General features: G+C 42.1%; 1 protein-coding gene across 1 annotated transcript; it reads right to left on the minus strand.

Moving 5' to 3' along the window:
• Positions 1-18,601: 18,601 nt before the first annotated feature.
• On the minus strand, positions 18,602-45,252 carry Slc30a4 (solute carrier family 30 member 4). The gene is made up of 7 exons (XM_041678878.1): positions 44,550-45,252; positions 37,031-37,177; positions 26,802-26,955; positions 25,312-25,516; positions 24,262-24,367; positions 23,267-23,401; positions 18,602-22,622 (listed from the first exon to the last, which is right to left on the minus strand). Exons 1-7 carry the CDS (start codon positions 44,938-44,940, stop codon positions 22,468-22,470), a joined length of 1,293 nt encoding a protein of 430 aa, XP_041534812.1. The 5' UTR covers positions 44,941-45,252; the 3' UTR covers positions 18,602-22,467.
• Between the last annotated feature and the right edge of the window lie 26,837 nt (positions 45,253-72,089).

The following is a 72,089-nucleotide window of genomic DNA, read 5'->3' on the forward strand; positions in this document are numbered from 1 at the left end:
CATGCGCGTGCCTGATTGGCAATGAAAGTCAGAAGAGGGTGTCAGATCTCTGGGAACTGGAGTACAGAAGTTGTGAGCTACTGCGTAGGTGCTGGAAATCAGACTCAGGTTCTCTGGAAGAGCAGCTGGTTCCCAACTTCTGCTCCACATCTCCAGCCCCAGACCCTCCTTCTGGGTTGGTCCCTCTCCATAATCTCACAACACTTTTGGTCAGGGTTCAGAGCCCAGCAGGCGTTTACTATAAAGGCTAACGAGTAACTATTCTGAGCTTTATGGCCCCCACTCTGCTGTGAAAGCACACAAGTCACGACCATATGGCTGTGTGACAAAGACAGGGAGGGCTAGGCTGGATTTGACTGCTGATTTTTCTCCAGCAGATTAAATGAAAGTGGCGTTGTAGGGATCATTGCTGAAGAGGGAGTGGAAAGATCGTAAGAACCAGAGGATCAGGGAGTTTGCTGTGAGATTGTGTCTCCTAGTAACATCAGATGCTCCACCCGTAAACATGACTGCCCACACGTGAGCAACAAGGACAACCCCAGCAAGCATGCCAACTGAACGGGGAGAAGCCTCTGGGGTCCCGAACCTACACAGAGAACTACAGGCAACTGAGGGAAACTGGGAGCAGGAGGGGTGGCCCTCCCCAGGGGAGCACACAATTGGTTGTCCAGTGCTAAACAGTCAGCCCTGAAATCATACACAGAATTAACATTATATGGACTCAACAGGGGGAATATTTCACAATTACAAATATGCATGTAATAACCACAAAAAGAGGGGTTATGAATTTGAAGGTGATCAGGAGGTCTGTGTGGGAAGGCTTGGAGAGAGAAAAAGGAAGGGAGAAACATAATTAAACCACAACCTCAAAAATAAAAAATAATAAGAAAGTTATGGGTTTTTTTGTTTTTTGTTTTTGTTTTTTCAGAATGAAAGTTTGGTTCCCCAGTGTGGTCTGGTAGGACTGTATACGTGTTTCCACTGTTGTCCTGAAACATTGACACAATTTATTGACTCTTTATGTCGTCTTGATCCCCTGGGCACCTACACATTCTTTGCCCCTAGCTCAGGATAAGGACCCGTCAACTGTTGAGCAAGTATCCAGTGGGTGAAATCTCATTGAACGTTGATTTTCAAAAGAGTAAGAGACTGTCAGTGCCAGAGTCATGGGCATTTGTTAGAAAGGGCACAGGAAAGAGGTTTTTGGCCTGAGGAGGAGTGGTCAGAGGCCTGGGGGCAGGATGGAGGTAGGAGGGGGCAGTCAGCTTAGTGTGAAGTCGGAAGAAGCCTTAGCTGTGAGTGGGAAGACTGGTATGGAGAGGGAGCTGGAGGGGACGGGAAACTTTAAGGAGGGGCCAAGAAGGGAGTGTCCTGGGAGGGCTTCCTGTGAGGGCCAGAGCCCTCAAAACATCCTGCCACTCCCACGGTTACTCAACTAACCCTGTTAACGGGTACTAGGGTGCCAGCAGCAGGAGTCATGGGGAGTCTCAGCCCTGGATTATTCAGGTCTGGTCCATTTGTGGTCACAAGAACACAAATTTGTTTGGCTTTCTGTGGCTGCCTGTTCTGAGTAACCACAAGGCTAGCTGCCCACAGGCCAGTTTCATTAATTTAAACTGACCTCCTTATGGCCTTCATGCCCCTAGATTCCTCTTTCCTTCATTTCCCAAAAGTTTGTCCCTCTACCCAGGCAAATAGAGTCTGGCTGGGCCCTGGGCTAGGGGTGGTGTGTCCCTGGGCATAGCACCCCCTCTCCTCCCTCTTCCTCCTGTCTTTTCTCTGTCTGCTGAAGGTAGCAGTGGTTGGATGACCCAGGGCACTAGCATCCCAGTATCATGGGCCCTAGAAACCACTGGCCAGGCTCAGTGACTTTCTGGCAAATACGATATACAGGCACTGGGGAAAAAAACCGTGATTTGTAGGTTGTGCTGATCCCTGCATTGCGTTTCCCCTCTGCCTGTGGCGAAATGAGAGAAACCACCGTGATGTCATAGAAAGCAGAACAGGGAAGAGATGCCCAAGCTGCTCTAGATTCTGTCACACTGGGTGTGAGTCCCGGGGAAGGGTCTGTCACGGGCCATGTGGTACAGTCACTGGAAAGTGAGGATGTTGAGTATTTCTTTTAAAAAAAATATAGCCAATTTTCTTGTACATATTTATAGCATATGGTGTAGAGCTGTAATGGTTTAACAGCTGCGCTGAGAAACTGCAGAATTAACCATTAGACCTTGTGAGCTGTGAAGGCCTGGACTGGGAGAAAAGTGAGAGACGGCAAGCCCCAAACTCTAGAGGGCGCCACCTTTGTGGCTGCTGCTTCTCTCCTCATCCAGATGCTGGACAGCCTCAGCTGCTCCTGCAGGTGACTGTCAACAGGCCTAAGAGTCCCCATAGAGCCAGACATGCAAGAACAGAACTCAGCCCTGGCTCCTCAGCCTGAGCAGACACACCACTTCCTGGCATGGCTCTTCCCTAGCCCAGTTTCTAAATGCCTACCCTGGTGGCCCAGAGCCAAGAAGCCCTCGTGCTGCAAAGCTCTTCCCCTTGGAGGTATGAAATTCTGAGGGCTAGAATTACCACATCACTAAGACTCATACTTGCTCAACACACCCCACGAAGTAAGGAAGGGAGGCCACATCCCGTCTGTGCCTTGCACCTGCATCTCGTGGCTGCAAGGGTGCCTCGCTTACTCTGCATGGACATGACTCTTGTCTGGACATTTCTAATAAGGAGGATGAAAAGCTGAGCAGAACTCATTCGCCATATTTTAAGGGTGCCCACACATAGTCTATCTCCCTTGAGGACACCTGAGCTGATGACCTACAGTGACGAAAAGACCCAGGCAATGAGTTGAACCTCTGCCTGTTCCATGTCTGTCCATGGACCATGTACTCATTTCCAAAGGTGAGGGTCCTGTCCAGGGCTTGAGAAACCTGGAGAAAGGGTTCCGGCCCTACACATTCTCCAGGTCCCCAACTGCAGATATCTCCTTTTTAGAAGAGCTTCTCCAGCCTTCTCTGCTGGCAGGGCCCCTCTACCGGGTCTCCTTTGAGCATGGGCATGTGTTTCTATGCTCGAGAAGGCCGGGACTTTGTTATTTGGTTTCTTGACCCACATAGGGTCAAATGGCAGTGCCAGGGAGAAGATGATAGAATGCAAGGCTTGTCCAAACCTGAGGGCAGCCGGGAGAGCCCCTGGGCTGAGTGCTGGGGAGAGCCAAGAAGCTGCACCAAGGCAAATCCTCGGGATAGCAATCTTGCACAGGACAGGGTCTGCCTTCTTACTAGGTTTCCAAAGTCTGTCAAGGCAGTTCTCAGCAATTACAAAGAGGAATAAATGAAAGAGGCAGAAAATGGTGCCTAACTTTCTGACCAAGCACCCCCCACCCACCCCGACCCCTTCCCTCCCCACCCCACCCCCACAGGTCGCCACCAGGCAGGGCTCTCTTCTTAGATTGCCTGCCTTCTGCCTTCTGTAAACAGCGAAACAGCGACCCCATGCGGCGCTTTACTACCATCCTCTACGTGTATCTGCGGTAGGTGACTCCTCTGAGGCTGTTTCTACCGCCGCCTCTTCAGGACACCTTTATCTGGGTTCCTTGCATTTTGGTGAAGACTTCTTTGTCCTGTATTTTGAGGCATCATTTTCCTCTCACAGATGGATATATTCCTATCCTCTGAAGATCTAGTTTTAGTCATTTCTCGTCTATTTATCATGGTTGAAAATATATTCTCTCTTTCGTTCTCCTTCCTTGACAAATACTTAGAAAGATTAGTTGAAAAGTCATTGAGTAAATGGATCAGATACAAGTCCAGGGCGTCATCTACTGGTCAATGATGAGTATGACCAAATCGAACTGGAATAGAGCTGCTTATACAGGTGAAAATTAGTTGTGTAAAAGTTAAAGGGATCTCTTCTTTCTCTGTAAAGTTTCTGTCTGGTTGACCTGTCCATTGGCGAGTGGAGTGTTGAAGTCTTTTACTATTAGTGTTTGGGGCTTGATGTGCGATTTAACTTTTAGTAATGTTTCTTTTACATGTGCGGGTACTCTTGTATTAGGGGCATAGATGTTCAGGATTTAGACTACATCTTGATGGATTGTTCCTGTTATGAGTATAAAATGTCCTTCTCCATCTCTTCTGATTGATTTTAGTTTGAAATATATTTTGTTAGATATCACGATAGCTACATCCACTTGTTTCTTATGTTCATTTGATTGAAAAACTTTTTCCCAACCCTTTATAAACTCTGAGGTAGTGCTGTCTTTGAGGTTGAGGTGTGTTTCTTGTATACAGCAGAATGCTGGATCCTGTTTTTTAAATTTTTTTTATTTATTATGTATACAATATTCTGTCTGTGTGTATGTCTGCAGGTCAGAAGAGGGCACCAGACCTCATTACAGATAGTTGTGAGCCACCACATGGTTGCTGGGAATTGAACTCAGAACCTTTGGACGAGCAGGCAATGCTCTTAACCACTGAGCCATCTCTCCAGCCCCTGGATCCTGTTTTTGTATCCATTCTCTTAGCCTGTGTCTTTTTATAGGTGAATTGAGTCCATTGATATTAAATGGACTTAACACATCTATAGAACGTTCCACCCCCACACAAAAGAATATATCTCCTTCTCAGCACCTCATGGAACCTTCTCTAAAAATGATCACAGATTTGGTAACAAAGCAAACCTCCACAGATACAAAAAACTTGGAGTAGCCCTCTGTGTTATATCAGATCACCATGGATTAAAGTTAGAATTTAACAACAATACTACTCTCAGAAAGCCTACAAACTCATGGAAATTGAGCAGTGAACTACTAAACCACCCTTGGGTCGAGGAAGAAATAAAGAAAGAAATTGAAGACTTCCTAGAACTTAACAAAAATGAAGGCACAACGTATCCAAACCTATGGGACATTATGAAAGCAGTGCTAAGAGGAAAGTTCATAGCACTAAGTGTTCACATAAAGAAAACAGAGAAAGCTCACATTAGTGACTTAACAGCATACCTGAAAGCTCTAGAACAAAAAAAAAAAGCAGACTCACACAGGAGGAGTAGAAGACAGGAAATAATCAAATTGAGGACTGAAATCAACAAAAGAGAAACAAAGAAAACAATACAAAGAATCAATGAAACAATGAGCTGGTTCTTTGAGAAAATCAACAAGATAGACAAACCCCTATCCAAACTAATCAAAAGGCGGAGAGAAAACATCCGAATTAACAAAATCAGAAATGAAATGGTGGACCTAACAACAGACACAGAGGAAATCCAGAGAATCATTAGGTCTTACTACAAAAACCTGTACTCCATAAAATTTGAAAACTTAAAAGAAATGGACAAGTTTCCAGATAGATACCATATACCAAAATTAAATTAAGACCAGGTGAGCAATTTAAGTAAACCTATAAACATCAAGGAAATATAATGTCATCAAAAACCTCCCAACCAAAAAAAAAGCCCAGGACTGGATGATTTTAGTACAGAATTCTACCAGAACTTTCAAGAAGAGCTAATACCTAAACTCCTCAAAGTGTTACACATAATAGAAACAGAAGGAACATTGCCAAACTCTTTTTATGGGGCTACAGTTACCCTGATATCAAAACCACACAAAGACCCAACCAAGAAAAAGAACTACAGACCAATCTCACTCATGAACATGGATGCAAAAATACTTAATAAAATACTGGCAAACCGAATCCAAGAACACATCAAAAAAATCATCCATCATGACCTAGTCAGATTCATCCCAGAGATGCAGGGCTGGTCCAACATACAAAAAATCTATCAATGTAACCCATCATTTAAATAAACTGAAAGAAAAAAAAATATGATCATTTCATTAGATGCCAGAAAAGCATTTGACAAAATCCAACACCCCTTTATGATAAAGACCTTGGAGAGATCAGGGATACAAGGAACATATCTAAATATAATAAAAGCAATATAGAGCAAGCCGACAGCCAACATCAAATTAACTGGAGAAAAACTCAAAGTTATTCCACTAAAATCAGGAACAAGACAAGGCTGTCCACTCTCTCCGTATCTCTTCAACATAGTTCTTGAAGTTTTGACTATAGCAATAAGACAATAAAAGAAGATGAAGGGGATTCAAATTGGAAAGGAAGAAGTCAAACTTTTGTTATTTGCAGATGATATAATAGTATATATAAGTGACCCCCAAAACTCTACCAGAGAACTCCTACAGCTGATAAATACCTTCAGTAACATGGCAGGATACAAGATCAATTAAAAAAAAATCAGTAACCCTCCTATATACAAATGATAAAGAAGCCAAGAAGGAAATCAGAAAACATTACCTTTCACAATAGCCACAAATAACATAAAATTTCTTGAGGTAACACTAACCAAAGAAGTGAAAGGCCTATTTGACAAAAACTTTAAGTCTTTGAAGAAAGAAATTGAAGAAGATACCAGAAAATGGAAAGATCTCCTATGCTCTTATATAGGTAGGATCAACATAGTAAAAATGGCAATCCTACCAAAAGCAATCTACAGACTCAATGCAATCCCCATCCAAATCCCAACAAAATTTATTTATTTATTTATTTATTTATTTATTTATTTATTTAATGGATTTTCGAGACAGGGTTTCTCCGTAGCTTTTGGTTCCTGTCCTGGAACTAGCTCTTTTAGACCAGGCTGGCCTTGAACTCACAGAGATCCGCCTGCCTCTGCCTGGGATTAAAGGCGTGCGCCACCACCGCCCGACTCCAACACAATTCTTCACAGACCTTGAAAGAGCAATAATCAACTTCACGTGGAAAAACAAAAAACCCAGGATAGCCAAAACAATCCTGTACAACAAAAGAACTTCCAGAGGCATCACCACCCCTGACATCAAGCTCTACTACAGAGCTACAGTAATGAAAATAGCTTGGTATTGGCATAAAAACAGAGACGCTGACCAATGGAATCGAATTGAAGACCCAGATACTAACCCACACACGTAAGAACACCTGATTTTTGATAAAGAAACTAAAAGTATACAATGGAAAAATGGAAGTATCTTCAACAAATGGTGCGTATATAACTGGATGTCAACAGGTAGAAGAATGAATATATATATAAATATAAATATAAATATAAATATATATATATATCCCCATGCAAAAAACTCAAGTTCAGATGGATTAAAGACCTTAAAATAAACCTGACCACACTGAACCTGATAGAAGAGAAAATGGGGAAGTAGTCTTCAATGCATGGGCACAGGAAACCGCTTCCTAAATATAACCCCAGGCACACAGACAATGAGTGCAACAATAAATAAATGGGACCTCCTAAAAATGAGAAGCTTCTGTAAAGCAAAGAATGCAGTCAGTAAGACAAAAGGGCAGCCTACTGATTGGGAAAAGATCTTTACCAATCCCACATCAGACAAAGGACTGGTCTCCAAAATACATAAAGACCTCAAGAAATTAGACATCAAAATTCCAAATAACCCAATTAAAAAATGGGATACAAAACTAAACAGAGAATTCTCAACAGAAGAATCTCAAATGGCAGAAAGACTCTCAAGGAAATGTTCAACATCCTAAGCCATCAGGGAAATCCAAATCAAAACAACTCTGAGAAACCATCTTACACCTGTCAGAATGGCTAAGATCAAAAACACTAATGATAGCTTATGCTGGAGAGAATGTGGAGTAAGGGGAACACTCCTCCATTGCTGGTGGGAATGCAAACTTGTACAACCACTTTGGAAATCAGTATGGCAGTTTCTCAGAAAACTGGGAATCAACCTACCTCAGGATCCAGCAATACCACTCTTGGGCATATACCCAAAAGATGCTCAAACATACTACAAAGGCATTTGTTCAATTATGTTCATAGCAGCATTATTTGTAATAGCTAGAACCTGGAAACAATCTAGATGCCCCTCAACCGAAGAATGGATAAAGAAAATGTGGCACATTTACACATTAGAGTACTACTCAGCAGTAAAAAAAACATTGGCATCTTGAATTTTGCATGCAAATGGATGGAATTCCTATCCTGAGTGAGTTAACCCAGACCCAAAAAGATGAATATTGAGCCTATAGTTCATGATCCTAGAGAAGCTAAGAAATAAGGCAAATCCTAAGAAAAACATAAATAGATCCACTTAGAAAGTGGAAACAGACAAGATCACCTGACAAAATTGGGAGAGTGGGGGTGGGGAGAGAAGGGAGGGTGAAGGTAAAGAAAAGGGGAGAAGGGGAGAGGTGAGGAGAACTTGTCGAATGGGATAGTAGAGAAGGAGGAAGGACAAAGATGAGAGCAAGGAAAGAGATATCTTTATAGTTTTGTTTCTTTCTAGCAGGAAAACAGACCCCGAGGTACCAATTCATCGTGGACACAACTAATGGTAGGGAAAATACAAACACATGGACCAATGGAATCATATTGAAGACCTGATATTAATCCACACACCTATGGACACCTGATATTAATCCACACACCTATGGACACCTGATTTTTGACAAAAGATCCAGAGTTATATAATGGAAAAAAGAAAGCACCTTTAACAAATGGTGCTGACATAACTGGATATCAACATGTAGAAGAATTCAAATAGACCCATACCTATCCCCATGCACAAATGGATCAAAGACCTCAACATAAAGCCAGTTACATTGAACCTGATAGAGGAGGAAGTGGGAAGTAGTCTTGAACGCATTGGCACAGGAGACAACTTCCTAAATAAAACCCCAGCAGCATAGACACTGAGAACAACAACTAATAAATGGGACCTCCTGAAACTGAGAAGCTTTTGTAAGGCAAAGGACACAGTCAATAAGACAAAACAGCAGTCTACAGATGGAAAAAGATCTTCACCAACCCCTCATCGGACAGAGGACTGATCTCCAAAATAAATTTTGAGGTTTTTGTACTAATAATTTTATTATTTTAAATAATAAAATAAAATTTAAAATTTTATGATTTTTTTTTCTTAGTCACTCAGTTGTATTCCATCACATTAAAATACTACAGGTTTTCCATTCATCTGAGAATTAATGTGTTTTCAACCCTAAATTTTAGACGTGGGGGGAGACACTGCTATTAGTCTCATTATATTGGTGTTTTTTAGGCATATGAGTTCACTTTCCTTGTACATACCTAAGAATGGAATGTTTGGATCCTAGGGTAAAATTTAATCTTAGTTAACTTTAGTTTAACAGCATAAGGTAGTTAGTAGCCATCATATCGGGTCACAGAGTTCTAGAGGGCACTCATTCCCCGAGTGGGTTGGTGCCAGGGAGAAGCTTCCATACTTGTCTAAAATCTGAATTTGTTGACTTCTCCCTCTTTGAGCAAAGATGGAGTCACTGTGCTGACATGTGGACCTTGTTCTTAAGGTGCTTGTTGCCAAATGGACTCTGTTGGCTGTGGATGTATTTGTAGTTTGACTTCTTTGGGAACTGCCAGCTCCCCAATGACACGGAGACTTCTTATTAATTATGAAAGCTTGGCCTTTAGCTTAGGCTGGTCCCCAGCTATCTCTTATAACCTAATTAAGCCATATTTTTTTAATCAATGTTCTGAAACATTGCTTCATTACCTCTCCTCTCTTCTGTACGTCCGATGTGGTCCACATTGCCAGCAGCTCCCATGATCCTATACTCATGCCAGGTCCACTCTATCTCCGGAAGTCCAACCTGTTCTCTCCTGCCAAGCTATTGACTATTTAGCTCTTTATTAAACCAAGCAGAAGGCACTTGGCAAAGACACATCTTCACAGTATACAAACAGATCATCCCACAACATGTATTTGTTGTTGAAATCTGCCAACAAGTAGGAGGAAGGATTCGGCGAGACTATGAAATGGAGGAGTTAGGCAGGAGGGTGGGCTGGGGCCAGCGATTGAGGTGACCCAGCACAAATGAGGTGCGTAGATGGCAGTTGGAGGATGGGCTGCAGCTGTTGGTGAGGGAGAGTCAGGACATGGCTGTGTTAGTAGGGGTTGTTCCTGATGAGGCATGGGGACAGCCCAGAGCAGCAGACACGGCTAACAGAACTCCCTGTGCTCAGAGTTCACACAGTGACGTCATAGAGAACACTCTAGTCAGCACTAGAAACTATTTTCCGGCTACGACTTAGATGGGTGTGGGTGTGCTGAATTGAGAGACTTCTTAAAAATTTTAGATCTTTCTGCGCATGACTGATTACCTCTTGCCTCAGGACACGTTCCTCAGAGGCAACCCCAGTGACAGGCTTTTGGTGGGAGAACAAGGGTAGGGGGGCTGTGATAGGGTGTGATTTCTGAGCTGATGGAATGTTCTGGGCTAGGGTGATTCAGAGTGAGTCACTTGGGAAGCCCATCCTGCACCCTACACGCAAGTGAGAGACTTTGAGTCTGTTTGTGGAGTGTCCATAAAGATGGAGGCCAGTGATACTGTGGATAGCAAAATGCAGCGACAGTTTGTGAAATACTCAGCTTCTGCCAGGGGCCTGGAACGCAGGAGAGACCTACAAGTCAGGCAATGATTCCCACTTTACCAGTGAAAGCACGGGTCCAGGTCACACCCACCGAATGGCTTTTAAACTTAGAGCTATCTCTTCCTTGATCTGAAGCTGATACAGGTGAACTGGTATAATAAATACCCTGTGCAGACTTTTTTTTTTATGCCACCTTGGCACAGACTAGAGTCATCTGAGAGAAGGGAACCTCAACTGAGAAAATGCCTCCATAAGATCAAGATGTAGGCAAGCCTGTAGCTCGTTTTCTTAATTAGTGATTGACGGAATAGGACCCAGCCCATTGTGGTTGGTGTTACCCCTGGCCTGGTTGTCTTGGACTCTATAAGAAAGCAGGTTGAGCAAGCCATGAGGAGCAAGCCAGTATGCAGCCCTCCTTCATGACCTGCCTCTAGGTTGTCTCATAGTTTGAGTTCCTGCCTTGGTTTCCCTCAGGGTATGTAGGTCAAATAAATGCTTTCCTCCCCAAGTTACTTTTGGTCACGGTGTTTCATCACAGCAATAGTAACCCTAACTAAGACACTTATATACTTTCCATTCTCAAATTAATCCCTGAGGAGACAATCTACTTGAATTAAACTCGATTTCCTAGAAGTGTCTGTAAGAATATGTACAATGTCTCTGTCATGGAGTGAGGGTAGAGACTGAAAATAATTTGGTACTAAGTACCTCACTAGATTTTATGAGTGATACTTGTATTCATCCCCAAGGCTCCACACGAGACATGATTTTATTCTCTTGGATAGCCGAAAATGGGCATAGGTTTAGATTTATGCCAACTTGCATGTATGAAACAAGCAGGTTTGAAACTGAACTGGCTGTAGGCTGGATCCAGACCCACCTCATACTAGGGATTTCTGTGGAGTATGTTACCAAGTGTTTGAGAAAAGCACAGCCCCTTCCAGGCTTTTGTTTACAAAAAGCACCAGCTAGGCTTCAGCAATTCTGCATTCAGTCAGGCAAATACTGGTAAAGCCAGCCTGATGCTGCTGGGCACCTCGCCTTTCTCCTCTGCCCCCACCCACACAGCTGCCCAAGCCCACAGGTTCTTACCGTTGCCTGGGCCACCAAAGACCCTTGCAGAGCACAAGTCAGGGCTGCATTCGATAACTGATAAGGTCAGTCTCAGCTCTAATCAGGTTGTAAAGGCTGAGAGTGGAGCCGCAGGAGTCAGACTGTCTGGAACGGATTCTCTGCTCTGTGCTTATCGGCTAAGCCGAGTGGGTTTTCTCTACATTTCTCTGCCTCAGTTGCCTCGGGTGTACAACTGGGGTAATAAGTCATCAGGATGTTTGGTAGAATTACATTGAGGTAATATCAAAAAAGCTTTTAGGAACGTTTCCAAGTATACACAGTGCTACATATTGTATTGTATCTTTTTTTTTTGTATATTTCGATTTATTTTTGATTTTTTTATTGAGAAAAAAAATTTCCGCCTCCTCCCAGCCTCCCACTCCTCCCTCCCTCCCCCACTCTTCTCCCCATCCTCCCCTCCTCTCTCCCTCCCCCCACTCCTCTCCCCCTCCCTGTCAAGTCTGAAGAGCAGTCAGGGTTCAAGAGGGGTGCACCCACCCACGGAGACAGTGGGGCTGATCTATTGGGAGCTCACCAAGGCCAGCTGGACTGTGACTGAAAAAGCAGGGGATAAAACCGGACTCTCTGAACATGGTGGACAATGAGGGCTGATGAGAAGCCAAGGACAATGGCACTGGGTTTTGATCCTACTACATGTTCTGGCTTTGTGGGAGCCTAGCCAGTTTGGATGTTCACCTTCCTAGACCAGGATGGAGGGGGGAGGACTTTGGACTTTCCACAGGGCAGGGAACCCTGACTGTATTGTATCTTATATTTCTAAACAGCCAGGTCAGACTGAAGCCCTGAAAAAAATAAAAGAGTAACATACTCAACGAGGTATGCCTACTAAAGCTGGCGGTAAATCTAGTTCTTCAACCTATTCATGCAGTGAGTTCACATGCACACAGCTAATATTGTAACAGTGAGAATAAATACCAATGAGTTCTAACATGGCCAAAACTTGGAAAGTGGTGTGAGCTGCTACTCAGCTTCAAGATAAAAATGACCACCTTATCAACGAGTCTTGTAGAATTTTGCAGGAAAGCACACCTGCCATGCATGCTGGAGCTGCTATGGACCAGCTCAGTGTCAGCACTGGGCTCAGGCAGGGAGACAATCACATGATCAGAACTGATGGTTGTTAACAGCACTTTAGTTGCCTTTATGCAATAGGGTGGGGTGTTTTGGAAAAAATATCCTAAAACAAAGATTGCATGGCTGTAGCATGAGGAAACACACAATACACACTATGCAAACTCTCTTCTGTGTATTGTGAAATGGCTGGTCTGGAGTGATTTCATGAAGCAGCACATACATTGTAGGAAAAAGGTTCGAAAGATTAGACTATTGATGGCCATGGGCAGCATCATTTGGATTTTTGCAAGCCCAGAGAGATGGTTCAGTGGTTACGAGCACTAACTGCTCTTTTGGAAGACCTGGGATCAATTCCCAGCATCCACATAGCAGCTCACAACCATCTGTAACTCCAGTTCTGTGCAGGTCTTATGCTTGCTGCCACAGTCTCTGTGACTTCTTACATGCATCAGATCAGTCCTGTTGTTGGGTCTGGAGGACATTGTTTCCTTACAGTCATCCATCTCCTCCGTCTCTTAGAATCTTTCTGCCTCCTCTTCTGTATAGGTCCCTGAGCCTTGAGGGGAGGAGTTTGATGAAAAATTCCATTTCTGACTGAGTTTATTGCTATAGCTCTATAAAACAACATCAAGTCTAGGATGGTGATGCAGAAGTTCCTTTATTATTCAGGATTGGTGGTGGTGGTGGTGCTGCTGCTGTTTTTGGCTGTCCCTGGCTTTTTGTGTGTTTCCATGTGAAGCTTAAGATTATATTTCGTTTCTGTAAACTGTGATGGAATTTTGATGGGGAGAGCATTGGATTGGTAGATGCTTTGGTAGAATGGCCATTTTCATTATTTATTTTCAAAATAATTTTTGAGGCTATTGTGAAAGGCACTGTTTTCCTGATTTCTTTCTCAGTATGTTTGTCATTTGTATATAGAATTCCTGTTAATTTTGTAATCCTGCTACTTTGTCGAAAATATTTACTAGCTGTAGAAGTTTTCTGGTGGGAGCTTTAAGGATCTTTAGTGTATAAAATTATAACATCTGAAAATAAAGATCTTCTGACTCCTTGATTAACTATTTTCTCACCTTCATCTCCTTCATTTGTCTTATTGCTCTAGTGAAGACATTAAGTACTCTATCAAACAGAGAGTGGACATCCGATCTATTAGTCTGTGTCTTTTTGATAGGGAATTAATTGATGATCAATAAATAGTATTGATTTCTGTTACTTTTTATTATGTTGTGGACTTCACCTTCCTCTTTTGATTTGCTGCACAGGAATTATCTATTCCTTCTGTCTTCTTGGGTGTGGTTAGCTTCTTCAGACTGAAGTTTTCTTTTAGTGCCTAATAGAGCTGGATTGGTAAATAGTAATTGCTTAATTTTGGTTTTATCATGGAATATTTTTCCTCTTCTGTTGGTTATGATTGACAGTTTTACTGGGTATAGTAGTCTGGGCTGGCATCTATAGTCTGAGTTTGTAGAACATCTGTCATGGTCCTTCTGACTTTCAGAGACTCCATTAAAAAGTCAGATGTCATTATAGTGTGCCTGCCTTTTTATGTGACTTGATCTTTTTCCAATGCAACTTTCAATATACTTTCTTTGTTTTTTTGCATTTAGTATTTTGATTATTATGTGTTGTAGGTAATTTCTTTTCTAATCCTGTCTGTTCATTGTTCTGTATGCTTCTGTACCTTGATAGGCAGCTCATTCCTCAGACTAGGGAAATTTTCTTCTATAATTCTGTTAAAAATATTTTCTGGGTCTTTGACCTGGGCTTCTTTTCCTTCCTCTATTCCTATTATTTGTAGTTTTGGGCTTTTCGTAGTATCATGTATCCCAGATTTCCTGAAAGTTTTGTATATGAGTTGTTGCTTTTTTTTTAACTTAGCATTTTCTTTGACTAAATTAGCCATTTCTTCTACTTTGTCTTTAAGATCTGAAACTCTTCTATGAGTTGTAATCTGTTGGTGATGCTTACCACTGAGATCTTTGCTAAGAGTCAGATTCTCCAGAGAGTGGAGGTGGGGTGGGAGGGAGGGCTTCTGCCTGCTGGTAGCTGCAGGACTAAGAGTAATTCAGGAGAAGCTGGGATTGAGGACAGGAATAATAGTAAAAGTCTCCTATCTGCACCCCAGCCCAGTGTGGCCTCTGGGGGGGGGGGGGGTGTGTGTCCCTGGTAGGACATGTTTCTGCAGATCAGCAGCTGACAAAAAGGGATGGATATGTGTTGGGAGCTGTGAACCCCCAGATCCTGAATTTCTTGTAAACAACTTTGTTTCCCTCTGCTCTGAGATAGCTTGCAGCTGCTCTGAGCAGGAGAACCTCAGGTGTTCCTGATGGCAGGGGAGTGATTTCTGGTGGGTTTGGCTGGGGCGTGGCTATCCCTATATAAGCTGCCCCTGGACACAATAAAGGGGGCATTCTGGCATCAAGGATGACCTGTGTCTCTTTTTGTGTCTTTGTGTGTTTCAATCTCCAGCCCCTTGCCCGGTTCATGAACTGTATGGTAGCACATAGAGCACAGATGGGCACGGTGCGTTACAGATATAGACTAAAAGGAAAGACCAAGGAGGGTGATGGGAAATAAGGGGAACCCTTGGGTCTGCACCCTTGGGTAGTGGGGCAGCTTGGTGAGAGATGGGCCTCCTGCTGGCAGGGTGTAAGCAGGAGGAGTCAGGTAAAACCCCATTTTATGGGTGGAGAAACTGGAGCATGGAGAAGTCAGCGATCTTGTTCAAGTTTCACTGCTGAGGAGGGAGTCAAGATGGAGCCCAGCCGGGTGGTTTTGAGCGAAACTGTCACTGTGTGAGCTCACAACAAAATCATGCATGTGGTTTGGAGCAACCTTGTAACTAACTCTATCAACTGCATCTTATCCACTCACCAACCAAGATGAAATCAATTTTAACCCCAAATTCTGGCTTCCTGCACAGCTCTGCGACTTTGCAGAGCTGTAAGCTTTTGTTTCTGGTGGGCTCACGCTCCATGCAGCATTTCTGAGTGATTTCATTTCTATCCTGTCTTGGTGATGAACTGTGTGTGGGTCTAGTCCCTTCTGCTTTGTGTTACCTTCTCTTAGGTGTGCTATCACCACTGCAGGCCATGGGATGTTCCTCTTATCAAAGACCAGACCAAGTGAGGATATAACACCCCATTGGCAAAGCAGGGGCTAGTTAGAGAGCAAAGGTCAGGAGAAGCCTGAGAGCCATTGTTGAAAGGACCTAAGAGAAGACACAGTGACAAGAGCCTTTATTCGATACTAGTCTGGTGCTCCCCTTCCACTAATGACATAACACAGCAAAATTTGGCTACATCATCATATCATCAATCAATCAATCACCATCATCATCTAAACATGCATGCAGCTTTGGAGAGTGCACCTAAAAGATTGTTCTCCATTATGTTTATGTTACCTAAAGCTTGGCTGTGATATTTAACTACATTAGTCGACACTGGATCCCTTCAAGTCACATCTTACTAGTTACACCTGTTTGTTGTGCGTGCCCTACTCCTGCTTTGCAGCTCTTCCTACAGGACTTTGGGGAAGGCATTCATCCTCTCCTGATGAGGATTACATATCCTTCACAGTACCATCCTGGGCACTGACTAAGATAGTGTGCGGCAGGCACATAGCACAGCTTCTCAAAGGCACAAAGATGAACAAATGCAGGCAGTGATTTATGCCCCAGTTTAGCCAAAGCTGGCTGTAGTTTGGCATGACTGGCAGAGAGGCGGTAGGATAGTGGCAGGGGAGATGTAGCAGTGGGGTGGTTAGCTAAGTGGTGACAGGATTTTGTGTGTTTATCCAGCGGGTCAGGTTCTGAAGTCGTCTGGATGGATGACAAGTATAAACCTATCTGTAGGGGGTAGGATATGGTCCCAGATGTCCCCATATTTAACACTATTTCCTGTTTAACAACCCATAGCAATTCCATGCTCTGTCCCACGCCATGATCGGTGGCAGGAAGGTGGTCTTTAAAGGTCGAGTTTTAGTTAAAGCATCTGGAAATGGAAGGCATTTGCAAGTAATTCCCATATACTAGTGCACTAACCCTTTGAGACGCCTTAATTATGGAATCTTAGAGAATCTATCACGGCATCTTAGAGAGGAGAAGTGTTTCTAGAGCCAAATATACATCTGTGCCAACACACTGGAAGTTATATAATAGTTTGTGTTAGGGGTTTGAAAGGTATTGCAGTCACACAAAGAGGCAAAGGGAGAATGGAGTGGACGTGTGTGTTCTGATGACACTGGATGCTGGCTGTAACTGATTAAGAGCCTGAAGGAACAAGAATTTTCCCTTTAGCTGACCCAGGTGCCTACAACAGATAAGTGAGCAGATGGCCAGGAATTGCGTATCTTCCCCAGGTCCTTCTTCATGCCCTGAACGAGGTTATAGTTACCATCACTGTTCGGAGGCAGGCGCCCTTGCCATCCTTTAAGGTTTCCTGTGGGTAGAAATGAAAGCAGGCGTCAGGAAAAGGGTGGGACCCCCTAGGGAAGTTGAGGGAGCTAGGTGTTTTCCTTTAAGGCTAGCCTTACTCTCATGAGGTCTTTAGCAGTTTTCTATTTTAAAAAGAAACCTACTCTCTTACCAAGAAACAGCTCAATATATTTTGGGGAAAAACCAACCCACATACATTTCTATATATTTTATTTCTTGTGGTGCTGGGATTTGAATCCAAGCTTTGGGGAAGGTAGGCAAGTGTTTTCCTTTTTGCCTTCATTTTCTCTATATCGTCAGCAGTTTGTTAAATTGAAAAATTACAAAACCCAAATCCACCCTCCCCATACACAAACCAATGTGCAGAAACTGGCATGTAAAACCAAAGGAATTTGAAAATGAAACCATAACAAAAGTTTGAAACCCATGTCTGCCAGGGCAGGACCCAGAAGTACTATCTCGGTGTTTATTGTGCAATACCCACAGACCAAACTTTGCAGTTGGTCATTTTCTGTAAATGTCACAAGAAGTCTGTTAAACCAGGTTGCTGCTCAAAAGATGGTATCTTTTGTAGATTTCTAGATCTCATAATCTTAAATATGATGCGTGTGGGTCAGTCACAAGGCTGAAGATTTCCTATCATTTGCAGTCTTACATCTGACTTAGTTTTGTTATTAACCAGTGAGAATTTGAAGTGCAGTCTTTTAGTTTAGCACACTTCCAGGGCAATGGTGAGCATGCATTGTGCAGGCTGCCCTGATGGACACTTGGAAAGATCACTGAGATGCTATGTGGATATTTCTGCCCCAGACCCAAAAGGGAATAAAGACAAAGTCAAGGAAAGCCCTAGCCGTGAAAGATGCTCCAGTTTCACCAGCTCCATAAACTTCCAAGTGGGCACCTCAAACCACATATGCTGTTCCAGCCTTGCAAAAGGCAGCAGTCTACCCCAGGACATGGCTAACTTTCCTACAAAGTTTCCACAGTAAAAGTTCAGTGTTATCACAGGCACACACCTCTGCCGCTGTAGCATGAGAGCAGCCGTGGGTGTAGCTGTGGAAGACCCATTTTCATAGGAACATGATGGCCACTGGAACTTAATCTTCACATCATGAAATATTGCACTGACTAATAACATTTAGAGATGCAAACCCCACTTTGAGCTCTTGGGTCAAACAAAAATGGCTGCAGGCAAGGCCTGGCCAGGGAGGGTTTATAGCTGGCCCCAAACACCGGAGAGGCTTATTATTCTTCTCAGGGTTTCTTCACACTACTCATCCGTCTGACTTTCGTGTAGTTTCTGTCCCTTTTGCAGGTTTCTGTTAATGGAGGGGCATGACAAGTGATTGGCACCAGAAGAAAAAGGTTCTTTAATATCCTGTCTTACCTAGACAATTTATAAACAAATGGTTTACTTCTTAAATACTTAAGAGGGCATTGCAGTTTGAGACTACAAAGTTAGATGGTATGCTTTAAGGCCTTTTACCATTAATTAATCAATGAAAATAGCAAAAGTTTAGGGCACTGTACATCTCGTTTTTAATAAACCACAAGGCAAAACAACACTTTATTTAATAATCATATAGGAAATTTCATTTGAAAATGGCAAATACAGTACATATACAAAGAACCTGATCTTCATTACACAGATAAACCCCAACTTCAAAATCTTTCTAAAATCAATCATATGCAAAATACTTGGTTTTTGGAGGGGTGTACAGGAAAGTATATACAATTTCTTAAACCGTGATATGGCTTATTTAGTCACATATTTAGAGAGGCAGACACTTTCCAAATACAAGGTCTCTTCTAGGTAGAAAAGGGACAGACTGGCACATTTCAGCTTTGTGCTGCATTTATTCTAGAATATTGTTGATGGCACTACTTAAATTGACACTGTCATGGATTTAGCTGTCACAGTCTCCAAAAACATTTACCAATCTTAACAAAAACCAGATAATGACTGTTGGTTCCCCACAAACCTTTTGAAACCAAGAACTCAGTGACTGGCTTGATAAACGGAGACCCTGTAACACTGAGGAATCCCGTTTCTTCTTTCCAGTCTGCAGCGCCCACTAATATCACAATGTATCTAACTGCCAAATCAAATCTGAAAGGCCGGCCTGCAGGACCCATCCGACAGCCCTGGAGCTAGAGTGTGCAATGATGCTCTGTCGTTAGGCGACACCTGGAGGTCAGACTTGCTTCCCTCAGCACAGTATCCAGCGAGATGTCTAAGACCAGATGAACTCATCCCGTATGTAGGGACAAATTCTGTAACTCTGGCTATACACAAGGTGGTCAACAGCAAAACTGCCCAAAACTGTACCTGAAAAGGGTTCAGATTCCGTAAAAGCATCTTATGATGATGAACCAAGGATCATAAATACATAAAGCCAAATGCAGCTGAACTGCGTGCTTCAGAGTCAAAATCTCCAAGAGTACTGACTGGCATTTTGAGAAACCCAAAGTCCTTCCCAGTGGTGCTCAGTCTATTTCTGTTTCATATGCTCTATTAAGTTCAGCGTGCAGAAATCTAGGCAGGGGATGATATGCTGTTATAAAACCTTTCTCACCTGGAAAGCTCTCTCTGAAAAACGAGAGAGAAACAGTGTATCTACATGATCTTGCCTGTGTCCATTCTGGGAAGGATCACCTAAAGACAAATACTGACAGGTGAACCTCCTGGGCTAAAGAATTCATAATTAGGAAACATTTTAGAGAGAAATAAAGCCCCAACCCCAAACTGAAAAGAAATACAGTAAACTAAGAAATCCAGTGATCCAGCAAACAGTGTTGATGGGAGCTATGAAGATCTCTGCCCACATCAGGACCTGCAGCCATGGAAACAATACAGCTGTATGTAAGAATCACAATCAAGTATGTCTTATTCACTGCATTCTCGCTAATCTTGTTAAGGCAACAAGATCATTAGTCAGACAACAGTAAATTGTAATAGTAAAATTAGTAAAACAAAAGACGGTAGGGGGCCAGCGTTGTGAAACACAGGTTAATGTCTACAGTAACTGATTATCTGCAAATATTCGGTAGATGTATTGCAGTGGAGAACTGCCAAGTTTTTATGTTGTGATGCTTCCCAGTGCAAAACCAGCACCACATCTCTCCAATTCAGACCCTCGTTTCACAGAGCAAAGAGCTTCCACAGCTCAGCAGTGAAGGACAGCCCAAACCCCACAGCTGTGTAGTCCCTGGAGTAACTGCTGAGGTAATGTCCTCCTCTGCGGGTACTGACAAATTAAAAAGTAAAATCTACCAGTTCTCCATCATGTGGAAGCAGTAAAGTACAAGGTCTAGCTCTTGCTGCAACAATAAAGCACAGAAACTTCAGGCACACCCCACCTTAAGTAGAACAGGATAGTTAAGATTCCCAAGTTTTCAGTGTTTCTGTATTTTTAAAAAACAACCCCTTTCAATATTCAAATAGATTTTTAGGCTGTCTTATCAAATAACTTAAGGAACAAGTCACTATGAAAATCTAGATATGCCCACATTGTGATAAAGGATGCCTATAAGAAACTCATGGTATGATAAATGTTAAGTACAAAATGTACATTTTCCCTTTCTTTCCTAGATACCTAAAGGCCACTCATGCCCAGGCAGCCACTTAAATGCCTGCTACTTATTCATATGGTTATCACCGTTTTATTTAGTTTATTGTCTAAAATTTTGAAATTTAAACATTTATAAATGGACTCACAATAAAAATTCAACAAAGTTAACTTTCCTCTTTTTTTTCAAAGCAAACTTTGAATTCAGCAAATACTACTGGGTTTTATTAGGTAACAACAGCTATTTTTTGATACTATCAATTTCCAATGGGTAAATCCGGATTTCCTTATTTTAGTTTTACACGTAGGGAAAGTCTGAAGTAAGAAGATAATACCTATTTCTCACTCTTCATTTACACATCATTTGGGTTTCTAGGATTTCAATTCACAACTTGTTTGAGACACTGTTACTCTACTCTGATTCTCTGACGAGCCAAGGACCATATGAAGTGTCTATGCTGGAAAGAGATTGTCTCAAAACAACTGCTGGAAATGAAATATGAATATTCATGACTATCTCTTTAACAAACTTCTGCCAATCATGTTCCCTTAAGCTTGGAAATATTTATGCTTCTTCCCTAGACATAGCTTTAATATCCATCCTTATTTCAGTTTATTTTTGTGCACGTACATACATGACAAGAAAAAAAAAAACAAGAATAAAAACAAAACCCTTTCATTTCTGTTTTCTCAGAGTACTTTCTCCACCCAGCCCCTCTGTATTTTTATACTATGGCACTATTATAAAACTTCAAGATTGTATTTGGGGCTTTCTGTAATGCACAGAGAACCCCCTAACCCATATCATAAAACAGAAATTCTCTCTGGAGTAACAGGGTACTCTGCATGGTGGGCATTAATAAACTCAGGAACTCTATTGGTCACTGAAAGATGCATACAGATGACCTGGTGTACATGAGAACAGGGTACCAAGCAAACGATTACTAACAATGCTGGCAGTTCTTTAAAGAGGAGCTTTGTCTCTTACTATTCGTAAGACAATTCTACATAAAGCACAGAGTGATTTGTAGGGAAGACAGAAACGCAAACCTTCACACCCCACCGCTTGCCCCTCTGGTTTAGATCATCATATGGTAAGGTGATTTAAGGTTAAATCTAATGTCTGTTATTCAGAGCTATATTAAAAATTTCCTAAATAATTCAATGATAGTGACCACATTATGTGAATATTTCTGGTACGATTACAAATAATCAAAACATTGAGATTCAAAACCCAGTAAGATCTGGAAAATTTGCTTATAAATTATGACTCTAACAAATATCAAGAGTTATTTGTGAAATAAAACAGTTCTGAAACACTTAGGAATACATGCTTATTCCATTTTCTGGGTATTATTACTTTCTGAAATCTGTTGAGGGCTGATTTTTATAAAAAGAGAACACAATTCCAGAAACTAGATGCCAAAATTACACAGACACAAAAATCCCAAATAATTCAACACTGAGTTTGCTAGCACTCACTTCATACGACAGGCCTGTAAAAAGTAGTTTTAGATGAAAATACTGAATTCTGAGTCTTCCTGTGCATCTTGGGTATTTTGTCAAATGAGTGAAGTACGGTCTTGAACGGTCTTCTATGAGGTATCTGCAGAGCTACAGCTTACTCTGTAAACAGTACTTTGGAAACTTCACCCGAAAATCATGCAATTATCAGTCAGATGGGAGGGACTGTTCTTGTGAGACCGGAGCTTGACATGTACACAGCTGTCAGGGACTCCATTAGTATACGTTTATTGCTCTCAAGTCTGTGACTGTAGGATAAATAAGGCTGTAGACCCCAAGTACATAGAATCAGGTACTGGAACTCTGACAATTTGCACAAGTTCTGTTCATTTCTTGTCTGTAGCTCTGGAGCTGAATAGTGCATTTATACATGCCAAATGTGTTCAGTAATAAATGCTTAGCTTTGGACTGTACTTCTTCCCACTTAGATGAACTTCCAGGAACTGCAATATCAAGAAAATATCACATTATCTATTGTACACTGCTATATTATTAGTAAGCAAGATTCAGAGAAGAAACAACAGTACACTGCAACCATACGCTCATCAGTCTGATGCCCCCTCTCTTAAGCCCTTCTCTTCTGCTGTAGAAGTCATACATAGCCCAGAATGGCTTCCCACGATCTCAGTCTTTCCATGCTCAATAGAGAGAATGCTGAATACAAGCCTCTTGTTTAAGGACCTTATGATCCTTAAGAAAGAACCAAATGCATATATTATTTTGATTTTAAAAAGCCATCAGTCTCTGAAATGATTTAAACAAGAGTGTGGTTTTTATTGTATAAAAGATGGCATAGCAAAAGTATGTAATACCTTTAAAATGCAGGTAGATATCAATTTGTAATATCTTCTCTCAAAGAATTACAAAAAAATAAATGCTACTATTTCTTTATTTGGAGTTCTGGGAACTGAAAACAGGGCCTCACAAGTGCTCTACCCCGAGCTATCTTCCCAGCCTTTGGACCTGCAATTCATCTTTTAAAGAGCCTCACTCTCCACTAAGTCTTTGTATCAGAAGTCTTCAGACACATGACAAACTTAGATTTGGTTCCAAAATCAGACACCTTTGAATCCCATCAGCAACATACTTAGCTGCATGTGAACTATGGCAGTGGATTTCCCCGAAGTGAGAGACCAGATATTCAAGTCTTCCACAGAATAGACATCTTCTATTTTCATCAGCGACTCTTTGATATAATCTACATTCAAGTGGCTTGGTACACCTATTAGTTTGGAACATATAATTTGTAAGTTTACTTTGGTAGGAAATCTTATATTACATTTAAAGAAAACAAATGGTTTTGCCAAATTTAATTCCAATGAATTTGAAGCTTTGTTTACACTTTAAAATAAATTACAGACATTCTTATAAAAATATAGGAAATATACAAGAATCAATACATACTTTAAAAATGTTAATTCTCACCAAAGTGGAGTAGCAATCAGTTTACAATATTTAGCTCAACCTTAATAAGTTAGCTTAGAAAAAAATCTTTTTAACAAGGTTTCACCATGAAACCCTGGCTGGCCTGGACTTCTCCTAAGTAGATCAGCTTGACCTTGAACTCACAGAGATCTACTTTCCTCTGAGTCCTGAGTGCTGGGATTACAGACATGTGCTACTATGCCCAGCTTAGGAACAGTTAATAATGATAAATTATTGCTGAGAACTTTTCTCTTCATGCTTAGACATGCTTTCAGTAAGACAAGAATGTCAAAAAATATAACAAAGTCACAAATTAAATAACATGAAGGAATTAAATAAACCACAAGGTATAACTGCATTAAGAATCAGAAGCTGCACTTTGTCCTAGCTTTACAGTTTATTAGTAGCATGACACTGAATGTCATGTATACAATGTTTACATACTTTTTTTTGTTTGTAAATGTCAATTCACTCAACTGTCTGCTTTACCCTGAAAGGGTCAAGTGCATGGCCCAGGGACTGCACTGCTTCTTGTTTGCTATGTACAAGAGAGTATATCAGTAAAACACCAGACATGGCTCCTATCCAGAGCAATCTCCTAGCTGGATCTCCAGTAGGGAGGGGTAAATCCACAGTGGGACACTAATGAGTGCTTACCTTCCAGTATTATCACTACTGTGTCCCATATGATGCGAAACGTTGTGAAAGCCACAAGTAATGAAAATATATATGTACAGATGGGATCAGCAATCTTGTATTCTGGCTAAAAGGCAAACAGATGAAGGTTGTGTGATTAAACAGAGACTGACATTAAACACTATAAAGTAAGCAAGGCACACAGCCCCGTTCTTTATCTTTCTTTAACAGGATTGGAAAATACTTTTTTTTTAATAGGTGGTATCAATCAATTCAAAACCATCTTTTATTAGGCAACCAGAAAGAATGCAGATGTGAAAGCATACCTTATGATTTTACAAATGTAACTTTTAAAGTATTAACGAAGTATGATTAAAATCATAAAAATTCTGAAATTATAAAGGGAGGTCTGAAAGTTATCAAATTTGTTTAACAGCCTTCTCCAAACAAATAAATAGAAAAGAGATAAGACAACTCTCTCTTATAAAAGAATATACTATATTTTCATCTGATTATTTGGCACGAGATAACAAATTGATGTCCTCTTTCAGGAAAGTGGAAAATACTTGTAAAACTTGGACACTAACTGAGAAACATCCTCACTCTTAAGATTTTTCAAATGGTTTGCTTCGCATGCCTTTTCTGGAAGTCTGGTTATTCTGTCTATTCTCCTCTGTGCCTTCTCTGAATTCTGAACTCAGAAGCATAACATACTGAAGCTGGAAAGAACTGTATCAGCCATCTGGACTGAAAAACTCACTGGAGAGAACAGAATTAAAATTTAGAGTTGCTGCAAAGATGAGAACCTCAGCGCACAGCTCATGCAGTGGTTTGGTGACAAGGGTTAACAGCGAGCTTTACAGTGAAGGTGTTATCTAAGCCCACTACGGGTAAATCAGCTAGTAAGGTGACATTATTGTGCTACTGACAGTAAGTAACTATACCGATAGCCAACTAATCTGACACCAGTGAAAAATAAATAAAAAGGCATTAGTGTCCAGTACATTGATAAAGGACTAGCTTTTAAACTAAGCATTAGACACGTTTGAAGTAGAAAGCACACCATTTTACCTTGAATCTTATGATGTATGCAGCTATAAGCACACCAACACTCTGTACCAAATCACCCAGGGCATGTACAAATGCAGCTCTCACTGCCAAGCTGTCCTGCCCATGGCTGTGTCCACTAGATACCATGGTCGGAGAATTTGAAGGCAGGGAGTGGGAATGGGAGTGGGAATGGTGGTGACCGGACTGGTTCAACAGAAACCCCATTCTGTTAAAAATGAAAGAAAACATATTATTTCTCTGAAATTATTGAGAGAACATCTATTACTACTCAGACAGTAATGGAGCAATGCAGAACAGTCATTTAAGAAGGATGAAAGCAACTGCTACACAGAAAATTTGTTGTAGGTTCATGGAGCTTATGATCTGCATGGGACCTCAGAAGTGCAAGCACACAGCCAGTTAATGTGAAATGCTTTGGAATGTATACAGCTTTGTACAAGTATGGAAGATGAGGGGCCAGGTGATGGGGTAGGTGGGTGGGGTGGCACAGAAGAGCTCTCTCAGAATCCTTTGAGCAGAGACTTACAGAAGTCAGGAGCAGATGGTGGATGCGTATTCTAGGAAGAGCAGGCAAAGGCTTAAAATGAAACTGCACTCCATGCATTTGAGAAAAATATGGCATTGTGGCCAAAATAAGGAAAGTAAGAAGTGCTAAGGCAAATGGGGGGCTGCACAGGGTTTTATTTTAAAAGGTGGTTGTAGGGACTTCTGATCTTTATTCTAAATTTGAATAGAAGCCACGAGACAGTGATTTTTAAACTGAGGCCACTAGACCATATTTGGCTATGTTTTTTAAAGATGAAGTTCTATTAGAATACAGACATATGTATTCACACAGTGAACATGGCTGCCTTTGTTAACATCAGGGTTCCATTGCTTTACACGTGTAGCTCTCAAAGACTCACCAACGAGGCTTCTTGTTGTTTTAGAAGTGTGGGAATCAACCCAGAGCCTCATGCATGCTAGGGAGGGCCCTATCACTAAGCTCTGCCTATAACCCCATCTATTCTCTAAAGAAAGTCTGCTAACTTCTGCTCTAAATGATTAAGTATATAACATATTTCAGTAGTTTTGAGGAAGAAAATTGATTCTAAAAGCTAACAGGCTGGTGATATGGCTCAGCAGGTAAATGTGCTTGCTACTAAGTTTGACAGCCTGACCTTGATTCCTGTAACCTACATGGTCAAAAGAGAGAAATGTCTCCTATAAGTTGTCCTCTGACCTCTATGTGTGCACAATAGCATGTGTACACAAATAAAATATATGCAAAAAACTTAAAATGTAGCTAATGTAAGATTATTAAATATTAAACAACATACTTGGCTATAATTAAATTCCTTAGTGTTAAACACATGGGCAAGTTAATGAGTTTAGCACGCTCCAAATAAAACTGATGTACTATATTTTGAATATGAAACTATTTTATGTCTGAATGCATGCATATGCAATCGTCTTTTCGCTTACAACATGTGAGAAAACACTGTGCTTACATGACATTAACTGCAACTCCAACAGCTGCGGTGATGAGCATGATGTCACCGTTTATCTCATAGTTCATATGGATTGTTCTCTGCACAGCTTCATATAAGAGGAATCCCATAAGTACATACACCAACATCACACTGATCATAGCTGACAAAACCTCTAGAAGGGAAGATGGAAAACACATGTATCTTCAGCACAGCTGTTACATTGCTTACCAACTAAACACTGCTCAGTTTTTTACTTACAACACTATCTTATTTTTGTCATAAAACATTTTTCTTAAGTATTTCACAACTTGAATTGTCTAGACCCTTAACTAATTCATCTCCATCCTCTATTTATTTATCAAATTATGCATATTTACAGGCTATTCACAAGGTAAAACTGAAACAGAAAAATAATAGATCAGATGAGATGAGGCGCGTTCGGGGTGGTATGGCCGTAGACTAGAAAAATAATGGAAATGTGACCACAGACAACTTAACAGCATAACAAGAGGCATGTGAGGTAGCTCGGCACGCACACAGCCCTGGGCCAACTTCTGGCTTCATTCAGGTCTGCTGGTGCATCTGTAATCCCATTACTCATGAGGTAAGGTCAATGGATGGGGAACTCAAGGTCATTATCCCCAGCTACATACTGAGTCTGTGGCCAGCCTGCGATATAGGAGAGCTGGTTTCAACAGCACAGCAACAAAATAAATAACTTAAAAGAAAAGATTGGGTAAGAAAAAGAATTTTTAAAAAGAAGTAAGAAACTAAAGAGTAATCTGTCATAGAAAGAAATGGAAAAATTCTCAATAACAAATGTAATAAAAGAAAATTGTATTTTATTACTTTGTATGGGTGTTTGGCCTGCATGGACGTCTGTGTGTCATGTGTATGTTTGGTGCCCTCGGAGGACAGAAGAGAACATAGGAGCCTGTGACTGGAGCTATAGACAGCTGTGGGTGTCATGTGGGCGCTTGGGTTCTGGGTTCTCTGGAAGAGAAGCAGCCAGTGCTTTTAATCACTTAGCAATCTCTCCAGCCCCTCAAAATTCTTATATCCTTGTTAAGTTGGCAAATAAATTTAAGTCTGATAATTTCTAAAGTTAGCAAGAATATTAATGTAAATATCAAATGGTTAGCTTTTTATTATTTGATTTCTTTATTTACATTATTGCATGTATTTGTTTTTTAGTTAACTAATAAAATATTTTATTATTTTTATTGAGCTTTACATTTTTCTCCATTTCCCTCCCTTTATCCCCTCTCCCATTCTACCCACTCCTGTGACCTCCCAATTTACTCAGGAGATCTTGTCCTTTTCACCTTCCTATGTAGATCCATGTATGTCTCTCTTAGGGTCCTCTCTATTGTCTAGTTTTTCTGGCGTTGTGGCCTGCAGGGTGGTTTTCCTTTGTTTAATGTCTAAAAGTCACTTAGGAGTGAATACATATAATATTTGTCTTTCTGGGTCTGGGTTACCTCACCTAATAGGTTTTTTTCCTAGATCCATCCATCTGCCTGCAAATTTCAAGATGTCAGCTTGGTGGTAGTGGCGCACGCCTTTAATCCCAGCACTCAGGAGGTAGAGGCAGGTGGATCTCTGTGAGTTCGAGGCCAGCCTGGTCTACAGGAGCTAGTTCCAGGACAGGCTCCAAAACTACAGAGAAACCCTGTCTCAAAAAACCAGAAAAAGAAAAGATGCCTCTTCAGTTGAGGGGCATCTAGGTTGTTTCCAGGTTCTGGCTATTACAAATAATGCTGATGTGAACATAGTTGAGCACATGTCCTTGTGGTATGATTGAGCAAAATAGAAAAAAAGAAAGCATATTCAACAAATGGTGCTGGCATAACTGGATATCAACATGTAGAAGAATGAAAATAGATCCATACCTATTGCCATGCACAAAACTCAAATCCAAATGGATCAAAGACTTCAACAAAAAACCAACCACACTGAACCTCATAGAAGAGAAAGTGGGAAGCACACTTGGACGCATTGGCACAGGAAACAGCTTCCTAAATATAATCCCAGTTGCACAGACACTGAGAGAAACAATTAATAAATAGGACCTCCTGAAACTGAGAAGCTTCTATAAAGCAAAGGACATGGTCAACAAGATAAAACAGCAGCCTACAGAATGGGAAAATATCTTCACCAACCCCGCATTGGACAGAGGGATGATCTCTAAAATATACAAAGAACTCAAGAAATTGGTCATCAAAAGAATAGTCCAATAAAAAAAATAGGGTACAGACCTAAACAGGGAACTTTCAACAGATGAATCTCAAATGGCTAAAAGACACTTAAGGAAATCTCAACATCCTTAGTTGATGGAGGAAGGTCATTGGTTAATTAATAAAGAAACTGCTTGGCCCTGATACGTTAGAACGTAGGTGGGTGGAGTAAACAGAACAGAATGCTGGGAGGAAGAGGAAGTGAGCTCAGACTCGATAGCTCTCCTCCCTGGGGCAGACACGATGAAGCTCTAATCCAGGATGGAGGTAGGCTAGAATCTTCCAGGTAAGCGCACCTTGGGGTGCTACACACATTATTAGAAATGGGCTAGTCCAGTGATGTGGGAGTGTCATATATCAATCTGTTGATTTCATTGGTTAAGCAATAAAGAAACTGCTTGGCCCTGATAGGTTAAAACATAGGTGGGAGGAGTAAACAGAACAGAATGCTGGGAGGAAGAGGAAGTGAGCTCAGAGAGACGCCATGTTCCCCTCTCCCGGACAGAGGCGAGAGCTCTGCTCTCTGAGGCACACGCGATGAAGCTCCAACCCAGGATGGACATAGGCTAGAATCCTTCCCGGTAAGACCTGTGCTACACAAGTTTATTAGAGATAGGTTGATCGGGATATCAGAATTAGCCAGTAAGGGCTAGAGCTAATGGGCCAAGCAGTATTTAAATGAATACAATTTGTGTGTTGTTATTTCGGGGCATAAGCTAGCCAGGTGGCCGGGGTTCTGGGGATGCAGCCCCGCCGTTCCTATTACTACAGTCTAGGTGCGAGAGTTAGCCGAGAAGAGGCTAGATATAATGGGCCAAGCAGTGTTTAAAAGAATACAATTTGTGTGTTGTTATTTCAGGGCATAAGCTAGCCAGGCACCCGGGAGCTGGCAGCAGGAATGCAGCCTGCAGCTCCCTCAACACAGTCATCAGAGAAATGCAAATCAAAACAACTCAGATTCCATTTTACACCTATCAGAATAGTAAAGATCAAAAACACTGATGACAACTTATGCTTCAGAGGTTGTGGGGTAAAGGGAACACTGCTGCATTGCTGGTGGGAGTGCAAGCCAGTACAGCCCCTTTGGATGTCAGTGTGGTGATTTCTCAGAAAATTAGGAAACAATCTACCTTAAGACCCAGCAATACTGTTGTTGGGTATATAACCTAATTAATTAATTTTTTTAAAAACAACCTTTTCTCATTTTGCATACCAATACCAGTTCCTACTCCCTCCCCTCCTCCCACTTCCTTCACTTTTCCCTCCCACACCCCATCCACTCCTCAGAGAGGCTAAGGCTTCCCATGGGTGTCAACAAAGTCTAGCACATCACTTTGAGATAGGACCAAGGCCCCTTCCACTATCTAGGCTGAGGAAGGTATTCATCCAAAGAGAATAGGGTCCAAAAAGTCAGCTCAAACAGTAGTGACAAATCCTGGTCCCACTGCCAGTGGCCCCACAGTCTGTCCCAGACATACAACTGTCACCCACATTCAGAGGACCTACTTTGGTATAAGGTTTTACTGTTTTTGAAAGCCAATTATAAAGCTAATTAAAACTTAAAATGCATATATTTCTTGATCTAGCAATTTTACAAGTAGGAAAGTACAGGCATACAAAGGTATCTAGAAGGCTTTGCATTGTAAAACACACATGAAGATATGTTCAATGTACATCCAGGAAGGGATAGATTTAGTATTATAAGGGGTAAGCATTATATACACAGTGAGGATACCAGATATCTACTTATAATACTTAAAAGGTTAAATATTATATACACAGTGTAGATAACAGCCACCTACTTATCCATTTTAAAAGAAAAGTAGATAACAAGAGAAACAAAAATCGGGGAAATTAATGATTACAAGACAGACAGAGATAGAAAGCATGTATCTGAGAAGTGGAATGAATCAGGGGTTTAGGGTATTTTTTTCATTTTATTCTTTTTGGTAATGTTTTAAATTAAAAATTTTTAAGCCACAAACATTAAAATTATACTAAGGAAAATCTGATGGTTTATAATCAAGAAGTACAAAACACAGATTATATTATCTGACTTAAAATGCTAATCAAATAATATTATTGATTATTCCGATTAAACAAAAAGGCTCTCTTACTATGGATAAATCAAGGTTTGGAAAAATACCAGGAATAGAGATAATTACTGCTTAAAAATCTTTTTTTATTTAAAGTGACAAGATGCATATTGCAGTGGTTTGAAAGAAAATGATCCCCCAAAGGGAGTGTCACTATTAGGAGGTGTAGCTTTACTGGAGTGGGAGCAGCTTTGCTGGAGGAAATGTGTCACTGCAGAGGTAGGTTTTGAGGTCTCATATATGCTTAAGACACACCTAGTGTCTCAGACTACTTCCTGTTGCCTGCAAGTCAAGATGTAGGACACTGAGCTACTTCTCCAGCACCATGTCTGCCTGCACACCACCAAGTCACACCATGAAGATAATGAACTAAACCTCTGAAACTGTACGTGATTTCCTTTTATAAAAGTTTCCATGGTCATGGTGTCTCTCCACAGCAACAGAAACCCTAAGACAGAAGTTGGGACCAGGGACTGGGGTACTGCTGTGATGGGCCTGACCATACTTTTGTTTGAGGGAATATGGACTTCGGGACTGTGGATTAAAAAAACAGTTGAACACTTTAAGTGCTGCTTAATGGACCATACCAGTAGTAGCACAGAAGACTGTGGTGCTGTGTGTGATTACTGTGAGGGCTGGCTCAAGAGATTTCAGAGGAGAATAACTTTAGTATGCTGCCTAGAAATCATTCTTGTGATACTTTGATGAAGAATGTGGCTGCTTTTTTGCCCTTATTCGAAAAGTTTGTCTGAGGCTAAAGTGAAGAATTTTGGATTAATTCCACTGGCAGAGGAAATCTCAAAAGAGCCTAGTATAGATTCTGTTGTTACTAGTGTTAACTCTAAATAAGATATATAATGAAAAGGAGCAGGCTAAACAAGGAAAAAATATTTGAGGAGAAAGTAGAATAGAGCTAAATTCTGTGTTCAAGGAGATAAACTGATTAAGAAATGGAATAAAGGGAGTGGTGACCTCAGGGAAGGATCCCACCCAGCTAAGCTTCCAACTTGTGAAAAGGAATTAAAGAAAAGCTTAGAGCCTGGCAGTAGTGGCACACACCTTTAATTCCAGCACTAGCGAGAAGCAGAGGCAGGCAGATCTCTGAGTTTGAGGACAGCCTAGTCTACAGATCCAGTTTCAGGACAGTTAAGCTTAGGCAGTGGAGGTGAAAAACAGAAAGCTGGTGAAGATGTAATTGAACATGGGGGCCATGCTCCAGCTCCAGCAAGCAGAACTTTGTAGCTTTGGCCGTATGGTTCTGACCTTAGAGTCAAGGACTAAAGAAAGGGTTATAAAACCTAACTGTGACTAAAGAAAGCCACCGAGGCCAAGCATCTGTCAGGGGTGTCACTGAACTGGAGGCCCAGAGAAGTCATTGTGTGAAGCTGTGAAATTGAAGTTGGACTGTCTTGGAGGCCTCAAGATGTTAGAGAAGAGCTGCTAACAGGAAATAGAACCAACTCGAGAGAAAGAAGTATGTTGCAGACAACAAAGCTGAAAGGAATTGGAGATCTGAAGAGCATTTTGACAAGGAGATGTAGAGTCTGGATGTTGGAGGACACCACTAGGTAGTTCCTGGCCGTTTAGCCTCGAAATAATCACACAGAAACTGTATTAATTAAATCACTGCTTGGCCCATTAGCTAGCTCTAGCTTCTTATTGGCTAACTCTCACATATTAATTTAACCCATTTCTATTAATCTGTGTACCTCCACATGGCTGTGGCTTACCAGCTAAAGTTCGGTGTCTGTCTCTGGTGGGGTTATGTGGCTTCTCTCTGATGCTGCCTTCCTCCTCCCAGCATCCAGTTAGTTTTCCCCGCCTAGCTCTGTTCCCCTATAGCTCTGCTATAGGCCCAAAGCAGTTCCTTTATTAACCAATGATATTTACAGCATAAAGAGGGGAATCCCACATCATCTAGAGTTTGCCCAGCTGGTTTCAGTCTTGCTTTGATCCAATATTTCCTCACTATGCTCCCTTCCCCATGTTTTGGAATGGTAATGTATATCCTGTGCCATTAAATGGGAACTGTTTTTTGATTTTGATTTTATAGGGGATTATAGTTAAGAAAAAAAAGACTTTAAACTTTGGACTTTAAAACATGGTTGAGACTGTGATATACTTTGGGGGCTTTTGAAGTTGATCTGAAGGCCTTTTTGTGTTATGATATGGCTACAAGCCTTTGGGGGCAGGGAGTGGAATGTGGTGGTTTGAAAGAAAATAGTCCCCAAGGGGAATGGCACTATTAGGTGTGGCTTTGTTAGAGGAAGGCTTTGAGGTCTCATAAATGCTCAAATCAAACTCAGTGTCTCAGACCTCTTCCTGTTGCCTGCAAGTCAAGATGTAGGACACTTGGCTACTTCTCCAGGACCATGTCTGCCTGCACACCACCATGTCACACCATGATGACAATGGACAAAACTTCTGAAAATGTAAACCAACCCAATTAAATGTTTTACCTTTATAATAGTTGCTGTGTCCATGGTGTTTCTTCATAGAAATAGAAACTCTAACTAAGATACAAAGACAGGTTAAGTAACTTCCCAGAGAAAAGGAAAAGTTCAATTAGACTATGACTCACTCCAGATGTCTCTTTCTTGTTTTGGGTTGGTCTCTGGCCACACAGCTTACAATAAGTTTATCACTCTGCATACCACACCTACAGTACCAATGTTGACCACTTCATTCATGTCTTTCTTATGCCTCAATTTAAATTCTCATTTCTAGCAAGTTCTAGAACTTGCTAGTTCTTTTCCTCTAAGAGTTCATAGGATGTGATTAAAAATGCAGTAAGATGTGAATAATAAAAGGCATGGATTTTGTCATAGGTAGGAGGAAGCTGCTAAAAATGAATCACAACTAGGTAAAGGGCTTTTTTTTTGGATGCTTGTACAAAGGAAATTTTTAATTGAATTATTTCTATTCCTCTAGCATCAGGGGATAAAACAACAAACTATATAGAATTAGTGCTGTAGCCAAATGCTTCTCAAGACACATCTGCCTGGCTCTGACCGTGATCTCTGCTCAGCAAACATTTTGAACAATACCTGTCCTATCATCTTGCCATTGATATTGGCTGAGGACTTAAGCGATCATATCATGTACAAACTCTTCCTGCCCCCCTACTCAAACAGCTCTGCTTAGTACAGTCTTCATATCAGTGCAATCCCTGAAGAGTTGGAGGAAAGGCCATATAAACAAGGACAATCCCTAAGGTAATTCATAGAGAGCCGGAAAGGAAGCAGGTAGATGGGGACAACAGTCTTCAGAATGGCCCCCTTGGAAGAGAATCTTTTTCCTCCTGAGGATTTGAGATTTCTTTCAGCGTTGTGGTTTCATTAAATCCTGAGTTTTATTAGCTTAGAGTAAAGAGACATGCTCACATTAAATAAATCCAGACATTTAGAAACAAGGCTTTGGTCCTCCCTCTCTCTCTCCACATAAACCTGCTGCTGTAACTCACTGTACATAAAGAAAACCCAGAATGATTTCACACCGTCCACAGCTTTACACGAAGGAAGAGGAAAACTGTGGCACTGTAAGAGACTGTGGTGACAGCTCCAAGAGAAGAGGGTAACAGCTCTCCCACCCATTCCCACTGGTCCTCAGCATTTCTTTTCTACAAAGAAGCACAAATTCTGTCTTATCACAGAATGTAGATTCTTAACAAATTATGATTAAAAATTAGCCAAACATTTTCAAGACTGGATATTCCAAAGAGCTTTACTGGCTTTTCTGCACACATGCATACACGCTACACAGCAGCCTTGAATTCATTCTAATTTTTTCAGAGAAGAAATGAAGCTGACTAAATGAAGAATGGTGATTCCTTTAAGTGCTGGGCACTGTCCTAAGTGCGGTCTAAAAAGTGAGGCACTTATTGCCCTTAATAACTCTATGTGGGAGACACTATCATTAGCATCCTTTACAAATAGAAAATGGAGGCACACAGATGTTGCGGAACTTGCCTAAGGTCAGCCTGGTAGGAAGTGAGACAGCCAAGATTTGAACAAAGCTATTGGTTTCTATGCTTCTTCTCATGGGTGTTTGAAAATACCAATTAAAAGGTTATAATCAGCTGGGCAGTGGTAACCCATGCCTTTAATCCCAGCACTCAGGAAGCAGAGGCAGGCAAATCTCTGAGTTAAAGGCCAGCCTGCTCTACAAAGCAAGTTACAGGACAGTCTAGGACTACACAAAGAAACCTTGTCTTGAAAAATCAAAAAAAAAAAAAGGCTATAATCAACAGACCGTAATTGTGTGTGTCTGTACATGGTTATATGTATGAGTGCAGAGGACTGCTAAGATCAGAGGCAGCTGACCACCGTGGGGCTGAAGTTACAAGCAGCTGTTAGTTGGGAACTGAATCTTAGCAAGGTAGGTTTGGAGCAATAGCACAGCAATGAAGAGATCTGGCCGCTCTTTCAGAGGACCTGGGTTCAATTCCCAGTATCCATATGATGGCCCACAACTTTTATTTAAAATAAATAAAATAAAATTTAAAAAGAGCAGTATGTGCTCTTAACAGAGACCTCTCCAGCTCCAGAAAATGTGATCTCTAATAGTAGAAAACATCTACACCACAGAACTAAGATGACAACTACAATTAAACTGCTGTAGAGTATTAGTTAAAGATGTGCTACATTTGTTTATGCTGTGGAATACTTGTTGATGATGCAAAGATATGTTGCAGTCTCTTATGTTGTGTTTGTTTAACTCTGTGAAGTTATTAGACCTAACTGTTCTAATAAAGAGCTGAAAGGCCAATAGCTAGCCAGGAGGGGGATAGGTGGGACTGCCAGGCAGAGAGAATAAAAAGGAGAAAAAGAGAAAAGAGGACACTGGGGGCTAGCCACTAAGCCACACAGGAAGATATGGAGTAAAAAGGCAAGAACAGATATAGAGAAATAGAGAAAGGTAAAAACCCAGAGGCAAAAGGTAGACGAAATAATTTAAGTTAAAAAAAGCTGGCTAGAAATAAGCTAAGCTAAGACGGGGCATTCATAAGAAAGAATAAATCTCCATGTAATTATTTGGGAGCTGGGTGGTGGGACCCCCAAAGAGCAAAGAGTTAAAAAAATCAACTACATTAAATCATATTGATGTTTACTACTATCAGAAAACAACTGATCTGGTTCATTGATACAGTGCTAATTTCTAATAACTCCAGTCCTATATTTTGTTTCCTTATGAAGAATCTCAATACAATAGCCAGTGTTTAGTTCTTTATCCAAAAAAGCCAAAGAATGTTATTTTTAATCTCAATTCTTTAATGTGAATTATCAAGCGCTGAGCTTTTCAAAGCAGAAAAACCTTAATTTGGGGGCTTCTATGCAAATACCCATTGATATGGTCCTTCATATAATAGTACAGTTATTTTATGTAGTTTCTGAGTAAGTAACAAGTTTAAAACCTCAGCAATAGTAAGAACCAGAGCTATGTAGGTAATAATTAAAATACAGATTTAAACCCTTCTAAATTAAATATTATGAATATATTTGCAAAATTACATTGATATAATGCAAGGTCAGTTACATACCATATTTTGTATATATGATGAAAATGCTTAAAATATGGCTTCAGTTGCAATTCTTAAAATACAAAGCAGCAGCAAATGCTTATTAGAGAGTTACCCAGATGGTTCTGCTAGGTTCAATAAACTGGAACTAAGCCTCCTTATGCTGGCATCTTTAGACACGGAGACATGAGTAGCTAACCGCATAATCCTGTACTGTGTAGGGAGGCCTGAGTGGGATGTTCCATGGAGACAGTTTTGTGAATAAGTCTCATTATTTATTTTCATTTGCTTTGCTCAAATCTACTATCATCTTAAAGATTTCAGTTAATTGGAGTCATAGTTCATTGTAGCTTTACATTACAATAGCATAAGCCAAAAGAAACTTATGTTACATACCTAGGCGATGAAATCCAAAGGTGAATCTTCTGGTTGGTGACTTTGAGGACAGCCACAAAGCAAGCAAAGTGAGTATGATGGCACTAAGGTCGGTTAGCATATGAAGAGCATCTGTCATAATTGCTAGGCTATTTGCGATGTATCCACCTGGGAGAAAGGGAAGGAAGATTAACTTAAAAAATGTAAGCAATCAAACTTGAAATGCACATCCTACAAAACATAACTGTGAGCTAAATTTCTATCCTGATACAACTGAATCAAAGTATTCTAAAATTTTATGCAAAATAGTATATATGTCATCTTTCCATTTATATGGGGATGGTTCCAGAAACCCCTGTGGGTATCAAAATCTGTGTGTGTTCAAGTACCTTATATAAAATGGTGTCTTTGCATACAAAAGAGGGGTGACAAGTTTTGCTCAACTTAGTAATTCTATGGTTATAGTGAGTTAATAACTACAGTATCTGAATACTGCAACAGTATTCAGGAAAACATTCAGAAAGAGCTGAACATAAAATGACATTGAAGAATTCCATACAGTGAGTATGAGTTCCACACAAAGGGTAAACATTAGCTTAGCTTATGTTTTTGAATACAGATAACAATCCCTGAAGAGAGGAACAAAAAAATAGTATTTAGAAAATATGTTGTAACCAATGGCATAGGAATAGTATGGTGTGTGCTTGTTAAGAGCGTGCATGTCTCCACAACTCATATGGGTGCTTCATCTCTGTTACAAGGTATTGAGATGTTGGAAATCAACACTGATCATTGGGAGGTAATGTTAAGAGAGGCCCTAAGCGGAAGGCCTCAGTTTAATAGGACTGTGGCCTTTCTTTTATTGCAAGAAGAGATCTGAATGAGGAACATCTTCCTTACCATGTGACTCAATACTGCTTTGAGACTATGAAAAAAAAAACACAACAAATGTGGCCTCTAGATTTTAAATCTCCTAGTCTTCAGAAACACAAGTATTCTGAATAAACTTTTCTGCTTTATAAATTACCTAATTTGTAGTATTCAGTTATGGCAACATAAGACAATATACATTAGGGTTTGAAATTTGTGATTCCAGGATTCCAGGCATCTACTAGGAATCTTGGAACACATTCCCATGGACAAGTGGGGGACAACCACACAAGTGCTGAATGTATGTATGCATGTATATTAACATACATACTCTTTCTTTTCTCGCCTATTGATTTTATTCTGTTATTGGAGAGTAGAATAATGACTCATTTTCCTTTTTGGAGACAGGGTCTTACTATGTATCCCTGGCTGACCTGGAACTCACTATATAGATCAAGGTGGCCTTCAACTCAGAGATCTGCCTGCCTCTGCCTCCCAAGCACTGCACCACCATGCCTGTCCCTCATTTTCTAAATTTTGTATGAGTTTTTGGAGTTTTGTTTGTTTTTAAGTTCCTTTTAGGCTTTTATTGTTCAACAGTTTTTTCCTCCTTTACCCTGAATTTCTTTTTTTTCTTTTTGTTTTGTTTTTTTTCGAGACAGGGCTTCTCTGTAGCTTTGGAGCCTGTCCTGGAACTAGCTCTTGTAGACTAGGCTGGCCTCGAACTCACAGAGATCCATCTGCCTCTGCCTCCCGAGTGCTGGGATTAAAGGAGTGCGCCACCACCGCCCGGCTTACCCTGAATTTCTTTTGCAGAACAACCTCTTCTTTTCCAGATACAGGATCTTATCTCAGCATACTAATTATATGATTATAACTGGTTTTTAAAACAGGTTTTTCATTAGCTTTCCTTATTTTAGCCTTCTTTATACATACATGCTTTGAGGCATCTGACATGGTCCAGTCTGGCCTATTTAGGATGCTCTAGTGCAGTAGTCTTATATTGGGTCCTGTAGGGGCAGCATCGGGATTCCCTGGGTTCCAATAAAAGCAAATGCTGGTCAGGCAGTGGTGGCACACACCTTTAATCCCAGCACTTGGGAATTCGAGGCCAGCCTGGTCTACAAGAGCTAGTTCTAGGACAGTGAGGACTGTGACACAGAAAAATCCTGTCTCAAACAAACAAACAAAAAAATGCAAATGCTGGTCAGACATAGTGGAGCAAACCTTTAATAGCAGCATTCAGGAGATAAGAGGCAAGTGTATCTCAGTGAATGTGAAGCTAGCCTGGTGTACATAGTGAGTTCCAGACCAGCCAGGGCTATACGGTAGCAAGACTGTCTCAGAGTACATACATTCATTCATGCTCTGCCCTATCCCAAGCCTCTCTTATTAGAACTTCTGAGGGTGGGATCAGTACTTTGGGTTTTAACAAGTTCTCTTTGTGACTGTGATGTACAACAAAGCTTGTGACACATTACTGCAGTGTAACCTGGGTTGGTCCTCCGCTGGTGTTGAGTGTACTAAGCCAGTTAACTCTGTTTCTTTTCCAGTTTACAAGAGTTTTGCTATTTTTCTCATCTTTAGATTTTCCCATCTGTGTGGATCTATCCCTTCCCCAACAAGCCAAATCCCTTTAGTTCAGTTAAAGATATACTTTAAGACAGGGCAAAATTAAATATACCAGTTCTTTATCTAAAAGTTAAATGTATATGTCTTTATGTGTTTTTAGTTGCAATAAAAACAGGTAAAATACTGACTTTCTGTTACCAAGTTCAAAGGTTACTGATGTGGGATTCCCTTCTGTTTGCTGTGAATACCATTGGTGAATAAAGAAACTGCCTTGGCCTGTTGATAGGGCAGAGTTGAACTAGGCGAGGAAAACTATACTGAATGTTGGGAGAAAGACGGCAGAGTAAGAAGCCATGTAGCCCCACCAGAGACAGCTTCTGGAACTTTACCGGGTAAGCCACAGTCACGTGGCAATACAAAGATTAATGGAGATGGGTTAATTTAAGATATGAGGTAGCCAGAAATATGCTTAAGCTATTGGTCAAACAGTATTGTAATAATATGGTTTTCCTTGTGATTATTTTGGGGCTGAGCAGTCGGGAACAAACAAGTAACCTCCTTACAACAGGATATCTTAGTTTTTTTCCTCTAAGAAAATCTCTTATTTCCTCTTTGAAACACTATAGTCCTCCTCATCCTACCCTGAGGCATGTATTCCAAGACTGTCACTGGACACCTGGAATCTTGTCTAGTACAAAATACTGTACATACATTTTTCATACACATACAATCCTTTGTATATGTATGATAAAGTTTAAATTATTAGTTAGGGACAGTAAGAAACTAATAGAATAACTAATAATAAGATAGGACAGCTGCAAGAATACACCATAATAAAAGCTACAAGTGGATACATTAGACAAAGGGATGATTCACATCCAGGGCAGGATGGAGCAGGACTCTAAGATTCCATCTTAGTACCTACAACAGTGAACAATTTAAAACATGGGTGATTTAGTTCTTGAACTTTCCATTTCATAACTTTGGCTATGGCTGTTGTAATCAATTAAAACGATAGATAGTGATATGAACAGTAAGGGAGGGGGACTGATGTAGTTTATTTCCTTGGATTTTGGGACATCTGTTTGCCTGATTACCTTTCTAAAGTTGGAAGTCCTCAAGACATGGGCTCTCAGGTAATTCTGTCTATTCTGGGGACAACATCTACTGTGCTGGCCTGTCTTCTGGAGCACAGGTTTGTATTTAATAGCCCACCAGACATTTCTCCTTGTCTGCAGAAGTATGAAAATGAACATGTTTAAACAGTCATTGAGTCCATGTCCTGGTTTTGCTCTGCACCCTCTTTCCACTTCATAAATGATGTTTCCCACATATCCAACTGGTAAGTGAGAAACTCAGGATCATTCGGGACCTGCTCTCTCCTCAACCCCCACGTCCAGATCAGTCAGTTCTGTCTACCTTCCCTCGAGACTCTGTTTCCAGCTGTGCAGTTTTCTGTATCTGCTCAGGTTTGTTTCTAACCAGGAGCTCTCTAAGTCCACTCCCATTTTTGCACCCCCATTCCTTTCTTCATAGAACATCCGCGGTGATCATGTAAAAAGTCACCCTCCTACGTAAAGCCCTTCACTGGCTTCCAATGGTACTTAGAACAGAAACTGCACTCATTCGATGTGGTCTATCAGGACTTGTTTATCTGGTCCTCCTGCCTCCCTCCTTCATGCCTACTACACTCCAGTTACACTAGTCGTTCAGTTTCTTAAAAGAACTGAAAGTTTTGGGACCTTTGCACATGCTGTTTTCCTTGCTTGGATGATTCCTAATATCCTTTTTGTTGTTGGTTTTAAATGTTCCTATCAAGCCAAACTATATCCCACTAGGTAATATGTCTATTTTTTTCTTCATAGAACTTAATACCTGAATTTACAATTTAATCACTTGGCTATTTAATATTTGTCTCCTATGTTAGGTCAAGAACTTAAGATAATAACAGTCTTGCTTTCTATCACAGAGCCAGAACATGTAGGACAGTACATGCAAACTAACATGTAGGTACCCAGAAAGGATCTGCTGAACAGAAGGGAGAAAAGAAGGGACCCCTTGTAATGTCTTGAGCAAGTCAGAGGCAAACCTAGATTCAAAATCAAGTCCCTTCTTTCAAATCTTTACGTAATTTTTTATTGGCTCATACTTCCCACATAAATGATTTATTTCTAAGTTCTCTGGGCATATTTTAATAAGCACTCCACTAGATCTAAGTCTAGATAACATTCTGAGCACTATGGTTCCTATCATTTCTGTATTACTGACAAAAGGTTCTTCTATATTTGGGTTTCAGATCGGAAAGTATGTAGCTTTTGCAAAGTATTAACCAAATAAGAGACTCTAGAAGAGAGAAGTCAGGACAATTAAATGTTAATTTTTACTTAAGAGAAGTCACATCTAGAGTAATTTTAAGGGAGAAAATTATGATTAACATGACTAACTTCAAATACTCAGTATCAGCTTCAAAAACCACTAAGTCTGAAGATATTTTAGTTGCACGAGTTTGAGAAAGTCCTGGAACTTCATCTGCTGAAGTCATGAGATCATGCTCTGACTACAACTTACCATTTCTGCATTAACAGTTCACACATTTGGAATTCTCTAACATAAAAAAATAATTCAGAGTGTTTAGCCCTAAATGGAAGATCTATATCGCCTCCTCTGAGGCTTAGGGAACACGTGGAGGAAGGGAAGGAAGAGCTCAGAGCTGGAGGATGGGGAGATGCCTTCTGCATATGGCACAGCTGCGGTGCTTATGGACTTGGTGCCACCATGATTCCTTAACAAGACTGCGACAAGATTGGGCCTGTCAATATTTTATCTGGAAGAGAAAGGAATTCATGGTTTCACCTCTCCCCGAGGGACTACTGACAGCTAATGGTTTCTGGGGGAAGAGGGTGCCACTTCTCTCCACGGGGTTCTCACTGATCATCTGCCCATGCTTCCGAAGTAACTTTTCTCCAGTGCTCACAAATCATTGAGGGCATCACAGACCCTAAAATGACATGAAAGTGGGACCCGTGTTGGGAAGAAGGTTCCCAGTGAGAAAGAATGGGTGTGTATAATGAATAACATTCATTATAAACAGTATACAATATGGGAGAAATTAAAACTGTAATTAAAAATTCAAAAAAAGTTCATTTACTATGTCTGCTTTGTATCGTTCACTGTTTGAGGTATTAGGCAGTCGGCTTATACATCAGCAAAATAAAAGGCATGTAAATACAGTAAAAGTGGGAAAACGACAGGTTTATTCCAGACAGTCAAACACGAGGCTTACAGAGGTGTCTTTTGAAATGAGAGACGACTAACAGCTAGCCAAGGGATGATCTGGGAAAGGCAGGGATATAAAAGCTGAGGTCAGAGGCTGGAGAGGCAGCTCAGTGGTTAGCTCACTTGCTACTCTTGTTTCTGTTCCCAGCACCCACATGGGGGAGTTCACAGCCACCTGTAACTCAGCTCCAGGGATCTGCTGCCTCTAGGCACCCGCACTCAGTCATGTGCACACGCTCATCCTCCCCATACACACATGTAATGGAAAAGAAGTAAACCGGCTTGAAAAAGCTGGAAGGTGGGTGATGAGCCACATCTAGCCGGGTAGTGGGCCATGGACTTCGATGAGAGATAAGTGATGACATTAGAATATAACCTATAAGATTTGTGTTTGCCTGGCACATATTTATGCTCAGATCTGTGGATAGGCACACACCTAAGGCAAGTACCTATGTTTGCATGTGTAATGCTTCTTATTACAGTGTATTTCTTATTGCAGTGAAGTCAACAAAAGTTTGAAAAACATTGGGGGATCAACTCATATGAAAAGCATAAGGGCAGGAGGAAGGCAGGCCTGAGGAAAGAAAGAGGATCATCATAGGTGAGCTCACTCTGAGGAAGCATGGTATGGCATGAGGTAGGGGACAAACATGATTTGCTACACACAGCTTCCACCCAAGCATTGGAAATCTGGGTTGCCAGGTCTCGTGCTGTCATAGTTCACTGTAAGAGACACCAGGAGAGAGCCATCTCCCTCGCTAATGTCACTTCCTAATCTGTCATTAAGAAGTTGTTCATCAGTCCCCTCTTTATGCAAGTACTCCATCCGTGGATCCCACCAACCATGGATGGAAAACATCTGAAAAACACCATGCCTCAGGACTCACCATGCATAGACTTGCTCTCTAAACAATACAGAACAATGGTATTTTGTAGTCGAAGTAATTTCCGAATAACTTAAAGTACAGAAGGGTGCCTATGTAGGTCATATGCAAATAACAGGCTGCTTCATTTATGCAAGGGACCTTTACATAAGGTGCCTTTGGATGGGGCATCCCGAGATTCAGGTTTGTAGAGGGGACTCCTGGAACCAATCCACATTGGATATGAAGGGTGACTGTAAACTAATGGAGTAGCAAAAATAAGGTCTAAACTACCAACCCGAGAGTGAGAAATTATTATCTGAAATAATCAAAAAATGAGAAGGAAAACAAGCTCTCGCAACTGTGGAGGAGCCCTCGAGCTCACTTAGATTGTCCTTATAATAATAAACTTCCAGTTAGTTGGCAGGATTGAATTCTGTAAAGCCTTTGGTTATATAAAGTAAATGATATATATATAAAACGATCAAACAAGCCAACTGTAGAAAGTGTAGTATTGTAGATGGCTCTGCCATTCCCCAATAAGTTGGCCTTCTAAGTTAACCCTTTCAGAACCCCCATGTGGGAAAACAGATGGTCTTCAGCAATGCCCCTTAATCGTACACAATTCGGATTCTAAGCAATGTTAGAGTCATTTTAGATGTTCCGAGAGCAACCCGGTGTCCTATCAGAATCTGTAAAAAGCGAAGTTACACGATACACAATCAAGTTTGATTCTAAACCCTACAGGAAGGAGACGGCACACTCCTGTTACAAGATATCCCCGCAAGCTCTCTGTGGACGCCCAGGGAACCGCACTTTGGAATCGGGTGGCCAGTTCAAGCCCTGCACAGGTCTCTCCACACCTAACTCGCTTCCTGAAAACAAAGTTCCCACCTCAAGTTAGGCGTAGCTACCAGCTGGACAAAGTCAAGGGCCAGGGTGGCGGCGACAGCACTCACCCACGAGCTCTCCGATCATGAACAGCAAGTAGAGGACGGCGGCAATGGTCAGCCTGGTCTTCACCTTCCTCTGCTTGAGCAGCTCGCGCCGCTTGCTGCAGTTGTCACAGGGGTCCATCTTCAAACTCAGCTGACTGTTGGTCAAAGGTAAGTCCTGGTCCAATAAGGAGTCATCGTCGGCCTGGAGGGCCGGGTGCGCCCCGTTCACAGGCCTGTCCTGGGCTTCCGAGTCATCGTCGGCCACCACGACTCGAAGTTTATTAAAGCGCGAAAGCCCCTCGTCGCTCACCTCGTCCGAGAAGTCAAAGGCGCTGGTGTCATTTAAGAAGAGCGGCGCGTCGTCCTTCCTGAGCAGGGATTTAAGGCGCTTCCACGCGCCGGGGCCGGCCATGGCCGCGGAGGGCCGGCGGCTCCGCCTTCACCGGCGCTCGGGCTCCTCAGGGCAGCTCCGCGCGTCCCTGCCCATCATGAGGAGAACTAGACCCGCTCCGCCCGCCGCGCCCCGACCGCGCGCCAGCTCCGGGGTGGCTCGGGGATCCCGCGGCGCTCAGCTACCCCGGGCCGCCGCCGCCACCACCGCACATCCCCCTCCCAGACGGCTGGCGCTGCTGTGTCCCGGACCGGGATCGAGGCCGAGCTCCAGCCGCTGCGCTCGCCCGCCCGCCTCGCGCCGCTCGGGGAGGCCGGCCTCGGGGTCTGACAGGCCCGGCCTCCTCCGGCCCCTGCGCGAGGCGGCGCGTGCGCCCGCCCGTGAGGCGCGAGGGAGGGGTCGGCGCGGACACGCAGGCCGCCCGCGACTCGGGGGCGCGCGCAGGGGGCGTGGTCACGCGACGCCCCCCGCCCCCGCTCCTCCCAGCCCCGCCCCTCGCCTCCGAGGTCCGGTGCGCTCGGAGCCCTCGGGTGTGTCGCGAAAAGGTCCCCCTCCTGGGCTGGGTGTCTCTGCTCGCAATTTCCCTCCACTGGAGACGGGCCTGGGGAATCTCGGGTCCGATCTTGGTTATGGAAACGTCATTTAGGGCGCTCTAACTAAGTGGGTATCTTGGTAGCTTTTCTTTTGCCAAATTGATAAAAATTTGTTTAGTTTTGTCAAATGACTAGGACAAGACTATGATGGTCGGTAGTTCTCTGGCTTGCCTTATGTTTCCTGTTTCTCAGCAAATGTGTCTTCCTTCTGTGTTGTTCACTGCTATGCTTCTTGTCCAAAATTGTGTGAGCTTCTTTTCCTTATCTTTTGTCAAATTCTCAAATGTCCTCCAGGCACAAGATTAAAGATAACAGTCAGAAAATTCCTTTTAAGGTGTAAATTCCTGACTTCTATTTTTCCCCTTTTGGAGATTCCTGGGATCTAACCCAGGGCCTCACGCCTGTTAGGTCAGGGGTCTACCTACACCTCCAGCCTTCCAGTGGTGGTCTGCAAGCTCCTACTTTCCCGGTGTTTACAAAGACTGTATTATTATTATTATTGGTTTTTCAAAAAGACTGTATTTTAAAAACAGTTTATATCTTACCAAATTACAAGTCACAAAAATACAATAGAAATCGCATGAAAGCATTTGGTTCTGAGACTGTTGACACCTTAGAGTCATGTGTGAGTGAGCACACTGGCTACTTCTGTATTCCATGGTCATCTCTCCTTTCTAAGTTTCCACACAATTCTCCCAGAGCTGCAGTCATGACAGCAAGCTAGGGAACCTGAACTACACACCCTATGATCCCTAAAGCAGGAAGGGAAGACTATTACCTATACTATTATTACCAATCAGGACACTGGTCATAGCCAAAGGAGAGAGCTCACTGGGGATTTCCTTTCCTCCCTCTGCTTCAAACTTCTAGGAGTAGGTGGTTGTCTTATTTTAATGCGCGTTTTATTGTCTGCCATGTTTCAGGAGTGTCATCAGAGTCTTGTGAACACAGCCTCAAGGAAGGAGGACCATGGATGCTCCAGGACAGTGGAGACAAAAGCATGGGTTGTTTGGGAACAGTTACTGCAAGCTGCGTTGAGGAGGGCTGGGTTATGCATTCTGTTTTGTTTTGACTCCTGTCTTGCTGGCTTCTGGAGACAGTGCTTAGATGACAGCAGAAACTGGTGATTTTCAGTATGTCCCTAAGTTCTGTGACAGCCGCGCTCCTCAGGAGAGTTCAGCTCCCTTCCTCTCGCTTGTGGGCAGCACTTAGTGATGGCATATGACCTGTACTGCACAGAAATGGCAGGAGGGACTGTGACATACAGACTAGGTCATAAAAGGCATTGCATCTGCTTCCTATTGTCACCCTTGGGTCTCTTGCACTGTGAGGAAACAGCTACTACCTCATGAGGAACTCATTCAGCACCATAAAGGCCTACAAGAGAAGGAGCTTAGCCCCACAACCGCCATGTGAATGAACCACTAGCGGAGGACCCTCAAGCCCTAGTAAATCCTTTGGATGACTCCACTCTGGACAACTGAAGCTTCGTGAGGCATCCTGATCCAGAACTACCCAACAAGGCCGCTTGCAGATGATACAGAGACTGCGTGAGATAAGGAATGTCTGCTATTTTTTGGATACATTTTGGAATTTTTTGCAGCAATAGAGAATATACAGTATTTCAAATTTCTCCAGAACCTGGAAATATACTTTTGTTCTTCCCTTTTTTTCTTTTCCTATTTTTATATCTCATGAGGTGTTGTTCCTACACCTGCCCTGGTACTAATAGCATGACATATCACTGTGCTTTCAAACGGACCAGTAGACCTTTGCCAATAGACACAGGGCATGACCACCTTTACAGCCTCATCTCTCCGCATTTGGTGTTTATAAACAGCTGGAAGGTGATGATCTCAGCAGCAAGGTCTGCGACTGTGCTGAAGGCCGCTCACTATGCTTGCTTTTATGTGGGGCTTCATGCTCTTTTCCAGGCTGGGGACTTTGTCTGTTTTTGTAATACGTAAGAGACATTTCACCAACTATTCGACCTACGTTTCAGCCAGGTGGCCCATAATATCTAGATTGTTTAGGTAACTCCAGAGGCCTTGCCAGTACAGCTGAAAGAAACCTAGCTAATATAGACATAAATCTTCGTCAAAACCTATTTTCTGGCCCATGTGTCTCTTAGTAACAAAGCTAAACATGATAAACCAGCGAAGATTTACTTAGGACTTGCTACTGTGCCAGGTGCTATGCAAGGACTGACTTATATTAATTCAGTTAGCTATTAAACGTGGTAATGAAGAAGGTATTGATTATAAACATGGCTTTGGGAGTCTCATTGCCTGTCTTTGAATCCTGGCTTCACCATCCCCCTGGCTTCACCATCCCCTACCTAGTAGTCTCTGGCAAGTTAACCTGCTTTTGCTTGCCTTCCAAATGTCGATGGTAATAGTATCCACTTCATAGGGATGTGATAAAGACTGAAACAGCACGTCAAACAAGACACAATGTTTTAGCATGTGATGCTCAGTCACTGATACCTGTTGTTTCTACACAGGCAAAGACACTGTCTCAGATTGCCAAGTGTCTTGGTCAAGATCAGACAGCTAGGAAACAGAGCAACAACTCAACGCACATGGTTTCTGTGCTTAAAGTCAGTAATTCTTTCATCGTCTTCCTTGTTATCTTTTTTTCCCCTGTGAGCAAATGGAACCACTTGAAGGAAAGCCTGGAAGTGTACAGAGACTTTTATACACAGAAAACCAAGAGCTATGAAACCGCTGTACATCCTGGGAAATAAGTTGGCGGAGGGCTGGAAAAGATTATAAATATTGAAAGAGGAAGAGACCACTTGGTCAACAGGTTCAATACTGCATATTCTAGATGCTTTTCTCTTTTCAGAGTGTGTGGTCACAGCAGGTTCCCATAGGATGTGCTGGACTGTGTTCTCCTTTTCCGGACATGGATTCTGTTGGATGAACAGTGATAACGATGTGATACACAGCTAGTAATATGATACATGCTTTCACTGGGGGTATTCTGTTAACAAAATGAACAGTTTCAATTTGAAACATCTCCCAAGGGAGGAAACAGGAAGGTCCCAAGACAGACAAGAGAATTCTCCAAGTATAGGAAAGGCCCCTCCTAGGTTGGGTAGGAGACACAGGAGGACTCCCAGATGCAGGACATCTACCCAGTCAGAAGAATCTGCCTTATAAGTCAGATCTGTAGGCAACTGAGTTCATTGTTTAATACCTTTAGTTTTGTTTTCCTATAGTTTTTTTATTTATTTTTTTTATTTTTTATTTTTTTTAATTTATTTATTTATTAAGGATTTCTGCCTCCTCCCTGCAACCGCTTCCCATTTCCCTCCCCCTCCCCCGATCAAGTCCCCCTCTCTCATCTGCTCTAAGAGGGTTCCCTGACCTGTGGGAAGCCCAAGGACCGCCCACCTCTATCCAGGTCTCCTAAGGTGAGCATCCAAACTACCTAGGCTCCCCCAAAGCCAGTACGTGCAGTAGGATCAAAAACCCACTGCAATTGTTCTTGAGTTCTCACTGCAATTGTTCTTGAGTTCTCAGTATTCCTCATTGTCCGCTATGTTCAGCTAGTCCGGATCTATCCCATGCTTTTTCAGACCTAGGCCAGCTGGCCTTGGTGAGTTCCTGATAGAACATCCCCATTGTCTCAGTGTGTGGGTGCACCCCTCGCCGTCCTGAGTTCCTTACTCGTGCTCCGTCTCCTTCTGCTCCTGATTTGGACCTTGAGATTTCTGTCCGGTGCTCCAATGTGGGTCTCTGTCTCTGTCTCCTTTCATCGATGAAGGTTAATATTCATGAGGATGCCTATGTGTTTGCCTTTGGATTCACCTTCTTATTTAGCTTCTCTAGGAACATGAATTATAAGCTCAATGTCCTTTATTTATGGCTAGAAACCAAATATGAGTGAGTACATCCCATGTTCCTCTTTTTGGGTCTGGCTTACCTCACTCAGGATAGTGTTTTCTATTTCCATCCATTTGTATGCAAAATTCAGGACTGTTTTCCTATAGTTTTTAAAGCAAATATTTCTAAGTGTTGTTCTATTTGTGCTGTAGTGGTGTTTAGGGAAATAAAATGATAAGATGGGGGTTAAGGGTGTCAGCATTTCACTGTGAAGTCTGGGAGGTAGCAGCCGGCCTGGAAGTTGGAAGACAAGGTAGAAGAGGGAGTGCTTCATCTCAGATAAGAACTACCTGAGAACTTGGCAGAATCGGTGCAGCTTCTAATTTTGTCCCCCATTGTCTGTGACCCCCTTACTACACACTATTGCTGAGGTCGTTTCTTGTCTGCGAGGATAGGAAATGAATATTTGTCCTGTCTACTATATAGGGACACTGTAAGATCAAAATAGATCCCCCGTTGACTTTACTACAGGGAGATTAGAGACCATGGCACCTGAATTAAATCACAAGACAAGGGTATGTATAATGCTGTTTGTCAAGAAGCTAGCCTAAACTGTTTTTGTATCCATAGTACCTAATATCAGATATAGTAAGAGCCCTGAAAATACTTATGGATAGATTCATGAAAAATATTTTAATCATAGGGCACCCATCCACAGTTTTACATTCCCCTCTAACATAAATGTCTAACTAGTTTCAAAAGCAAGCAAGGAAAGCCATTCCTAAGAACATTTTCAAAGCTTGGTGTGTCTGTGTCTCATTTCTGTAATCTAAACACAGGGAAGATTGAGGCAGGAGAATTGCCATCAGTTTGAGGTCATCCCATCTGATACTTTGAATCAGGATCCTGTTTCAAAAAAAAAAAAAAGTAAAAGAAAAAGAAATAAGAAGAAAGAAAAGGCAAGTGCTGGGGTGAGCGCGGTGCTCCTACACTGATTGATGCTTATTAGCTCACTAATAACTCATAGTCATTCTCATTCTGTTATAACATTCATGAATTAAACCTGGACCAGAAGCAACTGCATACAAAGTAACTCGTTGTGGTCTCTAACCGTTGGTGACTTTAAACAATAGACCTTTGTATAAACTCCAGAGCTTATTGTGAGGATTATTTAGATTAAAATCTTGCCAAATGCTTCAAGCTTTTCTCAGAATTCTTTTATAAATAAAAATGGCATTAAAGTTTTTTTTATCTCAAAAAAATATGTTTATTTTGGTCCTGCCAGAATGAAATATAACAAGCTCACCTGCTGCTGAATTGCTTGTGCTCCCTAAAGAAAAACAAAGATTAAAACCAAGCCTAAATTACCTTTAATGGCTTCTCCCTGGCTACAGGAGCACACTTGACTGAGCAGGAATGACTACCTTAATCACAAAGAGTTTGGTGTATAATTTATAGCACACAATAGTACCTCATAACCATCATGCCAGATGGTAATTATATATAAACTCTATAATTACTGCAGCTATTCTACACGAGGAGCAAAGATTTATTATCCTCTTTGTTATTTATATTTTAATAATTTACATTTTGTTCACTTACAAATAAGATAGATGAAAGGCAACCTTCCCTTTAGTAGACTTCATGCAATGTAAATTCTAAAAATTACCCCGCTATTACATACGGTTTAATGCACAGAAACACATAGACACTAGTTAGAGATGGAAGCCAGCTATCAGAAGTGAGGTCCAAAGGCTGGCTGACTTCCTTGGGAACCCCTGCTCTTTAGATACCAGCTGTCCTCTGGTCCTGCCCCTAGTGACCTACCCACCTCAGGCAGGCTATCTCCACCCTCAGCCAAAAGGAAGAGCCTGGAATATTCAAAACTGTAGGCTTCAAGCTGCAGAACTCTGGCCCAGGCCTGATCCTGGAAGAGAGTGGATCAGAGCCTCATTGTATGTATAATGGAGCTTGTCTGGCAGGTAGCCAACCTGATTTGCTTGGGGCTGCAGAGGATTCCTGGGACTTGGGACTTTGACTTACAGTTACCTGTTTATCTGGTAGTGAACATCGATTCTAGAACCCTGATACTCACTGATTCGCTGGGTGGGGTGAGAAACTAACCCGAGGAAAGTTATTTTGTGCCTTTTGGAACCTGCAGCACTTTGGACTGAGTGTTCTCAGGGATCTCTGGGCAGAACTCTTGTGGCCTTGGAAGATGTCAGAGAAGTCTAAGAATCAGAGCAGTCAGACTCAGGCAGGACTTCCACAGCATGGGGCTGTGGAATCCTTAACATCAGTCCTTAGGTCAACCGGGTCTGCGGCTTTGCAGGAGGGGAGCCAGTGCCTGGTGGATCACAGTGGGGTGGAAAATAGCTTGTGCTGAACAACCTTGCCCAGAAACTAAATTATGTCGCGTATCCTGGGGATATGACAGTCGTGTTCTCTAGAGGCTCTTTTCCAGGAACTAAGAACCAGAGACGCCTAGCTGCCTGAGCTCTAGGAGATTTAGGGAACATTGTCTGCTTCCTCGAGTCACCCTCCACAGCTAGCTCACTTGCTTAGCTCTAGTCCAAACCCCTGTGGATCTGCTCAGTGGCCATTACCCCTGGCCACCTTTCATTCTTCGTCCCTACTCCCTCCACTTCCCCTCCCTTTCTCCCCACTCTCTGTCTCTCCTCTTATCTTCCTTCCTTCTTCAATAAATATTATTTGAATGCCTAACAGATGCCAATCATTAATTGTGACACTTAACCTCTAGAAAAAGAGAAAAAGATGATAGTTCATTCCTCAGTCCTGCATTCAACACTACAACTTCTAAATCTTTATGGCGATTCTTCCTAGATTAAATGCGAACTGTTACTATATATGTATGTATGACTTTTAAACTTTTTATTTATTTTTAATTTCTGTGTATTGGTGTTTTGTCTGCACATATGTATACCGTGTACATGCCTAGTGGCCTTGGAAACCAGAAGGGCAATGGATCCTCCTAGAACTGGAGTTACAGACAACTGTGAGCTGCCACAAGGGTGCTGGGAATTGAACCTCGATCCTCTGGAACAGTGGTCAGCAGCACTTAAAACCACTGAGCCATCACTCTAGCCCTGATTTCTTTTTATTCAGTTTTTAGTGTTGCTTGGCTGGCCTTGAATCCTGAGGTTCAAGTCATCCTCCTGCCTTAGTCTTCTGTGCAGCCAAGACTGGAGATGCTCACGGTGATACCTGATTATCTATGTGTGGTTTATAAAGTGAAAGTGCACAATAGTGTGTGCGTTATTCCTAGCTGATTTTCAGCATTGCATTCTGGGAAAGCTCTTTGTAGGCTCTCACCAGATGAAATCTGCAGATAACCAGCCCCATCCATTGTGTTTTGAGCTCGTGCAGGAAGTTTGCTTAATTCTGCTGCAGCTGCCTCTGATCCTGAGCTGTCATCTCAAAGCTCAGAGTCCTGTCTTCGCTTTGTCAATAATTCGGATATTTTTTATCTCAAAGTACACTACTTTGTATTGGTTTCCACAAAAGCTCATCTGTCAGTTGCCTGATCACATGGTCAGATTTCTGGGCTCCTCCTGTGAAAGGCCAGATAAAGAGTAATTTCAGCTTTGTGGAACTGAAGTGTCTGCTACATCCGCCTTTTGGTTGAAACAAGTATGAAAGCCAAGGGCAGTGACTGGGCTCCGGGAAACCTCACTTGGAGAAACATTTCGTGTCATTTTTACTTGTCACAAAATGTGATTTTTCTACTCCCTCCAACCATTAAAAAATGTAGAAATGATCTGCAGGTTGTACAAAAATAGGCAGAGGCTACATTTGTTCCTGGGGCCTGCCTTAGGCCATGACGGTTTGACAATGTTGTTAGAGACCGTTTACCTACTTGGTCCTCCAGAGCATCATACCTGTACCAGTGGGTTCCTCCTGCCACTGATGTGGGAGAGGGCCAGGGTTTTGTGCAGTTCTATAAATCCCGTCTCCCCTGGACACCATTAAGGCATCGCGTTTAGATTGCTCAGCGGTCCCTGTTTAAGTGAGGTGTAGCTGAGCTCCCTCTCTGCTTCTGGCTGCCCAAGATATTCCAGTTAAAACACCTTGAAGCTTTCAAAACAAAGATGACTATGTCTACCCTTCACCAGCAGATCAGGGACTCTTCCTGTACACCCCCCCCCCCCCCCCCCCCCGGTCTTTAGCCACACTGAATTTGTGTGTTAGGATACTCACCATGGGCCATGGCACTCATGCGCAGTTTCTTTGTTTGGAACGCTCTTCATCACTTCTTTAACTGTTTAACTCAGCTAAGCTTTAGAGTGTTCCTGCCCCCTGGGAGCCCTCCATTATACCTCAGGTCCAGAGGAGCCCACTAGTTCCAGATCTGCTGCACTCCTGGCTCCCTTCCTACGTGTTAGTGGCATCGCCTGACCAATGGCTGCCTCTCTGACTCTTTGTGAGTAGTCTCTAAACTCCAAGGAAGCAGCGACTGCCTTTGTTCACCACTATATACTTGAAATTTAGTCCGAAATTTAGAATAGAACCAGTGTTCAGCGAGCAGCCAGTGGGGCCTCAGCTTTCCAGCTGGGACATTGGCAGCTGTTATCACAGTCTCCCTATACCCGTAGACCAAATGGCCTTACACGAATTCTAAGATATTTTCCGTTTCCCTCTTTTAAAAAAGTTCTGGTAACTAGTATTGTTGGACTGCGATAATTTAATGAGATAATGTACCTCTCTCTCTCTCTCTCTCTCTCTCTCTCACACACACACACACACACGCACACACACACACACACACACACACACACCCTGGCCTGACCTAGTCACTGCTATGTTACTGTTAGGCCTCTTCCCCACTTGCCCCTCACTGATGTCAAATTCAAGCTCGCCATTTTCCCCAATACCGTTTCCCCGATGGTCAATCTTGCAGCACCACACTCTCCTGGCGAGATACCCTGTTTCCAGGGAGAAAAGCAGTTTGATTAGCATGCCATTATCCACCCAGTGTTAGAATCAGTCACCTGGCTCCTGCATCTCTACCCACTGGAATCAATAGGCCCCACCCATTGTTTTAAGCTTGAGCTCTTTCCTTATTGTTTCATAAACATTCCAACCCTGTGCAACTTTTATGTCAGCCTGTCCTTGGAAATGGGTCAAATGTCTTAGGAGTTCTCGTGATTGTACTAAACAGTTTTTTTTTTTAAATCTACATACTATTACTTTCCCAAGAATTAAGCCATCCAATTTTCTCCTTAGACATAACATCTTACCATTCTTTTCTGATAACTTTTTTTTCCTATGTGGTTAGTCTGTCTATGTCACAAGTCCACGGTGACTTCCCCTGTTCACTTTAGAAGTTTTAAAATAATAACATTTCCATGCAGTCAAGATTTCACTGTTTTAAGCTCACTCTGCTAGAAAAACATATATAATTTATTTAGTTTAATCCTTATAATAATTTTGCAGATGGGACACTGTGATAGTGTGACTTCAGAGTTAATGTGTGAAAGAAGCCAGTTTGCGGAGGAAGACGGAAAGCCCTTCCTCGTCCTGATGTCATCTAAGGAACAGAGCGTAATAAGCAAGGCAAAGCCAAACACAAGAAATACAAACGGGAAGTGGGAGAAGACCACACTTGTGAGGCTGTAAATGGGAAGTGGGGGACTATAGAAGACCACACAGTGAGTGACTTTGGGACTTGGGACTTGGTCTAGTTGGCTGTGTCATAAAGGCCATGACCAACAGCAGCTTGGGGACAAACAGGTTGATTTGGTTTGCACGTCCTGATCACACACATTCTGTCATGTGGGAAGTTAAGGCAGAAGCTTAAGCAGGGCAGGAACCTGGAGGCAGGAACTGAAGTAGAGACCATACAGGAACGTTGTTTTCTGACTTGACTTCCCTAGCTTGCTCAACCACCTTTCTTTTACAACCCAGGACCACCTGCCCAGGGGCGGCACTGCCCATAGTGGGCTAGGATCTCCTACATTCATCATTAGTCAAGAAACTGTCCTAAAGTCTTGCCTGTGGGACAGGTTTATGGAAGTAAACCCTACAGTTAAAGTGTCGCACTTCCCAGATGACTTCAGTGTCAAACACACACACACACACACACACACACACACACACACACACACACACACGCATGCACGCACCTATCACAAGGTTCTTCCTTCAGCTCACCATCCCACTTCTATTTTTGAGAATGCTTTTACTTTCTTAATAAAACTATCTTTGCTCTTCTATGCCTAACTTAAAAGGCCAGGCTTTTTCTCTTGCTCCCCGTGGTAACTACTGGAATTTTCTCTTAAACTGTACTCATACTTAAATAAAAGTGTCCTCAAGCTCCCTTCTGAGTTCACTTCTAATTTTTTTACCACTTAATTATTTTTTAATTAATAGTATTTTTAATTAGTAAATTTATTCAGATTAAGAATTCCAAAAGGGCACACCAGCGTCTCTGGTGAAAACAAAATTATTACCATTTTATACAATGAATAGAAGTAATTTTATACATGATTTTTTTCAAAGTCACAGATTTGGAAATCTGTCAAATAAAGGTTTGTAAGAGGTTTGTCTCTGAGCCTAGCGTCCGTCATGGTGCCACTCCTATATTTTCCCCTTATATTAGGTTTGGTGGTCACTGAATGCAGTGGAAACGGGGTGAGTGTGCTTTTTGGTTCTCTTTTCAAATTGAAATGTGTAGCTACACACTTTGGCTAGTGGCCCTTAAGTGTCATGTTGGACTTTCCAAAGAACTCTGGTGTTGTCCTTATACTTAAGATCATCAATCATCTCTCCATCCACTCAATCAATACTCTGCACAGGTTTGTATAGCAGACATAAACATAAACCCAAATCCCCGGTTTCTGAAAAAAAAAAAACAGTGCTGGGAGTTAGAAGAAGAGGCATTGGACAGTAGGGGTGGGGAGACTGAATAGAGATCTCAGCGCTAAGGAAGGACTTCCTGTGAAGACATTCCCTGGTCTGTGAGTATGCTAGGGAACTCAGAACTCTCTCTCAGATTCATATGCACTGAGATGTGAGCAGTGGGTGGAAGTGGCCTTCCGTCCTGGCTCGACGTGGTTCTGTGTGTGGTTTGCTGTGGTTCTCAGTTCCCTTCCCCTAGGCTGGTGCTTTCCTGGTTCTCTGATGCTCTCATTTTCAAAGTCAGTCTTAGAAAATTTCTGGTGTAGATATTACCTTTGAATTTTGTGTTTTCTGTATAAGTAGCACCCTATTTGGCTCAGTAGCCTACCGGAATGGCTATGGAGATTCAAAGTGTGTGTGTGTGTGTGTGTGTGTGTGTGTGTGTGTGTGTGTGTATGTGTGTGTGTGTGAGAGAGAGAGAGAGAGAGAGAGAGAGAGAGAGAGAGAGAACATGTGTCTATTCATGTGGGTAGATGTCTTCACACTTTTTGAGACATGGTCTCTCTCATGAACTTGAAGCTCAACTAGACTGGCTGTCCACCAAGTTCCAGGGGTCTGCCTGTCTGCTCCCCAGCCCCTCCTCAGTGCTGGGGTACAGTATTGGCCCAGTTTTTGCATGGGTGTTGGAGATCTAGACTCATGTGCTCATGCTTGTGTGGCGGGCACCTCACTGGCGGGGTCATCTCCCCAGTCCCTCATTAACTTTGAGAGAGGCTGGGCAGATGTCGTTTACTTCATTTTCTCTGGCAGTTTTGTGATGTATGTGTTTGTGTGTGCGCGCTGGGTGCGTGTGCGCCCAAGTGTGCACTTATAAGAAAGGAACCTGAATTGTTCAACCATTAAAACATGTTCAGACAGGAATCTTGGTGACTGAGACCTCTTTTTGAGGACTTTAATTTGATGAGTTTGTTGTGGGTCAAAGCACTTGATTTTGTTGATATTCTCAGAGTACATTTAATTCCCTTTCACCCGTATGCAAAAACTAACAAAGACAAATCAGAATATTTCAAGGATAGATCGATCTATCTTTCCTTCTATCTATCTATCTATCTATCTATCTATCTATCTATCTATCTATCTATCTGTGTATATCTACCTAAGGTCGGTCTATCTATCTATCTATCTATCTATCTATCTATCTATCTATCCATCCATCCATCTATCTATCTGCCTATCTATCTATCTATCTATCTATCTATCTATCTATCCATCTATCTATCTAATCTCTCTATCTATCTTAAGGTGTATGTGTGTGTGTGTGTGTGTGTGTGTGTGTGTGTGTGTGAGTGTCTTGTGAATCTATAGTGATCTAAGCATCTTGGTCAGTATGGGCTGTGATTTCAGAACATCATAGACTTTATTTCTGCCAGTTCTAGAGAAATAAGTCCATAATCAAGAACAAGCGGCTGGCACATTCGCTTTCTGGTAAGGATCCTCTTTCTGGTTATGAGTAACCATCTTTTCGTGTCCTCACAGTGAGAAGAGACTAGGGAACCCTTAACAGTCTTTCCTGTGAGGGCAGTATTTCCATGAGGTCTTCATATCCGTGGGACCTAATTATTTCTCAAAGGCTCCACTTCCTGATACATTGCCCTAGAGTCTAAGGTTTCAGTTATGACTGTTGAGAGCACACAGTCAGGTCATAGCAGAGGGGATGAAGCAAATAGGTATAGGGTTTCCTTTCAAATGTTCTGGCTTCTAAAATTGGCAGAATTTTTAAGGATTTTATCTCTGATTCTATCTACACTACATAATAGTCATTATAAAGTAGTCAAGTTATTTCTGGGCGGTGGTGGCGCACACCTTTAATCCCAGCACTTGGGAGGCAGAGGCAGGTGGATCTCTGTGAGTTCGAGGCCAGCCTGGTCTACAGAGCTAGTTCCAGGACAGGAACCAAAAAGCTACGGAGAAACCCTGTTTCGAAAATCCAAAATAAGTAAAATAAAATAAAAAATAAAAAAATAGCTCTATACAGTTTGAAATTTAAAAACATGCAACCGTTGCTTCTGTAGATTACAAAATTAAATATAGAATGGCACTAATAATAATAGTCCTTTAATGATCTTAACAATACAGCCGCGGACTCTGAGGCTCTGTGTATATACCCGCCTGTTAGGAGGCCCCATTGATCCTCAGCTGATTACCTGGGTCTGTTGTGATGAACAGATGTGAAAACCATAAGTGCTGGAGAGATAGAAGATTTTTATTAGTCCAAGTAACAAAAAGATAATTAATCTTTTATCTGTGTACCAACCACAGTTTCCATGTGTACTTCCTCTTCCTACCCCTGAGAAACCACTCCCACCAACCTACCCTCATCCCAAAAATACAGAAAGGATTTTCTTGTCAGAATGACTGATGAGGGTCTTCAGAATAGCGCACTGGGACTTACAGCATGTGCATGAGCTTGTAGTAGAGTATTCTCCCTTCTCCCTTCAGCCTGGATTTGTCCCTGGCAGCGTTACAGCATTAGTAAGTCTGTATCTCTTCTCCTTTTATACTTGGTTTTTAAACTAAAACCAAGGATTATAATCCATATGGTGCTTATTAATGGGTCTCCTGATGGGGCCTTGATGATCTTAATGGTGGTCACAAATTCCTTGACACTCCTCCTGTAAGAGTTGGGTGTGTGTCCCCTTTGAATCTGGGGTGAACTCTTCATTGCTCTTGCTAGTAGAATATGGCAGAAGTGCTGCTGCTAAGTCACAGGATACTGTAGCCTTGGTCCAGTTCATGAGAACATTTACTCTGATACCCTGCTTCCATGCAAGATGACCAGCTTCACAGAGTCATTGCGCTAGAGAGGCCCTGGGTAGATGCTTTGGTCAACCGTCCTCCATTAGTCTAAACTTCTAGCCAAGAGTCCAGATACATGAGTGAAGCCATCTTGGACCTTCTGGATCTGGGTTACCACACCTACCATTCTGACGCTTGCTTGCTTGTTTGTTTTTTACCATGAAAGAGCCCAAGTGTCATTTCATTATATTATACAAGAGTCAGAACCTTGTGTTGACACTTTTTTCTTTTGGCTAATCTATCCATTGCATTTTCACAAAAAGAGTTTGTACTAAATTACCATATATTGATTGTATAAAACAATGGGTTTCAGGGCATTTTTCTGCATGGATATAATAGACCTCGATCGTAGTCACTATCTATTATCCTTCCTTATTCTCTCTTCCCCTTTCTCCTTCCATACCCCTAACAATTTCCCTTTTCCATATGAGATAAAGCATGCGTTATCTGCTTTTTGTGAAACTGGCTTATTTTACTTAAAGTGATACTCAATTCTACTCATATTCTTCCAAGTGGCATTTATTTCTTTTAAATTATTTCTTATTTATGACTGATTAAAACTCCATTGTGAAAATTTCACTGTCCATTCATCCTTTGATGGACACCGAAACTAGTTCCATAACTTGGCCACTGTGGCAAGTCAAACAGTCGCTGTAGGTGTGTAGGTGTCTCTATAATACATGGCTTTGAGGATTCACCCAAAGCTTACACTGGAATTCCCCACAGACCTAAGGCATTCTCTGGTTCTCTGCCCCATGTTTTGTTTTAGAGACCTTGAATGAGGACAAACCAAGGTTCATGGATTCTACACACTTGTGCCTTAGCATCACTTTTGCTGTGTTCTTCATCAGTGTGCTTGAACAGAATTCTCGAGCCAATAACCTGGAAAGTTGCTTGAGGGTAGTCTGTTGTATAGTAACTGGGAAACAGCAGGGGCCATCTATGCCACCATGACCATTTTAGCTTAACTTTTGGGAGCAGATTAAATAAAATTATGGAATCAGTTTATCTTCTGTGGTAGTTTGAATGCAATTGGACCCCATAATCTCGTAGACAGTGGCACTACTAAGAGGTGTGGATTTGTTGGAGTAGATGTGGTCTTGTTGGAGGAAGTGTGTCTCTGTGGAGGAGGCCTTTGAGGTCTCATTTATGCTCAAGATGCCACCTAGTGTCATGGTCCCTTTTCTGTTGCCTTCTGATCAAGCTGTAGCCAGAACCACATCTTCCTGCAGGCTGCCGCAAAGATAATAATGAACTGAACCTCTGAACTGTAAGCAAGCCACCGCAATTAAACACTTTCTTTGTAAGAGTTTCTATGGTTATGGTGTCTCTTTACAGCAATAGAAATCCTAACTAAGATGTCTGCCTTTCCCATTTGTACTGAAGTTTTACATGATTTATTTACTTGTGCGTATGGGAGTGGGCATGTGTGTGCAAGGGTCAGGAGACAACTCACCTTCCATCATCTAGGTTCCAAGGATTAAATTCAGGTTATCAGATCCTAAGCCATCAGATTGGCCTTTGTATTGCATTTTGGATGTAAAAATAATTCTGGTTCTTTTAATTATATCCACATATATCATGAGTCTGCTTCATTTATCCTTAGTATTTTCTTCTTTCTAATTTAATCTTATTTGGATTTGCATTTTTGATGCTCTGGGCTTTAAATTGGCAAAGGGATCTTCACTAAAGCCGTTTTTCTTATTGCGTCTAAATACAATGCGAGGTTTCTCTTTAACAAGATGCCTTGGTCTGTTCGCGTTGTATAGAAGCTTTAAAGGTGTTTGCATTTATTTCATCACCTAACCATATTTTCACACCTTTTCGTCGTCCTCTTTTTGCTTTGAGTTACCACCACAAATCTGACTAAAAGCTTCACGCAGCAACTATGTTACAGCCTGAGTGTTACACTATTTCAAAACTTCTCCGCCATGGTATTTAGTCTATTATTTTTTAATTCTGCCACACTCAATTTTTTTAGGATGCAGGCAGACAGAGCATAGTCAGATTTTCAGCTGGAATAGCATGAATGGCCTCTAGTCAATTCTCTATGGAGTCCTTGTTTGTGTCTCTCTGAACTGTCATGACTACAGTCCTTGTCGTCCCCATTTCTGTTGGCATTCTGTCTGCGGTGAGACATGGTAGTAAAGCAAGGCATGAGAAGAAAGACTCCTAGAATCCAGCTGAAGCTTTTTGTCAGCTGAGAAGCAAAAATTCAAGTACAGTTATCCACTGCTTAAGGCCTTCCCAGCTGTAAACCTAGAATTTTCTAGGACTCTTGCCAGAAACTCCGTTCTAGGGAAGGGACATGTACTAAGCCCCTTGTGCTGCCCTAGTGGCTTCTCGTTTTCCCTGAGCAGATCACCAGGGCATCTCGGCAGCCAACGCATGCATCTCTTTGATCAAAGGAGATGGAAAAGGAGGAGGAGAAGGAAGTGGAGATTTTGTGGCAACTTTTGTAGCTGCAACCCGAGAGACACCACAAAGGTACATATAGGGAGTGCTAAGAAAAATCAGTGCTTACTCCTCCCCTAAGGCACCTGAATCCACACTTAGAGCCTCTTCTTCTTCTTCTTCTCCTCTACTGTCCATTGGGAAGCACATACTCTTATCTGGACATGTCTTCCTTTCTTCTGGGCACCTTTCTTTCTCTTAACCCTCAAATTAAAGTTTATATTAAAATATTTTTAATAAAATCCCCAATTCTGCTTCATAAACTAACTGGTGCTGGAGGGCTTTCTTTCTTTCTTTCTTTCTTTCTTTCTTTCTTTCTTTCTTTCTGTTGAATCCATGAACCTTAGTTTGGTCTCAGTCAAGATCCCTAAGACTCTACGGAACTCCGTAGTCGCTGAGGGCCTGTCTCATAGCTGGAGCTATATGACTCTGTTCCTTCATCAGTGACAGGTCACATTCCCACCAGAATGACCCACGCAAAGAGAACACCTAACTCTGTCTCTAAATAGGGGAATCAGAGCTTCCCTGCTCTTATTTCCTTCATCGTAAGGGTACTGGGTTAGTTACACCCTTCAATAATAACTTTATAAAAATATTCTTATCTAGTTATCACTTCTTTTAGGTTAGTAGCAATGACTGGAATTCCTGTGTGATGGGACAGGTATGTGTTTATGGCATTTTAGACCCTCATTAGGAAAGTTTGAGAGACCACGCCTCATCTCACCAACTGATGCTGTATTAGTTGATTTTGCCGCTGAATCAAAACTCTTGAGACTGAGTACTATTAATCTCACTCGGTGAGAATAAGACCACTACCACAGTTTTGAGCCAAATTTAAAGCAAACTTTATTAAATACTGAACAGGACAATGGTCCCTACCTAGGGCTCCCAAAGAATGGCATGAATTGCATTATTCAGGTGCTTTATAAGCAACCCCCCCAAGGGTATGTACTTCCTGCCTTTGTCCAGTGGGGGCAAGCATGTAGCGACGTACTTCCTGCTTACATACCTCTTGTCTATGTGTGGTCAAGCACAGCCTGTGCAGTTGGGGCCACTAGCCTTGTTTATAGAAGTGAAAACGTGGACTTGTTTTCTTATAGGAACAGTCCCTAGCATTCCAGGAAGTTGTCTGTCCTTGGGCAAGTGGGGCTTACAGGTTAGAGACACTTTTGTTTTATAGATCTCTGAAGCACAATAATTAAAGCGTAACTTTAGCCCTTCCAGGACTTTATAACGAAAAGAGAATCCTTGGTAGTTAACAGTTCTGGAGGCTGAAAGTCTTGGGTAGCCTATTCAGTCTAGCTTCTCCGGCTAATGAGATCAAGGCAGAAAGCCAGCGAGATGAGGGTGTGAGACTTGTTCTCTCTGGGCTCCAATGATAACTAGGCGACTGTACCTGTTGGTGATTTGGCCACCTAAACACTGTCCCACTAGACACCATGCTTTCAGAAAGTTAGGTGACACCAAAACCACATTCAAACCGCAGTTTGGGTTATCAGGGTTTTTGATGTTGTGATTCAGGATAAACTTGAAATAATAAAGTTAATATAAAGAGATTACTAATAAACTTGATAAGTTATAGTAAGTTACACACAGTAGAACCTAGTAAAAAGACCATTGCCTCCAATATGACTAAACCATTCCTTGTAGACTAACCTGCAGGAAAGAAAAGTTTGTAGAAAATGAAGGTTAGGATGCTGAGAAAATTTCTGCTAATGGTTACTCACCAAGACTGCCCTCCCATTAGACTCCATTCTATTTTATGTATAACACATCTATTTTCATTACAAAAAAATTAAAAATTACAAATAAATAGTTCCCATTTTTGTTCTACCCACTACCTCACTGGTGCTGTCAAGAAGGTGGTATTTATTATTCTAGTACAGGTTTCCTACACAGTTTTATTTTTCATTATTCATAGACATTTGTTGGAGGAAGGCCACTTGTTGGTTCCTGGCTGTTCAGCCCCGAAATAATCACACAGAAACTATATTATTTAAATCACTGTTTGGCCCATTAGCTCTAGCTTCTTATTGGCTAATTCTTACATCTTAATTTAACCTATCTCCATTAATCTGTGCATCACCATGAGGTGGTGGCCTACCAGCTAAGTTTCAGCATGTCTGTCTCCGGTGGCAGCTCCATGACTTCTTCCTAACTCCATCCTCTTTCTCCCAGTTTTCTGCCTAGTTTTCCCCGCCTAGCTAGATTCTGCCTTGCTATAGGTCCAAAGCAGTTTCTTTATTAATCAATGGCAATCACAGCACACAGAGGGAAATCCTATATCAGACGTTATAAAAATTGTCACTGGAGTTGTCAGGAAACTATTCTTGCTGTTGATACACTTGGCACAACTTTACCCATTTGACCAGCTGTATAGTATTTTATTTGTCTTCTCCCAGTGCTGGGCACTTCAGTTAATCAAGTCCAGGAGGGTGCTTCTAGGATATAGACTAGAAGTGGAACATTGTAGACTCCTTTCTTATAACAAAAGGAGACAACCCTGACTCAAGCAGCATTTGGTCATCTCCACATCAAAGAACGGGTCTCTAAAGAACATCTCAAGGGAGTCAGCCCAGGGTCACAATCCTCAGTGAGTACTGCTCTACCATTAATTGTCAGGAAAAGCGTGAATTGTCAGGAAGGCAAGATGAACCTGGGTGACAACTAGTGGGAAAGAACAACACTCATGTACTTAGGGAATAATTCTGGCAATGTCTTTGCTGTATAAATCTCCCATTTATCTAAGAGGCCAGACTTGCGGCCCCCGTCTCTGTTTAAATTGTTCAAAGTATAACCTGGGTCTGGGACCTGAAGGAGATTTAAGGTTGATAGTGTATGTGATGTTGTGGGATAGTTGTACACTGTGTAAAGATGGGTTGTTGTGATTGATTTAATAAAAAGCTGAACGGCCAATAGCTAGTCAGGAGAGATTAGGTGGGATTTCCAGGAAGAAAGAGGAAGTTGGGGGATGATTATAGGTGCAGGGAGAGATGCCAGCAAGACATGGAAGAAATTGGACATAAAAAATAGAGGAGAGGTAGCAAGACACACGGTAGAACGTAGATTCATAGAAGCCAGTTAGTTTAAGTTTTTTGTTTTGTTGTTGTTGTTGTTTGGTTGGTTTTTTGTTGTTGTTGTTTTTCGAGACAGGGTTTCTCTGTAGCTTTGGAGCCTGTCCTGGAACTAGCTCTGTAGACCAGGCTGGCCTCGAACTTACAAAAATCCGCCTGCCTCTGCCTCCCGAATGCCGGGATTAAATGCGTGCGTCACCACCACCCGACTAATTTAAGTTTTAAGAGCTAGTTGGGAGCTGGGTGGTGGTGGTGCACACCTTTAATCCCAGCACCTGGGAGGCAGAGGCAGGCAGATCTCTGTGAGTTCGAGGCCAGTCTGGTCTACAAAAGCAAGTTCCAGGATATCCAGAGATACACAGAGAAACCCTGTCTCTAAAAACTAAAACCTACCCCCTCCCCCACAAAAAAAGAGATAGTTGGGAACAAATCTAATATAAAGAGCAAACTTTTATAGTTAACAATAAGTCTTCATTCATTATTTGGGGGCTGGCAGTTCCAAAAGAAAGTCAGACAAGAAAGTCTGTCTATTGTATGAAATGCATAAACGTTATATGTGTCTAAGTTAATAAAACCTACTATTTGTGGCTGACTTTTCTTTGGGCATTAGCCAGAGATGGACATGCACTACATTATAGAAATAGTTCCTCTATTAAAAAAAAACCTCAAAGTTTGTGGGATTATTTCTCACTGGGAAGGCATATTTTTCAGAAAAAAAAAACTTTTAATTTTGATGAAGTTGTTTATCTGTTGTCTGTCTTTTGTTGCTGGTGTTTGGGGCATTGTATCTTAGAAATCATTGCTTTATCATAGTCACAAATAGCTACACCTATGTTTTCTCTCAAGGGTTTTATAACTACAGTTTCTAGGTTCTGGACTCTGAGCTCCTTTGAGTCTGGAGGGAGGTAGGGGCCACACTGATGCTTCTGCACGCGGGTGTCTAGGTTGTTGGGACCCTGTGGGGAAGGCACGTCACCACTGACTCATCTTTGCAGTTATTTTGTGGACGATCAACTTGCCACAAATCTATGGATTTATTTTTAGATTCCCATCACTCCTCACTCTCTGTGTGCCTACCCTTGAGCACAGCTTTTACCGGGTGATTCATGGAGGCTCTAATTTGTGTTTTCCTGATGACTAATGGCTGATTTAGAAGCTTTCTTCCTGCCCATTTCAGCCAACCCCTCACCTCTCGTCACATTCAGGTGGGTTTTGGTGAGTTTCCACTGTAGATTAGCTTTAATAGTTCTAGAACTCTCTGTAAGAGTAATGACGCAGCTCCCACTTGCTTCTTGGGCATCTTTCACTCAGCGTATTTGACCTTCATCTGCGCATTTCCTGTACTATTTCTAAGAATTATTATTACTATTATTACAAGGCAGCATTCTTACATTTCAGTTTCTGTTTTTTTGTGTGAAAAATTCTAACCTGTTGTTTACATTTCTTATCCTGTTGACTAATCTGTGTGGTTATGGTTATCAGACTTTTTTTGTGCCTACTTCTAGTTTTTGTCAGATCTATATAATTTCCTTGTTATTTTTTCTTGATACCTGTGCCAGAGTCAAGGGTCATCTTCTTCTGACTTTCTTTACTTAAAAAAAAATCACTTTATTTTAAAGCACTTAAAAATAAAAATATGCAGTTAGATTAAGGTAGCCGTCCATACGCTTGCCTGTCCCAAACGTCTGTCTTTTTCCTAAAATATTTGGATCTATTTTTCAGTGTGTGGGTGTTTTGTCTGGATGTATGTAAGTGTACCATGAAGCCCGAAGTGGGTGTCAGGTCCTCTAGAACTGGAATTACAGACAGTTGTAAACCACCACTTGAGTGCTGGGAATTGAACCTGGATCCTCTGCAAGATCAGCAAATTCTCTTAACCACAGAGCCATCTCTCTAACCCGTTTTCTTCTTTCTGTGCTCATAAATGCTGCCATCATTTTACTTCTGTCATGTAAAAGTTCTGTTGACTCAAACTCTAAATTTTATTCTTGCTTTGAATTAAAATACATAGAATACTTGTGAATTTCTGGAAAACTTGCCAGACTTATTCACATTAGGGAAACATTCCTGACGGAAAAGGAAAAGGAAGTTCTTTCCTTCCCCACGCTGCTGGTTATGTGCTGTGTTTGACTTTGCAGATGATTCTGGAAACACTGGCTGTGAAGATATGCATGTACTTCTCTGGTTACAAGAAAGAACGGAAATACAGAAAGAAACCAAAGTGAAGTTGGGCTTTCTGAAAAACTTTCTTTTATATAATCTGCAGATGCTGAAGTAAACTGTCTCCTCCTGGCTCCACCCACCCTACCCCTGCTAAGTAATTTACAGCTACAGAAGGACAGTTGAGTTCCTGGTAAAACCAGTTTTCCCACCTTTACACTGAGCTCTCTGTCCCGTTTCCGCCCCCGCCCCCCCCCCCCCCCCCCACATGATGCTTGCCTTGGGCAACCTTCAAATTAACCGGAGGTCCTAGACTGCCTTCTTGCCCCAGGCTCTTTATCGCTGTGTGCAGCCCTCACAAAGCCCAACCACAACCAAGTTAGAGTTAACTCAGGGAGTCGGAAACAAACGCAAGAGTCTGCTAGGAGACACACTGCCAGGAAAGGCACCGTTGTTAGAATTCCTCCCCATCCCCCCCCCCCGGGGTGGGGGGGAAGAAGCCAGATTGCTCCCTTCTACTATGGTGCGGAACGAATGAGCTTGCTAGGCTGAGGGGTTAAGGGCAGGAGCATCGGTAACCATAGATGTTCTCAGCAAGGGTGGTGACTCCCCTGCCTGTGTATTGTGAAGTGCTCCCCCCCCCCCCCCCCCCGCAATACTTCACACCTAGATACTGGACCACAGAGTCACATGTTTGAACACGTGTTTGAGCCCTGGCTGGTGGCACTGTTTTGGGAAGTTATGTAACCCGTTGGGAGGTGAGGCATGGCTGGAGGGATGGATTTTTTTTTTTGGGGGGGGGGTCTTTGAGGGGTAGGATCTGGCCCTACTTCCTGATCTCTTTCCTGTTTCCATCTACTTCACCCAACACTTCCACCGCCCCAGAGCCATTCTACCATGCCTGCCCCACAATGAAGGACTGAAAGTTCTGAAACCATGAACCAAGACATTCCTTTTTACTCTTCTGTTGGACATTTTGTTACAGCGATGAGAAGAGCTAGCTGGTCTGATGAAGAAAACAAAATTAAGAACGAGACAAGAACAAATGAAAAACACCTAGAGAGTGTGAGAACTGGGGTAGGGTACATAGGACTGGAACCGACTAACTAGTCAAAAGTTCAAGGCTGTATGGCCATACCTTTCATTGTCCCCGGAGTCGCCTGGGTTATTAACCATTTTAATTTTTTATGTCTACAAATTCCTTATCACAGAACCCACATATGTTCTACTGCTGCCTCCAGGTTTCTCTTCACAGAAGTTCCTTGACAGCTGCACCTAACACACCTTCTTTGGGGCTTTCTTCACCCCCTCCAGCCCTGTGCACGTACTCACTTGAGGGATCCACTTTTCTCCAAGGTTTACTCTGTCTTCTATAAAGGTTCTTCCGAAGACCAAGCTATTATTTATCTATAGGACTGATAGGAAGTGCATGCAAATAAACAGATCAAATTCTTTTTTTTTGGTTTTTTCGAGACAGGGTTTCTCTGTGTGTGTGTTTTTTTTTTTTTTTTTTTTTTTTTTTTGGAGCCTGTCCTGGAACTAGCTCTTGTAGACCAGGCTGTTCTCGAACTCAGAGATCCGCCTGCCTCTGCCTCCCAAGTACTGGGATTATAGGTGTGCGCCACCACCGCCCGGCAACAGATCAAATTCTTTATCTAAAGACTTTGACTTCTAGATCAGAGTGGAATGAGACACAGACAATGGATAGTGTGTTCAGGTCGTCCGAGTTAAGAAAGCTGCTCAGAGTTCTTCTGCTGGGAGTTGAAGGTTCAGAAGGATCCTAGTGGATGGAAGAAAGTTCCAGGTTAAATGAGCTGTGTAAGAAATGCAAGGATTCTTGAAGATGATGAAAGAATTCATAGATGACTTGTGAATTAGGATGTAGGATGCAGATGGTAGATAGGAAACAAGTCAGTATCTTGCCTGGACCAAAATGGTTACACTGAAAAATGGCCAAGATGGTAAATTTTATGTATATTTCAGCACAATAAAACCATAAAAATAAAATGTTTCCTTTTGCCTGTGATTGGCCAGTCTACTTCCTCTCCAACCCAAGCAAGTACTTACCTGCTTTCTATCACTATAGATGGGTTCTGCCAAGTCCACATCATCTTGTAAATGGAAGTGTAACAAAAAATTACCATAAATTTGAAAATGTTTCCTGTACTGTGTGCCAGTAACTGACCCTCTCAATACTGTAGCTCATTGCATGGTGCAGACTCAATTTGCCTATTTGTTGTTTTCTTGGCCGATAATAAAGTTGTGTGTGTTTAAAAAATATATTTAACTTTAAAACAATTAGGTTGCCAACTTATTTACTGCAAAACTGAAGTGAAGAGAGAGATACAGAGAATAAATCATGGTAAGTGACACTGGAGTATCCCCTTGTCCCACGAAATAAGTCTACCTTAAAATTTAGTCAATGCCAGAAACATAGTATAAGCAGGAGGACTATGGATTTCCCTAAGTTCTTCTTTCCCTCCCCTCCATCCCAGACTGCTAATTGCTGTCCTCCTCCCCAATGCTTCACCCGAGCACATGGCCACCTTTGAAAGGCTGCATTTCCTGGCTTCTCCTGGAGTTGTGTGTGACATGGGTCTAAGTTCTGGGAAGTAGAGTAGGGGAGTGTGTTACAGTTGTAGTGTTGCAAAGATATCCTGATTTATTGGGAAGCCAGGATATTCTTAGAGCCGCAATAGGACAGCTCTGGAGGCTTGGAGCCACAACAGGACAGCTCAGCCCTGAAGGAAAGGTGTCCTGACTATGGGAAGCCAGGCTATCTGAAGCTGCAGTGGGGAATAGTCTTCCGGCAGGATATAGGGATATTGTTCTTCTCCTGGAGAGCAGCTACAGCGGAGTTCTGCTCTGTTCCCTTAAGGGAAGGTGCTAGCAGAGCTCTCTGCTTCTTCTCCATCCCAAGATGTTTCTTCTTTCGCTAACACTCTGCTAAAGGGGAAGCCCCTGCAGAAATGTAGCAATCTCCTCCGGCACTGGTGAAAAGTTACTTTTTTTTCTGGTTGGCCTTGCTCAGCCGGGCTTAAGGAACATCGTAGCAAGGTTCATCTGTTCTGCTCTACCTTACTCCCCTAAGAGACGTCCCAGCCAGATTCTTCTAGTCTGCCCAGCGAATGAAGGTCATCACTCAAGTTTCTTTTGAGAAAGAGATTTATTTGGAAAGGAGGAGTCCAGGAGAGTGGCTGCCTCTGCCAGGGAGTGATAAATGGCAACCCTTAACTGAATGGGCAGAGAGGCTTATATAGAGCGTCTTAGGGGCAGAGCTTTCCCAGGGAGAAGGGGGATTGGTTAGTTTTTCCCTGCTCAGGGATCAGTCAGTTTAGCTGGTCAGGGGCAGAGATGGCTCTAATTTCATGGCCAAACTGTGTTTCTTTCACTGGTCCTTTTCAGCTTTTTGACTCTCATCTTAGGACCAGGGCATATTTCTTTCACTGGGTCTGATTCTAGGGACAAAGTGTGTTTCTCTGACACTAGTTTCAGAGCCAGGGCACAGTCTTTAGTCCTGGGTTCAGGGATAAAGATGTTTCTTTCCCTGGCCCAGGTCTCACATACAGGGAGTGTTTCTTTCACTGACTCTGGGTTCAGAGTCAGGGTGCTCAGTGATTGGTTGGTTTCCTGCTCCAATTGTCCCTTTTACCCTACAAGTAGAATTTGAGTGGTGGTGCTTACGCAGTTCCAGGCCACAGAATGGACAGTCGTCCCCTTACTCCATCTCTTCTCTTCTATCGTGTCGGATATGTGGACATGCTGAATCCCGCTCAGACCCAACCACCCAAGTCCAATACCCAAGGGACGACAGAGCTACAAGTGATGAGGAACTCATATCTCTGGGTAAGGGGCAAGATTGCTATTTTGTTTGAGCTGCTATTAACTTGGTCTTTGCTCAGATCACCATCATCACCACCACCATCATCGTTATTAATATATTATTATTATATAACGATGGTGGTGGTGGTGGTGGTAGATGAAGCAGCTTAGTTAAAGTCCAGAGGGAATTCACAATAGTAGGAGAGCCTGAAACACACTCAGTAATTATGGCTCAGAGTAGATCTTGGTAGTGGCTTTATTTCAGATAAAACAATCCTGGAAAAAGAGATTTGATTATGGTTCTAGGAAAGACTGTCTAAACAAGGTGATAAGAGATTTGCACAATGAATCTAATTCTGATAATCAGAAGAGGATGGGTAAATGCATTAGAGAAACAGAAAATGTGAAGGCACCAAGACATGGAAGGACAAGGTACAGTCAGAGAGTAACCAGCACAAAAGGCAGAAGGTAAGGGAATGCAGAGAACCACAGTCCTCTTAAGTAAGGGTAAGAGTCTGATGGTCCTGGAATCTGGCCCAAGGAATCTGGTTCTGTGTAAGCTGAATTTGGGGTGTTGATGGAAGAGGCTGTTTGGAGAGGGCAGGAAGTGGTCCTGAGTCGGGAAGGAGGTGAAAGCTGAAGGTGTGGGTCTGTGCGATGCACAGGGACAAAGTGTGTTTAGGAAGGAGGGAAGTGCAGAGTGAGCAGTGAGCTGAGGAGGAGATGTCAAGTCACATCAGGGACCACAGGAAAGAGGTCCGAAGGAAACCTAGAAGTGACAACACAGATCGGGAGAGTCCGAGGGGAGCCAGGAAAGTCATAAATGACCCTAGTTTACTTTCAGTTAAAGCCAAGATCAGTCTTTTATGACTCGCTGACCCTTTCCCAGGTTTTGTTTTAGAAACAATTCTCTCTAAGCATATATCACCTCTGACATTTCCTTTTGGATAGCTTTATTGCGTTTCTCTTTCTCTGGGCACTTGACTCTGTTTACTGAGCTAGAATCTTCGTGTGAGTAGCAACCAGCTAGTGTGCTGCTAAGGGCTACCCGTGGGCCTAGAGGTACTAACTTCGGTAGCGCCCCCCCCCCCTCCGCCCGACCCCCCCCCCCCCCCCCCCGGCTGCAGTCACAAATCTGAGATCCTTTCCTCAGGACTAGCCAGTGTCTCTCATGCAACTCCTCACCAACTCAACTCTCTAGGGCAAGCAACCTACTACTACTACTACTACTACTACTACTACTACTACTACTACTACTGCAATTGTTAAAATAGATGTTTGCTAAACCTTGTCAGCAGAGGGCGCTGGAGAGACACCATAGGAGGCAGGGTTTTTTGCTTTGGTTCCCTGATTTGTTTAGGAAGATCCGCAATGACTGACTCTGTGACTCGCCTGGTTTCTGCCGCATCCAACTCCTGAGTGCATGTGGCTATATTCCCTAGGTCGCAGGACATACTACTGCCTCGTGGGCAGTTTCTCTATGCATTCCTTAGTGCCGCTTTTACGAGGCACCACGAGGTGTG

The sequence above is a fragment of the Microtus oregoni genome, unplaced genomic scaffold (assembly GCF_018167655.1).
Source record: "Microtus oregoni isolate MIOR12 unplaced genomic scaffold, Mior012 000031F_ref0000149, whole genome shotgun sequence".
Lineage (NCBI taxonomy): Eukaryota > Metazoa > Chordata > Mammalia > Rodentia > Cricetidae > Microtus > Microtus oregoni.

Bases quoted from the DNA above. Each gene is read 5' to 3' on its own strand.
- Slc30a4 (XM_041678878.1), bottom strand. From the start codon at position 44,940: ATGGCCGGCCCCGGCGCGTGGAAGCGCCTTAAATCCCTGCTCAGGAAG. The intron at 26,956-37,030 runs GTATGTAACATA...CTTCCCTTCTAG, and splicing joins CTTTGGATTTCATCGCCTAG to AGGTTTTGTCAGCTATGATC. The intron at 25,517-26,801 runs GTAAGCACAGTG...CATTTTTAACAG, and splicing joins GGAGTTGCAGTTAATGTCAT to AATGGGGTTTCTGTTGAACC.